At 35.7% G+C, this 68,788-nt stretch overlaps 11 protein-coding genes across 18 annotated transcripts in view; 6 read left to right on the top strand and 5 right to left on the bottom strand.

Annotated features, from left to right (window-relative positions):
• LOC111497681 (serine/threonine-protein kinase EDR1-like) overlaps positions 1-2,417 on the top strand; it is a 9,542-nt gene extending 7,125 nt beyond the window's left edge. The window contains exons 11-14 of the mRNA XM_023148566.1: positions 965-1,033; positions 1,147-1,196; positions 1,761-1,937; positions 2,049-2,417. Of these exons, the coding sequence (XP_023004334.1) occupies positions 965-1,033; positions 1,147-1,196; positions 1,761-1,937; positions 2,049-2,184 (432 nt within the window). The 3' untranslated portion in view covers positions 2,185-2,417. The remainder of the gene's footprint in view (positions 1-964; positions 1,034-1,146; positions 1,197-1,760; positions 1,938-2,048) is intronic.
• Positions 2,418-3,417: 1,000 nt separating this feature from the next.
• LOC111465613 lies at positions 3,418-10,343 on the bottom strand. Its single transcript, XM_023110086.1, has 6 exons — positions 9,433-10,343; positions 7,458-7,560; positions 7,052-7,107; positions 4,600-4,764; positions 4,032-4,145; positions 3,418-3,689 (listed from the first exon to the last, which is right to left on the bottom strand). The coding sequence occupies exons 1-6, from the start codon at positions 10,123-10,125 to the stop codon at positions 3,597-3,599; spliced, it is 1,224 nt and encodes a 407-aa protein (XP_022965854.1). The 5' UTR covers positions 10,126-10,343; the 3' UTR covers positions 3,418-3,596.
• A 359-nt stretch (positions 10,344-10,702) lies between these two features.
• LOC111465251 (trafficking protein particle complex subunit 5) lies at positions 10,703-17,247 on the top strand. Of its 5 annotated transcripts, none has more exons than XM_023109622.1 (9): positions 10,703-10,924; positions 11,481-11,584; positions 11,974-12,062; positions 12,660-12,723; positions 14,454-14,531; positions 15,922-15,998; positions 16,073-16,139; positions 16,219-16,326; positions 16,887-17,247. In XM_023109622.1, the coding sequence occupies exons 2-9, from the start codon at positions 11,513-11,515 to the stop codon at positions 16,914-16,916; spliced, it is 585 nt and encodes a 194-aa protein (XP_022965390.1). In that variant the 5' UTR covers positions 10,703-10,924; positions 11,481-11,512; the 3' UTR covers positions 16,917-17,247. The 5 variants fall into 5 exon arrangements, with proteins under 5 accessions (XP_022965390.1, XP_022965389.1, XP_022965382.1 ...); XM_023109621.1 differs by having other exon boundaries at positions 11,478-11,584; XM_023109614.1 differs by having other exon boundaries at positions 10,703-10,978.
• A 1,294-nt stretch (positions 17,248-18,541) lies between these two features.
• Positions 18,542-21,024, top strand: LOC111470770 (40S ribosomal protein S24-1-like). The gene is made up of 5 exons (XM_023116374.1): positions 18,542-18,697; positions 19,336-19,377; positions 19,710-19,880; positions 20,516-20,602; positions 20,685-21,024. The coding sequence occupies exons 1-5, from the start codon at positions 18,626-18,628 to the stop codon at positions 20,724-20,726; spliced, it is 414 nt and encodes a 137-aa protein (XP_022972142.1). The 5' UTR covers positions 18,542-18,625; the 3' UTR covers positions 20,727-21,024.
• A 4,960-nt stretch (positions 21,025-25,984) lies between these two features.
• LOC111495335 (probable transcription factor At3g04930) lies at positions 25,985-33,210 on the top strand. Of its 2 annotated transcripts, none has more exons than XM_023145319.1 (3): positions 25,985-25,994; positions 30,281-31,556; positions 33,004-33,210. In XM_023145319.1, exon 2 carries the CDS (start codon positions 30,305-30,307, stop codon positions 31,520-31,522), a length of 1,218 nt encoding a protein of 405 aa, XP_023001087.1. In that variant the 5' UTR covers positions 25,985-25,994; positions 30,281-30,304; the 3' UTR covers positions 31,523-31,556; positions 33,004-33,210. The 2 variants fall into 2 exon arrangements, with proteins under 2 accessions (XP_023001087.1, XP_023001095.1); XM_023145327.1 differs by having other exon boundaries at positions 25,985-25,998.
• Positions 26,748-29,426, top strand: LOC111495380 (guanine deaminase). Its single transcript, XM_023145394.1, has 5 exons — positions 26,748-26,944; positions 27,522-27,581; positions 28,142-28,332; positions 28,865-28,969; positions 29,045-29,426. The coding sequence occupies exons 1-5, from the start codon at positions 26,926-26,928 to the stop codon at positions 29,231-29,233; spliced, it is 564 nt and encodes a 187-aa protein (XP_023001162.1). The 5' UTR covers positions 26,748-26,925; the 3' UTR covers positions 29,234-29,426.
• Positions 33,211-34,061: 851 nt separating the features above from the next.
• LOC111495355 (cysteine synthase-like) lies at positions 34,062-37,964 on the bottom strand. 3 transcript variants are annotated; one of them, XM_023145352.1, is made up of 11 exons: positions 37,880-37,964; positions 37,613-37,684; positions 37,417-37,526; positions 36,645-36,702; positions 36,274-36,537; positions 35,939-36,076; positions 35,793-35,844; positions 34,852-34,931; positions 34,550-34,609; positions 34,382-34,462; positions 34,062-34,295 (listed from the first exon to the last, which is right to left on the bottom strand). In XM_023145352.1, exons 2-11 carry the CDS (start codon positions 37,649-37,651, stop codon positions 34,206-34,208), a joined length of 972 nt encoding a protein of 323 aa, XP_023001120.1. In that variant the 5' UTR covers positions 37,652-37,684; positions 37,880-37,964; the 3' UTR covers positions 34,062-34,205. The 3 variants fall into 3 exon arrangements, with proteins under 3 accessions (XP_023001120.1, XP_023001128.1, XP_023001137.1); XM_023145360.1 differs by lacking the exon at positions 37,880-37,964 and adding an exon at positions 37,775-37,864; XM_023145369.1 differs by lacking the exon at positions 37,880-37,964 and adding an exon at positions 37,818-37,838.
• Positions 37,965-41,574: 3,610 nt separating this feature from the next.
• On the bottom strand, positions 41,575-45,622 carry LOC111495347 (cysteine synthase-like). The gene is made up of 11 exons (XM_023145341.1): positions 45,415-45,622; positions 45,039-45,098; positions 44,826-44,935; positions 44,611-44,668; positions 43,683-43,946; positions 43,471-43,608; positions 43,238-43,289; positions 42,944-43,023; positions 42,077-42,136; positions 41,915-41,995; positions 41,575-41,820 (listed from the first exon to the last, which is right to left on the bottom strand). The coding sequence occupies exons 2-11, from the start codon at positions 45,075-45,077 to the stop codon at positions 41,731-41,733; spliced, it is 972 nt and encodes a 323-aa protein (XP_023001109.1). The 5' UTR covers positions 45,078-45,098; positions 45,415-45,622; the 3' UTR covers positions 41,575-41,730.
• LOC111495373 (protein EXORDIUM-like 1) lies at positions 45,507-55,999 on the top strand. Its single transcript, XM_023145382.1, has 2 exons — positions 45,507-45,570; positions 55,319-55,999. Exons 1-2 carry the CDS (start codon positions 45,514-45,516, stop codon positions 55,892-55,894), a joined length of 633 nt encoding a protein of 210 aa, XP_023001150.1. The 5' UTR covers positions 45,507-45,513; the 3' UTR covers positions 55,895-55,999.
• A 5,610-nt stretch (positions 56,000-61,609) lies between these two features.
• On the bottom strand, positions 61,610-62,560 carry LOC111496806 (protein EXORDIUM-like 2). The gene has a single exon (XM_023147328.1). It carries the CDS (start codon positions 62,558-62,560, stop codon positions 61,610-61,612), a length of 951 nt encoding a protein of 316 aa, XP_023003096.1.
• A 4,110-nt stretch (positions 62,561-66,670) lies between these two features.
• The window catches only part of LOC111495945 (probable serine/threonine-protein kinase WNK9), a 3,849-nt gene continuing 1,731 nt past the window's right edge, over positions 66,671-68,788 (bottom strand). Inside the window, exons 5-7 of the mRNA XM_023146138.1 lie at positions 68,761-68,788; positions 68,245-68,665; positions 66,671-68,141 (exon numbers count right to left, since the gene is read on the bottom strand). The exon at positions 68,761-68,788 is cut by the window's right edge and continues 130 nt beyond it. Coding sequence (XP_023001906.1) covers positions 67,465-68,141; positions 68,245-68,665; positions 68,761-68,788 — 1,126 coding nt within the window. The 3' untranslated portion in view covers positions 66,671-67,464. The remainder of the gene's footprint in view (positions 68,142-68,244; positions 68,666-68,760) is intronic.

The following is a 68,788-nucleotide window of genomic DNA, read 5'->3' as shown; positions in this document are numbered from 1 at the left end:
TCATTAGTCACCACTAATTAAGATCTAATTGTGTCCAACTAATTCGATTGTCTATCAATATCTTGGTAATGCAGAAGCTTTGGGGCTCTTCTTTTTTGGGTTGCCTTCAGATCGTTTTTAGTTTTGATTGTTTATTTATTTTGAAGTTCGAAGGTTGCTGGTTGTTTTTATGAATCCTTCTATTTTTCAATAAAGATTATATGGATGTTTTATTTTGGTGGTTTGAAGTTTTGTGTGGCTGGACGTGTTTGAGTTGGTTCTCAGACGTTAAATCTCCTCTCCCTTTCAGAATTTGATTTTAGATCTAATGGGCAGAAAAGATTGTTCTTAGTTGTCATATCTCTTCATTTTTCTATCAATCTCTTTTGCTTGGAATCCAGCGTCTCAGCCTTTATTTCGATATTTTAATTGGATAATTATTTATGGCTCTTTTTGGAGGGGATTTAATAGTATCTTTTTCTAAAGCTGCAATCCTGGTGGTTTGTTTGTTTCTTCTTATGTTTTCTTTGGCTTGGATTCTTGTTTGTTTATGATTGTTCTGCTCCCTCATTCTTTCGTACTTAATACAAGTTTTGTTTCTTAGTTTTTCTCCTAAAAAAGAAAGAGAATAGAAATCTTGTTTACTTCATCCACACTCAAAATAAATAAATAAAAGAAGGAAAAAACCATCATGAAGATGAAGGTACAGTGAGTATCAAACTTGAGTTATGCTATAAGGAATGAGAATATGTAAGGTACTTGTCTCTGTCTTCCTTTGACAGCTTTTATTTGCCCAGCAAGTTTGTGTTTGGCTAATTGAGGTCGAAGAAAAAGCTTTAAACAAGCCAGGTCCCACTTCACCAAGAATGTGGGTCGTTCAATATGTGATACCTATGGATGATATGTTTGTTAGATACTTAAACATAGTAAGGAGTATTAGAATTTGTAACGGCCTTGTCTGCGGTATGATTTCTTCATTGTGTAGGTATCAGATTTTGGGTTGTCGCGCCTGAAGCACCACACATTTTTGTCATCCAAATCAACTGGAGGAACGGTGAGAAGAAGAGAAAGTTGACTTTTACTTCAAATGTTTTCTTCAGATTTTCTTTAAAATGCAAGATATAACTTAGTTAAATCATTCTCTCTCATTTGATTTCCATCTGTTAGCCTGAGTGGATGGCACCAGAGGTTCTCCGGAATGAGCCTTCAAATGAAAAGTAAGTTGGAGTAATGGTGGTAGTTCTCAAGTTCATTTTCAATCACGTTTGAGCTTGGAATCTATGCTATCCTGTATATCAAATCCCCTCATATGGCATCAAATTGCATTCTAGGTCGATGGTTAGTTGTAAATGGTATGGGATCTATTTCTCTTAAAAATGCCGACAATAGTGGAAAGAACGTCACAACCTTTGTGTGCAAGTAATTTGGTAATTGTTGGGCTTTCTAAGAAGATTGCAATTGTTAATTATTAGTCTTCTGCAATGTGAATTTGACCAATAGTTCTTAAAAAACAATTTTTCTAATTAAGAACCATGTTGAAAATTCAATGGAAGAGGAAAAACATGTTCCCAAAGTAAAATCCCATGAAAGATGACTAAGGCGCATTGAAAGAAGAACAATATCAAAGTTTCTTTAGCCAAAGAACTCCTAGTAGATTCTGGGCTGGGAAGAAACATATGAGAATTTAAGCATGATTTAGTGGATATTTGTTTTTTTTACAATGTGGCTGAGATAACTTGAAATTATAACAGGATATGATAGCTTGTTCTTCAAATGCACAGGTGCGATGTTTATAGCTTTGGAATCATTCTATGGGAACTTGCTACATTGAGACTACCTTGGAGTGGTATGAATCCTATGCAAGTTGTTGGTGCAGTCGGATTCCAGAATCGACGACTCGAAATACCCAAGGAAGTAGATCCCGCAGTTGCAAGGATAATCTGGGAATGCTGGCAAACGTAAGTTGCATGTGTATTTTCTGTCACTTGCAAAACTCTTTTACACAAGTTAATATTGATATTCCTTTTGTCATGCTGTTGAATTCTTTTCCATGCTATTATTATTGCCAGCGATCCGAACTTGCGGCCATCATTTGCACAATTAGCCAATTTTCTTAAGCCTCTGCAGCAACTCGTCCTGCCACCGCATTCAGACCAGCCGAGTTCATCGATGCTGCAAGAGATTTCTGTAAATTCTACACCTTGATTGATACCGGCTCATTATTCTCAAGAATGAATAAGGAAACTCTTCTTGGTTTCCCTCGAGTAGTGCTGTTGTATTGTATATTTTTGAAATGTAAAAACAAGTATTTAAAGAAAAGAAAAGAAAAGGAAAGATAGAAAAGAAAATGTTGTAGAGGTATATATTATACGGGATCAAAATGTAATGCTGTTTTTCCATGTTTTGCTTGTACAGTCGCCTGCTATTTGGCTTGCACACAGGATCCCAAACTTTGTTCTGCTCCTTTCTCCCTTCATCCTCTCATATATAACCCACAAGAATTTGAATTTAATGGAAATTTTCATTTCACAATTTTACCCTTCCTAACCACGGACCAAACAAACTATTACTTCGTTAAAAAAGCAATTTTGGTATTTATACTTCAATAAGGTTTTGAGTTTTAATTTTAGTGTATAAAATTTTATATAATGTCACTACGTTTTGGGACTTTCTTGTACATGGAAATTACTCGAATTGCATTGAATCTGTGTATTCACATTGAAGCCTTGTGATATACTCATGTAACTTGTGGTAAATATGTGGCAATTACTTATTTATGTGCATAGAAATTGGTCTGATTTTCAAAATGGTTTTAGGTTTCTTGATTGTACTATACGTTTTTTGTTGTATATCGAACTTTAACATGAGATCACTTATTGAGTATTTTATACTACTTAAAACATTAGCCATAAGTACGATATCTTCAATGATGTTATTTTTTCTTTTAACTCAGTTTATGAGCTTATAAAAAAAAATAGAAAATTGTGAACTAATTTTGTCTTACTCTTTATTTTGTACTCCCAATAGTCTTATAGGGGTACCCTGACTTTATTTATTTTGTTTTAGAAAAATATATTTTTAAATATTTTCATTTAACTTTTGATAATATAATAACTGAAACTTTTCAATAATGGCCTTCGTAGGTCTAGACCTAAAAAGTAGGTCACTAAATCTCATAATCATTGCAACTAAAATTCCCAGGGATGAAGAAACCAGAAAAAGAAAAGCTGCAACTTACAAGATTGGACTCTTCTATGAGTGTTGAGCATTATTGGTCATGAACCTCAATGTTTATCTAAAGAGCATAAAGACTTCACAATCTCCTGATTGTTGGGTTGGGGTAAACATTCAATTTCAATTTCAATATGCTATAACCATTCTATCATCACTAAATAGTAGAATGCAGAAAGCCAGTGTTCACTCACCAAATGATAGATAGAACCTGAATGAAAAACATCCAAATCTAAACTAAATTTAGTAACTTGTGGACCAATTTTCTGATATGGTATTATATACACTTTTCCCATGTCAAGACAGCTCTCTATATTCTAGTGTCATTATACATCCTTGTGATAAGTACAGCGAAGTTAAGAATAAGAATATATTTTCGCACATACTTATAGAGGCCTTAGAAGTGGATAATCTTCCAGGAGTTCACGCTCAGACAACGTGTCGTTCTCGTTCTGCGGCGTCCATAAAACCTCAACTGCCTGCAGGCAAACAGAATAGACTTTGAGATCTAAGAATAAACAAAACTTCAGATTTTGGTTTTTAGTCATTTAAAATCAAACTTACAAAGATCACTCCCATGAGATGAGATTCTTCTATTTGTTATCTACTTTTGACCAATGTTTTCAAAACTCAATCAACGTTTGAAAACTAAAAAAAGTAGTTTTTGAAGTCTTATTTTTGTTTTTGAAATTTGTATTCCTAAAAGGAAAAAAAAAGATAGGTAGGAACAACTATGAAGAAATTGGGAAAAAACGAACTTAATTTTCAAAAACAAAAAAGCTAAAATAGAAATGATTATTGGGCCTAAAATACCAACTTACCAATATTTTGCTGGAAGGAATAGATGCTAGTTTTTGCAAGGCTTCCTTCAAGTCCCCACTACCATTGATAGCAGGTAGCTTATGCACTCCCTCGGCAGCCACCAATATTGTTATCTAATATTCAAAATAATGTGATCAAAGGGTAGAAAAAAGGAAACCATGATGATCTTTTCTCTCATGAATATCAGATTATCAGATTATCATTCCAGCAAAACGAATGCACCTCTTAGTAACCAATCATCAAACTAAAATCTGAATTACATTCCAGAAGGATTCTGCTTTAATCGAGAAAAAGACGTCTCCTTCCAATTTTGTGTCTAAAATAGAACTAAAAGAATAAACTAGACACTTCTGTTAAAATTTTAAAATATTAGAATAAGAAACAGAACATCACGCTTTTCCTCTAAAATGAGTGGTTTCCCAATATTACCACACACACCTCACAAAAATCATGAGAATGAATATACACCAAAAACTTACTCTAAATCAGCACAGCTAGAACAATCAAGACAAAAAATAATGTAGAATAGTATACATCGCATAAAACTCAAGGCCAAGTGAAACTAACCACAATGTACTCATTGCTAAATCCACTTGTTCTCTGGCTGCTTGTACTCTGTCTTTTGATGCTATTCACGTTGACAAGAGTTTCCTCATCAAATTTCCCTCGCTCTTCAATTGATAATTTATTGAAACGCTTCTCTCCATCTTCTATACTACGTTTCAGATCCATCTAGTTTTTTTTTCAAAAAGAGTGAAATTAAGCTTCCATTACCAACTAAGGCTAGCAAGCCTTGTGAGAAATAATTAAAAGAAGAATGTGATAATAAGCTTGCACATTGGAAACAAGAATACGAGAATAAACTTCACCACTAATTAAGAGCATAACATAACAAACCAGCTTATACAAAATCTACCCCACAAATCCATTGAAGACTTAGCAAGTTCATGCACTAAAATTCCATTTCTAGGAGATATCAACAGTTTTCTTTTAGCAAGCTTTTCAACCAGAATTCTGATCCTGAAGCAAAGGTTAAATTTCCCATCCAAAACCTCATGCCCCATAGGCAATGGTGCTGACCCTGGGTGACTAACCAATATATGATCAAATCATCAGTTTCAAGGGCTAATGTGAGCAAGGAGAAGGTCATGAGAATGGTTTCTTTCTTTTATTTTTATATATGAGAACAAGAAATTCATTCAAAAAGGATTGTCACAGCCAAAAAAAGAACAATCTAAAGGACAAAGGAACAAGCTGACCCTGACCCCTTTCCGAAAGAACTAAGAAGGAACCAGAGAAAAGCCCTCCAACCTAGGTTAATTATGAACGTGTGAAGATACAAAAAAGCTTGCGTTGTGACTCAAATTTGAAGCCATGAACTGTATGGGAGAATGGCACTCCAATTGGGGTGTCACTTGAGGGAAGATCTTAGTGTTTTGATTTCTGGAAACTAATTGAGGAAAAGATTTTGGAAAAACTTGCTGAAGGAAAAGGCTTCATCCTTTACAGAAGAGGTCAAGTCTTGCAACTTAGTTCTATCCAGAATCCCTACTTATTAATGCACTTCTTATTACCAATAAAGTTGACGAAAAAGATGAAGAGGAAAATGAAAATTTTCTTATAGAATTTTCTCTAGCAAGTTCCTTTTGTCCCAGCAGATTATTGCCACAATTTTTAGAGGAAAGAGCATTAAAAGAGATCATAGAGTGCCCTAGAAAATCAAGGTTGTTTTATGGACTAACGTTTGGTGGCACCCATATAGAGGATTTAGAAAAAGATGACCTGTAAACCCTTTCTAAATTGGTGTGTTCTATGCACAAAGAGACAAAACTCAGTTTCACTTAGTCTTCCTTTGACAGTAAATAAAAAAAAAAAAAGGTTGGGACATTGTTCCAGAGTTATTCATTCTTGATACAGGGATAAAAAAAAATCTCCTTGGTCACAGTCTAGATAAGAAGGAAAAGGTTTTAGTCCAACATATCTAATGCTAGTTTATAAGAAATATGGTTAGGGAGGAACCAAAGAATACAAAATGAGGAGTGTAGAGATTGCGATGGGATTTTGCAATCAGCTAATTTTATTGTTATTTCTCGTACTAATCACCATATTGACGAGTAAGTGTTCTGTTCAGAAAAATATATAGAGATATGATAATGGCAGAAAACAACCCGAGATTAGGCCTCTTGCTTAAAGGAAGATATTGGATTCTCCTATTAGCAAGTGAAAAGTGAACCCAATGCATAGCTCTCAACTTATTCCCTCATGTCTATGGAAAACATATTTTCTTTTTTTGAACCAGAGATGTTCTTTTCATTAATGAAAGAGACTGATAAAACTTTTCATTCAATAAATGAAAAGAGATTAATGCTCAAAAGTACAAACTCCACAAGGGAGTAAAAAATGAACAAGACATAACACAAAAAGAACAAGATATAGAAGAAAACGTCCACAACGAGAAACACCAAGTGAACTGAACAAAAAAAAACTAGTAAAAAGAGAGCTTGAAGGACTAAATTCAACACATATAATCACACTTCGAAAACCAAACCAAAGACAATGTCTAAGGACCCGAAGCCTTGAACAAAAAAACCAGGAAAGTTTCAAAGATTTGAGTCCAACCAAAAAGAACTGAACTCCAAAACATCAAGCAAGAACTATTGAACCCTAACCGCAAATGCAATAAATTAATTGAACTTCAACAACAAATGCTTTGGGAATTGAATAGAGGAATTTCCCGCATGCCCTTTGAGCAAGTTTAGTATAACTATTCAAAGATTCAACTCATCGGGCTGTTCTTGATTGTAAAGGTGTTCGTAGTCTATTGACTTTCTTGTGTACTATTGTTCGTTTATTAAAGTATCTCATTTTACATTCCCCTGCCTTATTCAATGTGTTTTATTCATAAACAGGCATGGACAATCACCACTAGTACCCAGCAACCCTCAACACATAATTAATATGCATGTGTTAACTCTGTGCAACTAGATCAGGCAATCTCCAAGGACATAGTGGGACTTACAGATGAATAACCTGAAATGCAATAATCAGGATGTCGAAGTAGGGCAAGAATCGTTTCTGCAACCCAAAGGGGAAAACAAAAATCACATAGAGAATAAGTTACTTTAACTGCACAACAGAAGGGCATGCTTGTGATTGCTGCTTAAAGAAATCTCTATAAACCATTTTGGAAGAATTTTAAACAGTTCCGAAACAAATAACAATATTGACTTAGAAAATTTGTTTTACAACACCTGCTGGAAACAGTTTCAGAAAACAGAAGATGGCATCATTGTTATTAGGGTCTTTTATTTTTCTGTAGTACCTTCTAACATGCAGGGACTAACAGTACCAGTTAACTGTTTTTTTTATGAAAGGAAACAATGAGAGAGGTAATTAATCTCGAGAGGAAGAAATCGATAGTTTACCAGTTAGTACATAGCTCAAACCCTCAGGGGTTGAGGTATCAGCACTTTCAGCAATTCTATTTAGATCTCTTTGGAGTCCCCGGCCCATGCCCAACAACCCAACCTAGAGAGAGAGAGAGAGAGAGTTACGCCATGAGTTAAGAATGATGAAATACTTGTAGAAATTTTTCATAAAGTAAATTGTAACTCTAGAATCTGCATTCATCTATCCTACAAGAAAATCAATAATTCATGACTACAGAAACTAAGTTTTCTACGCTGTGCCAGTACATCATTACATTTTTTTTCAAACCGTGATACTGAACTTTACAACCTTTTTTGTGTCGTAAGAAACCAAAGGAACTTTCCATTAAAATCATTTAAAAAACCTATAAAGGGAGAGGGGAGCATCAATCAAGGGAAATGGAATTTACAAAATCTCTTCCAATTAAGGTAAAGATAGGTCAAGCTATAATTAAAAAAAGAAATAGGGCTCTTGACATCTTTGAAGGTTCTATTTCTTTTCAACAATAAACACCCCCAACCCAGAAAAAAAATAATACTAGCAATGCTAGACATCAAGATCCTCATCTTCTTTTCAAAAGAATGACCTCCATGAGCATAGGTGATGAGGCCATTAAGGTTAACTGCAAGAGGTAGAGCTGGATGTTTTTTTTTCAATTCTTCCAGCGAATAGATCTGAAAAAAGGATGAGAATCAGTCTCGCTACCTTCAAGGCACATAGAAGCACCAGCTCGGACAGTGAACCATGTAAGGGGATGTTTATTCTGAATCCTTATTTTGCAATTTGATAACTTTAAAAACAATGGTTCAAGTTCTTGAACTTTTTTGGTGTCCAGAAGCTCAGATAACCAATAGATGTATCCTCTCTTTTTGTTAAATAAGATACGAAACATGAAACTTTCCATTAAAAAGAAAGGGAGCATATAACATCCAAGGAGATATGCATCCTCTGCCAAGGGAGGAAATTACAAAAAAACAAAAACTTCTCCAGGCTAAGTTAATCAAGAGGGTACTAGAATTAGAACTTTGTCTAAAGCACTCCAAATAGAGACAATGTTCTGTACAATCCCCAAAAAACTATAAAAAGTCGCTATAATATTGTTGAAATGCATATGGTTTCTCATCCAAATAACCCACAAGTGGGATATATCCGCATTTCTCCCAAGAATTCTACTTTCATCAGTAAACCACCATCGACAAGACCTCTGTAAGCATTAAAGCCGCTCCTCATGACAAGAACTTCTAGCATGGGAGAAAATTCCAACTTCTTTAAGCCAAGTCACAATGGATGAAGACATAGTCCACCGTTTCAGCTCTTTCTAGAATTCACAATCCTTTTGGCTCTGTCAAAATTTCCTTGGTTAGGGACGGTTAAGACCTGCTCAAATTTTCTTTTCTTTCTCAAATTTTTCCTTTTTTCAAACCTGGTTGGTCAGTGATTTCCTGTTTCTGTTATCCTCGGAAGATCACATTTCCAAATGCCGAGTGTAACATCCATAACGTGTTACCAGAAATTATTCGAGTTCTATTTGAGTGTATGTTCAAATTTTATTTACAAACTATACCGTAAACACTGGAATAATTTATATGTGAACTTTTAATTGGAAAAAGAAAACATCACAGAAACCATACTTCTATTTTTCATATTCTCCGTTCATATTGTTGTTTTAAAAAAAGATTCAGTCTGCATCAAAAGGCTCTTAATTTTAAACCTACAAACTTACAACTGTTTATGTGAGATCCCACGTCGGTTGGGAAAAAGAACCAAACATTATTTATAAGGGTGTAGAACCTCTCCCTAGTAGACACGTTTTGAAAACCCAAGGAAAGCCCAAGGAGTTCATAATGAATATGCACAACACACAGCCATGTTTTGAATTTCAACCGTTGATTCAAAAGGCGAATGAGAGTAAACAGTAACAGAAAATCCATATATCAGAAAAAAAGATACAGAGGGAAGGGTTTGTCATACTTGAAGTTTAAGCACACTAGTTTTCTCAGAAGCAGTGAGAACACTACTATCGGACCGATCGGAGAGAAATCCAGATACCAGAAGAAACGCCGCGAAACCCGCCAATATGAAGAAAAAACTCGATCCGGCACCGACTCCGACCCCAACCGCCGGCCCAACGTAAATCCCGCCGCCGCCAAACAACGACGGCGAACTATAAGGTGCAGAATATGAATAACCAGAAATCATCGAAGGAGTTGAGTAACTCCTCGAAGACGAAGACGAAGACGAAGACGAGCGCGACGAAAACGCACTTCCTCCAACGCGTCCACCAGAAGCGGCTAAGGCAGAATTAGGATTGTACATCAACAGCAATCCCAACAACACCGCAGCAATCGCAGGCTTCCGCAACGCCTTGAGAGCATCCATAATCGAATTGGCAATTACCGCCATTGGCCTTTTGGGTTTATCTCCATCGACCAATCGCTCCAACCTGGAATTCGAAGTTGTCAAACTCTTCCCCTCCTTGGAAAAGAAGCCTCTAACACCGAATTTGACAGAGCTAGAACCACCCGTTCTCAAATTCTTGGGTAGGATAAAGGGTCTGTAGAGATGACAGCGACCACTCGTTGATGGAGAAGGAGATTGGACGAAATGAACTGGGAATTGGTTCCATTTCAATGGATGGGGTTCAAGCAATGAAGGTGAAACCATGGATTTTAGAGATTTGGAACTGGAATTTGGAGGAATTTTGAAGCGAAGATGAAATGGAATTGAGATATTTTCTTCCTTTTTTTCTTTTTGTTGATTGGTTTTTGGTGGGAATGGTGAGGATCAAGATGAGGCTGAGGATGAATTCTCTCTCCCGGGAGGAAATATTGTGGTGGTCGTGAAGAGTACGGCGTGCTTGAGAAATGGCGACCTGGCACCTATTTGTGGATCCTTGCCTAATGCTTGGATTGCCTTCTCGCCGACCAATTCAAATAAAATATTTATTTTTATTTTTATTTTTATTTTTATTTTTTAATCTAATATATATATATATATATAATTAAATAGTAATTTTAATTAGAAATAGCAATTTTCATTGGACCATCACAAAGAAAAGGGAAGGAATCAGTCATTTAACAGGAGAAAGCCCTGGATCAGATTTTATTTAATTATATATATTTATATAATTAAATATTAATTTGAACGGTTAAACTATTTATTAAATAATTTTAATTAATCAGCTATAAATCACTCCTAAGCCATGGATAAGGAATATGAAAGTATAAACTAAAAATAAAAATAAAAATAAAAATAAAAACCTTTTACCGTCGGTTTCCTCTTTCTCCCCGCTCCCTAACCATTCGACCTCTCTTCTTCATTTCTCTTTGATCTTCCTTCCCCACTTCGGCGACAGACGCGGCGGCGCGACAGATCCGCGGCCGCAGCTCGAATATCTCCTCGTTTGCGAATCCACGCCAGATTTGCAACGGTGACACTCATATCTGCGACACTCACACCCTCGGCATTAGATCTGCAGTGGCAAACCTTTTCCAACTTAAACATAGTGTTTTACGCGGTAAATTGTCCTTTGATCAAGTTTCTTAAGGTATTTAGGTCAAATCAGTTTACAATTTGGTTTGATTAGCTTCTGAAACAGTCTGTCCGTTTCAAGATTTTCGGTTCAGTTAGAATTTTGGTGCCTTAAAAATTCAGATTATTTGTGTTCTCACTTGCGAGTGAGGATTGTGTATTGTTTGTTCGATTTCTTACGACTGACTTGTTATTTGATCACTAATATAAACGTGGAGTTGTAGTGATATTTGTACATCGTTTTTTGCTCGTCTCTCTAAGTGTATTTTTTTCTTGATCGAATTAGATTGTTTTCTGAAAGTTGTTATAATGATCTCTTTTTGTGCTTCCTTTGTCATCTCGTTGTACTAAATTTTTATTTCTTGTGATGCCATTTCTTTCAAAACAACATTCTAATAAAACATGTTCGAGATGATCTGGAGGACGGAAAGTGGATAGAACTTAAGGGTTTTAACATTTTTTTTTTGTTGACGATTTTTCACCAGTAGTTTCCACCAACGCTTCCGAGCATTAGGGAATCATGATCGGAGTTGGGAAGGTCAAGCAGTATTCTAATGTCCTCGACAGACCTCTCAGCAAGGGAAAACAGGAGGTTGTTCCCCTTATCTCTACAGATACGTTTGCTTCTTTTTTTCTTGTGAAAAATTTCAGCTCTGTTTTACCTCCGTGTGGACCAATTTGTTTAAATAGAACTCTTTAGTTCCTTGCTGGATTTTGCAGTTGCAATCTTGATATGTATGTTTAACTAAGTGAAAACGCAAGAGCTTGGCATATTATTTCTTTGCTGAGCTTGTATGTTTACATTGACTTGAACTTGAGTTTTTTTTCCTTCTAAATTATATGTCTTTTTGTATCTGGAACAGAATCCTTACAGCAGGGCATATTATTTCTAGAGACCCCTTATCAACGATCATTTGATAATTTCAAGTGAATTTGAGCTACAATATGCATGTGACTTCATTTTAATTTGTTCATGTGTAGGTGAGTTTGAGTGCATTTGCATTCTTGTTCTCTGAACTCGTGCAATACAATCAGACTCAGGTTGACAACATTGCTGAGTTGGAACGAAGGTGATTTTTCATTTGGAGCTATTATATCTTAACTAACAACGATTCATCATTATGGTCTTTGTTTCTTTTGGAAAGGGGGTACAAAAATTAACAGGAGATGTACGTCAATAATGGCAAATGTTGTAGATTTGAAAATTCTTATGTTCAATTGATTGCATATTCTTTTTTTATTCTTTTCCTTCTGATATATATATATATATATATATATATAAAAATATATATATCTCCAAAGGCCCGATTTAAGGAGAGGGGTAAAGTTTCAGGTTTGTTTTAGACTTCGTAGTATTTAGGCAGTTAAATGCTGCTGTCCAGAGAAGGATTTGGTCTTCTTGGGGCTATGCCCTTTTTGCGTCCATGAGGCACTTCAATGTGGGTGAAAGGATTGTAAATGTGATATGTTGATGATGTTGAATTCCGGAAATTTTTAGTTTTTTTTTTTATTCTTATTTTCAGATGGATATATCACTTATAATAATAATGGAAACTATTCTGTCTAGGAATAATAGCAGCAATGTCGTATGTCCTTGTTACTTTTTTCCCTTGCACATTAGAATTGTTTATCTCACAGTTCGATGGCTTTGAACTAAAATGAATCAGGTTGGAGGATGCAGGCTATGCAGTTGGTGCTCGAGTATTGGAACTGTTTTGTCATCGAGAAAAGGTATAGAATCTTATGTTAAAGCTAATTGAACATTTTGCTTTCTTTAACTGAACCACATTGTTTTGCTTTTTCTGCTGAAGTTTGTTTTATGTTCTCAGAATTTTATTTTAAGTTTAAATTGCAAATTTATTTTTAAAAAGCTTTGAAATTCTTCTGAAAATTAGGGTTTCGAAATATGGTTAAAAATGGTTGTCTAATTTTTAAAATAAAGATTTGTTTGGTGTAGATAACTTAATTGACAGTTATTTTTTAAAAACAATATTCAGAACAAAAACTACCAGACGATAGAGATATATTTATTTTCCGGTCAGAATACACTTTTCGTCTTGTGTCTATTTGGTTCTTAAGGTTTGAAAATAGATACTTTTAGGCCTAGGGTTTCTAAAATAGCTCTAAATGGTCCCCAAGCCCATTTGATCATTGGTGACTAACGGATTATGATGTGGTAATTGATGACTTGTATTATATTGACTTGGCAAAATTAAATAAAATTAATATTATTTTGCTGGTGAAGTGGCCTTTCTCTCTTTCTTTCCCTTTTCTTCTTTGTCTGTCCTATTCTCCCTGAACCTTACCACCACCATCTGCCTCTCTCCAGCCATCGACCACTGTCACTTCACTTTTGTTGTTCCCCTGCCACCTCTTCAGATCTGGAATGAAGAGTTTCCTTCCAGATCAGAAGGCTCATTAGAACGAAGCTTCAGATATGGAAGGAAGCTCTTCATTCCAGATCTAAAGTCTCTCTGGAGATTTATTCTGAAAAGTAGTCTGGAATGAGATAGAAATGAAGTGTTCCAGACATTTATTTTAAATTAATTAGTTTCATGGTTTTTGGAAGGATTACAGTGCTGTGGGTTTAGGAAAGGAGAAAAAGAACAGTGTTGTTAGAAATAAAGTCACTGTTCTGTAACATTTTTCTACTTCAAGTTTTGGAACAGGGTTCGAAGTCTGTATAAACAAGTGTGGTCTTGATTGGATGAAATATTAAGAAACTACAGTATAACAATAGCCTTTCAAGAGGGCTATCTCTTTTCCAAAGTCCCACAATGGACACTCCATTAAAATGATTCCCACCCTCTAAGTTCCCTAACGCACTTCTGTCGATGATTTCTTCATTGTTTACCCTATCTATTCCCGCCACCACTTCCACATGACACCATTTAGAACTATTTTTCAAACCTTACGTACTAAAAGTGTCCCTTTTCAGTCCTCGCGATCAAATAGCACTAACTCCATACCTTAGTGATCAAAAATGTATTTTTTGCCATGCTTTTTTATTTTGGATGTGTTCTGCAGTGTTTTCCAATCAATGGTTCATTAATTATAATAAGTAATTATTTAGGTATAATCTGCAATTCAAAAGTGTATTTTTTGAACTTACAACAAGAGAAAACTATTGAAAAAGAATTAGCGTGTGAAACTAAGTTCTAAAACAACTATAAAAATACTCCCAAACCACTTAGCTAACTTTAACGGCAGTTATCATTAATTCCCTTCTACTTGCAATGAAGATGGTAGACCTGTTTAACCATGAAAGTTTAGTTATTGATTAATTTTTGTTAGAGCATCAGTTATTGGGCTTGTACATGGGAGATAACTCTTGAGCATAAAGCGCAATATTTTTAGATTTGAATTGCAGATTTTCATTTACATAATTTTTTCGTTCTTTCGTATTTGCTCTACCTTTAAGGTAATGTTCAAATCTGCTTTATGCTTCTTTGTTCTCTCAGGGAAATAGACGGGAGACACGATTGTTAGGAATTCTGTCATTTGTACACAGCACAATTTGGAAGATTTTGTTTGGAAAGGTGAATGCTTGTATTTTCTTGCACAAATTGCCCTTAAAGTATGGTAGATACACCCTCTAACTTCAAATTGCGAAAACTAACCTTTTGTTGCAAGAATAATATGTATTACTCTGTTTTCTTATTATTCATTAGACAAGACCATACAACTAATAATCTTGTGAAAAGGGAACTATACAGAAAAAGGGAACAATGCAGAAAATGGAACAATAGAAAATAGGAAATAGGCTAATTCCCTTATTTAATAGGATTGCACCTATACTCCTCAAATTAAGGTTATTCCTTTTTGACTTCTTTGAATGTAGATCTTAGAGGGTAACCCAAAGATATGACAACATGAGTGGTATTCAGGATCTCACTGCATCGATACAGTTCAATGAGCCTCTGAAGAGTCCGACTTTACTTTGCACATCTGAATCTAAAACCACATTTCTACATTAGTTTTTTTTAGTTGATGTAGATTGAAAACTATTATAAAACTGTTTTTAAATTTAACTCCTAAACCGATGTTACATTATCAGTTGGTTTTGGTTGTCTCCTGTGTCCAACTTGCTTTCCCGTTCTTTAGGGTTCTCCTCTCTGTATTTGGATAGGAGGTGTTCGAGGCTATAGCCTTTTGAGGTTGATTAGGGATATTCAAATCAACCATGGTAGAAAGATTCTTCGTTTTGGCTTTTGAATCTTTTCCAGTTGTTGAGCACCCCCCCCCAAAAAAAAAGAAAAAAAAGAAAAAAAGACTCCTGTGTTTTCCTCCCGATGGAAGGTTAAAATTCGAAAGGAGGTTAAATTTTTTTTTCCCTGAAGATTTTGCATGGTCGAAATTTTTGTCTGGTAGGTTTTGCATGGAAAAGTCAACACTCTGAATCTCGTTCAAAGGTGTTTTTCTTTGTGTTTGGGGCATCTGTGGTGCATCTTGTTCACAGAAGCTTCATAGCATCTTGATCATTTGTTTTGGTCTTGCTAGTTTGTGCAGTTGACTTGAGGTTGTTTTTTGGACTTCTTTGGGTTCTCTTGTGCGTAACAGAAATTGTAGATCCATGATGGGGGACATTGTCCCCCCTTAGGAAGAGTTCTTTGGCAGACTTGTGTTTTTTTCCTTTTTTTTTTTTGTCGTGTTATGGTGTGTGTACTTAGCATGAGAGAAATAATAGTTTTTTTAGGGAACAGGCATTTGTTGTGGGTGGGCTCCTCTTGTATGGAATATTCTTTCACATTTCTCAAATAAAAGCTTGGTTTCTTTTTCTCAAAAAATAAAAATAAAAATAAAATCAGATGCTACATGTGTTTAGATTCCAAAATTGGGTCATGATTTTAAAAATTGTTTTTGAAAGTATTTAACTGTTAGGCAGAATAAGTAGAAAAGATCTACTAATTTCTGCTTGCATGTTGTCAGGTTGCTGACTCACTTGAGAAAGGCACTGAGCATGAAGATGAGTACATGATCAGTGAGAAAGAGCTGCTCGTGAATAGGTAACTATTGTCCCAGTCTTCGTACTTATGCTTTTTTTTTGGCATTCACTCAATAACCCAGACATTTACCGTAGATTTATTTCAATTCCAAAAGACATGGGAGCGTTTAACTGCGGGGCTTTTGTAGCTGGCATAGTAAAAGTAAGTTCTGCAAGCTCTCCATGATATGGGTGGTAATCTAGTTTATGAAAGTTCTGAATTTGTTCCTATTTGCTATAAGGGTGTTCTGGACAATGCTGGGTTTCCTGCTGTTGTAACGGCGCATTTCGTTCCAGTGGAGGGCCAACAAAGACCACGGACGACTATTTTGATTAAATTTGCAGAAGAGGTGAGTATCCTCCCCCCTCTTCCACCAAAAAACCGAACTTTACTCTTTTTTTCTGATTAATGCTTATTGGAGTTCCTTTTTTAAACACTCGTTTGCAAATTTGTCCATGTCAGATAGCTCAATAGATATATGTTAGATATTAGTTGTACAAGGCTAATATGGGATATCGAATACTTGTTAGGCACTTACTAAACCCTTGTTAAAACATAATAAATAGATGCATAATAATTTTTTTATAACATAGTACATGAAACTCGTTTTTTAGCCTATAAATGTGTAAACTCATTGATTGAATTTACTTATAAAAAATGTATATTTTAATGAACGTGTCTTTGTTGTGTTCATATCAAAGATTTCAAAATTGTGATGTGTCTCTGTGTTTGTGTGTGTTATCATATCTATGTCTTATGCCTGTATCCATGCATCTTAGGAGTTATATATGCATCTGTGCTGTATTATTTTGAAGGTTTAATGTCAAGTTCCCTTTCCATTTTCTCTCAAATAATTGTGTGCTCGCTTGTCTTTTCCCTTCTCTTTTTTCTTCTCGACCCCCTTTTCAGGTATTAGCAAGAGAAGCTAGATTAGGATAATATCATCTGAAGTAAGCTTTGACAGCTTTGTGATAATGGAGAATGGAGAATGGGGAATGGTGAATTTCTTTTTAGCCCTTCGAACAAATAAAGATTTCCACCTGCTATATCCCTGTAGTGAAGCTGTAAGGAACTTTCGCTCGTCAATTATTTTCTTTACTTGATGGCAAAATGATGGCACAATTGTGAAACTATAAGATTTAGTAGTATTATTGTAAAGGTGTTTATATGAACTTCAAATGGTTTATTCAGCCTCTTGGTGATATTTGTGAACTCTGAATGTTTGAACAGAACCACATTTTAATCTACCAATTCAAGCTTTTGTTGCTAATTTTGTCTGTCGCTGTGTTTATATTAAAGTTATAACGCTTTATGTTCGTTGTGTAGCTGTACATGTGAATTTTCTTAAGAACCAATAAGGGAAATTGTTTGATACCTAAAAGGAAAAGGAAATGAATTATGGCTTAAAGGAACCAATACTCGGGATTGTATTCTTGGAAATAATGTCTATTTTAAGAAGGGTTGTTGTTCAATTTAAACCTCTCCATTTGTCGATAAATGGTACCTTCGTGTTTTAGTATTCAACAATGGTGGGTTGTGAAGAAGTTTGTCTATGAGGAATGTTGTTTAAGAAAACCGTAAACAAACTACCCCAACGATAATTCTAAGAACAAATAGTAAGATCTATTGTATATCATATTAAGATGTGTTGTATATCATGTAGTATAATAGACTATGCTTGGAAAAACCATTAAAATGTGTTGTATATCACGTAGTATAATAGACTATGCTTGGAAAAACCGTTGAATTAGTATAATTATAATAAAGCTTGGAGGAGAAGATAGAAGACCGAAATATTGTGGTTGTTGATAAACGAACCTTAAAAAGTTAACCTATCTAAAGGAAATAGATGCCCAATCAGATGAGTCCATTCAACTTAGCGCATTATGATTTTAATATTAAATGGGTAACAAATACATGCATGAATATCACATTCATCACAAAATATAGCAAACAACGATCCAATTACATAATGTAGCCTTAAAACTATTCATTAGGAGAACTACTTACCTCAAAACGAAATTTCAATATTACTAAATTCACCTACAAGGATCCTTAGTCCAATCTAAGCAATTCCCATTCCCGCTCAATCTAATAAGAATTTTGAACTTAATACAAAACATTAAAACACTTGATAAACTACTGAAAAATTATTCAAAATTACGAACATGTAATTTAACAAAAATGACAAAAGTTCAAATCTCATAAACTCTAAATGTCGTTAAATTAAAAAAGAATTATAATTGTTATCGTTTTGACAATTTTTTCCATGTAGAAATGAAATTGAAAATTTTCTCGAACCAAATTATTTATATTTGCATTAGGAGTATTTTGATTTTTTTTACAAGGTCAATCTTAAAGTTTTCTTTCTCAAATTTATTAACGATGGTAATTTTGAAATATTTTTAAACTTAATAGTTTTTATTTATTTATTTTTTAATTCAATCAGTTAAAAATAAAATATAAAAATTTGAAAATTGAGAAAAAAAACTTAGCTGGGCCTTTAGTGATGGGCTTCAATGAAGAGCCCATAACAATAGCCCTATCTATGCCCCCAGGGTTTCATTCTATCAAAGTCTCTCCTCTTTGCAGAACCCTAGTGTTGTTGCGCTTCGCTTCAGTTCACTTCATCCTACTCCTCACCAACAATGGCGGACAAGGCAGTCACCATACGAACCAGAAAGTTCATGACCAACCGGCTTCTCTCCAGGAAGCAATTTGTGAGTTTGCCTCTTCTTTCTTATCTTTTCTTTTAGTTATCTCAATAGCAAGATATTGATACATTGAATCTTTCAAGTATTTCTCGGATTAGTTTCGTAAGGAATAACTTAGCATTCGAACTTCCGATCTCTGTTACTGTTTTCCTTTGTTTTAAAGTAGATTCAATGATCCTTACTCAAATTTTTGCAATTGCATATTGTTTCCGTTTATTTGATTCCCACTTTTCCCCTGTTTATTTATTTATTTATTATTATTTATTTTTTATGTTGCGCAAATTAATTATTTAGTTTTATGTTCGTTCTTTTTGTTAACCTTTACGCCATCTATATCTGCTAACATTCTGTTATAAATTATTCTGTGAGGCCGCCTCTGCTCTGGATTTAATACTCTACAGTTCCTTGATAATTAAACAGAGTAGTGTTAGGCGTCAAATAGAACAGGGTTAGACACGAACACACTGATATTGGAAAAATAATATGTTTCGTGAGCATGCCACATTTCTTTTTCCTTTTTGGTATTAGATGAGTTCTATGAGAATTTGAGTTTTACTCTTAAGGAAACAAACACTATGACAATGGAGCTCATTAGTTCTATTTTAGGCTTTAGTTCTGACTGTTCCTTTTTCTGTTTGATGCAGGTCATTGATGTTCTTCACCCAGGAAGACCAAACGTCTCTAAGGTAAATCTCTTTGTTGCGGCTGAAATTATTTTTCTGCTTTAGTTTAGTAGTTGCAACTTGTGGATTGCTTTCACAATGAATAAGTTTGGCCGTTGCATTTGTTTTCCTTTTTCTTTTTGTATGCTTGTAGAAGCTGCTTACATGCTTCACCCAATTTGTCACAGTTTATATTTTGTTTTTTTTTTCATTGTTTAGCGATATTATGCCAATAATACATTGTCAAGCTTAATCGTTTTTGTGTTTCAAGTCTAATTATTGGAGGATTTGTTTTGACTATTCACATATTAAATTGTCCCCCCATTTGATTTGACTTTTGTCTTTTTGATATGAAGGCAGAGCTGAAGGAAAAGTTAGCAAGAATATATGATGTGAAGGATGCAAATGCAATTTTTGTTTTCAAGTTCCGGACTCACTTTGGAGGTGGAAAATCTACTGGGTTTGGTTTGATCTATGATTCTGTTGAAAATGCTAAAAAATACGAACCCAAGTACAGGCTCATCAGGGTATTTTCTCTTCCTTATCAACATTTCCATCCTGGGATTTGGTTACTATCTTTTCCCTTTTGTTTCCTCGGCAGCTCTGCCCGCACATATATTGTGTTTGATGCAAACTTAGTATTTAAGATTCTTACCTGTGATGTTGCTAAAGTATTCAATACTAGTTTAAAAACTATGGAAACTGCTTTGTGCAATGTGTGTATCGAAGAGTAGTGGTATACATGTTGAGTTCCATTTTAGATATACAGGGGACAAATGTAGAGGTGTGGGCGTGGGGGTATGGGGCACATTAGGATGCAATTGGGTCATATGGAGATGCATAGCAAATGAAGTTAAAAGATGGTGAAAATATGATAGTTCTTATACGAGAAGACTAATATTGCATCGATTGATTAAAGAGAAGATGGGGGGTGGGGATGAGGGACAGTTCGATGGGCAGTTGTGAGAATAATGCTTGAGATGCTGGTTTCTTTGTTTAAAAGATTTGCTCTTTAATTTGCTGTTGCAAGATGCTTTCATGTTCTAAGTGAGTCATTTCGGTGACTTGTTTGATAGAAGGTTATTGAATGTCAGATCAGTATGTTTCAATATAGCTTTCCTGGGCTTATTTTCTGAAATCAAGTGTTGTTATCTTGTTACAGAATGGACTTGACACTAAAGTAGAGAAATCAAGGAAGCAAATGAAGGAGAGGAAGAACAGAGCCAAGAAGATTCGTGGAGTAAAGAAAGTGAGTAAACCCTTCGCTTTGTTCTAAATATGAAAGAAAATATCACAATATGTACTAATATGGCTGCAATTTCTTGGACCAGACAAAGGCCTCAGACGCTGCCAAGGCTGGAAAGAAGAAATGATGAGTCTACTGCTCTGTATTTTGTTCTTCTGCCCTTTTCTCTCTTATCATTTCTTTATTCCATCTCTCACTTAGTTCTAGTTCTAAAGTGGTGTGTTGCCATTTTTGAAATGAAATCAACGTCTGGAGAATTGTTGACACCCAATGTTTTAGCCTTTTTTGAAATGAAGTCAGTCAATGTCTGAAGAATTATTATTGACACCAATGTATTTTGTTGTTCATTGTTAAAGCTCAAATGCATCCCTTACTAAACTATTATGAGTAATTTGATCGGAAAACAATTTTAATGGTTTGAACCCAACTTTATAGTTACATTTTTTTTTTGTATTATTTATTAATTTATGAACTATGTTTCATGTTCTATATTTTGTATAATAATTATTTAATAGTGTTGTATAATTTATAATATATTATGTTGTTCATATTTAGTTTAAATAAAATAAATTGAGTTTATAAAATGAGATATTATATCTACTAAAGTTTTGTTTTTTTTTAATATAATTTTGTATTTTCATAATTTAAAATAAAAATTTGAATATACTGTTTTGAAGTTTAGTAGAATTTTTTAATTTGAATAATTTAAATTTAATATATTGTCTGCTCTTTATATTTAATATATTAGACTTTAATTTGATTACTTAAAAAAAATTAACTAAATTAATATTTTTAGTGAGCTCTTAGGGAGACTCTTTGGACAAAATTCATTATTCAACTTAATTTTAATGTAGGGCAATATTTGTTGATTGATTTAATTATTATAAGCATGCTGATCTTTTAAATGACTGCTTTTTCTTTATGTAATTTCATTGATATAATTATTAGAAACAAACATCATTTAAAATTGACTTTTAGAACAAGGTTTGTTCATTAACATATTAAACTTGTTCGTAATTAACGAATGCTGAGTTCATAACTTATTTTCAGTATCCAAAAAAAAATTAATTAATTTCTATTAATCATGTGAAATATTAATTATTTTAATTAGCAAACATTTTGTAATCTACTTTAAAAAAAAAATTAACACCTCATTCATATGTTTTCACATAAATTTTAATTATTTTCTTACAAACATTTTTAAAAAATTTATAATTGGTAATATTCTTTTTAAATTTGAGGAAATTATTCCTCTAAACTTGGTATGTTATATCAATTTTATCAAATTGTACCATAAACTGCAACTGATAAGTAAGATGAACAAAGATGCATTAATATTATATGGACTCCAACAAAGCCAAAGTTTCTCAAGAAAATATATAAAAATCCATGTTCTAATATATACATTATATAAAATATTATGATAATGGATGAGGTAAGACACACCCACGTTAGTGACATAATCCAATAATATTATAGTTTATAAAATAAAATAATTTTTAATTTTCACTTATGACTCGAGCAACTTACACTACTTCAATCCAAATTATACCCGTTGAGGTTTTCTTTTTTCTTTCTATTTTGGGTTGAATTGAATTTTTGAAAAATTAAAAAATGCACCGACTGCAACTTTTTTTATTAGGTTAATGGGACGAACTCGAAAATACTTTTCACAACCCAACTCAAATCTACCCTACTTATAAATTTGTTACTGAAATTTAGAATAATTGACATTTGTAACACATAACAATGATGCAAATGTTTGATATTTAAAATTTTTGTAATAACCCAAACACAATATTGTCTTCTTTGAGTTTTCTGTTTCAGGCTTGTCGGTTTTAAACGCTTATGGTAGGGAGGGTTTCCACACCTTTATAAAAAAAATGTTTCGTTACCCTCTCCAACCGACGAATAATCACACAATCCACCATCTTTCAGGACCCAACGTCCTCGCTGAAACTCGTTTTCCTCTCCAATCAATATGAAATCTCATAATCACCCCCTTCAAAACCGAGTATCTTTGCTAACACTCCTTTCCCTCTCCAACCGATGTGAGATCCCACAATATTATATAACTAAAACAAAAACAAAAACAAACAATTTGACGATCCAACTCGACCCAACTCGATCCAACTCAAAGATACAGAATTAGATTAAGTAAGTTGTGAACCCTATTCAATCCAATCGATATACATATGAATCATTCAAATGGGTACGAAAAATTTATACGAATAGATAAGTTATGATTGAAGATGACGAGGATCCATATCTTGTTGGAAGCTAAAAGGCATTGATAATTGAAATAGGGTTGGTTTTTTTTTTGGTTTGTTTAATGTGTTGTTGGAAGGAAGCTTACGTGAAGAACACATCGACATCAACAGGTCCTTTTCTATTTAATATTATGCAGCGAAACGTTGGGGTAATGTGGAAGAACGACAAAGTTGACACGATTGATGACTCATCAACAACTCACCCACTTTGAATCATATCGAATATCCTATGAATCTAAAACCTCATACCACAACTTATCCATATTGTTCATCCATTTCCCCCCAAAACCATATAATGGATGTGAAAGGGACATATCGAATCTATCTATTCATAAACACGATAGTACGTACGTGGGATGATAAAGTTTTTAGTGTCCATCTCTAAATTTTTTTGAATTCTATTTCGATCTCTAAAATATCGAGCAATTATTGAGTACTTAGCTTGATCTCGTGCCAGAATATAAATCCAGACATTGAAGAGGAGAAGGATTTTGAAACAATGATTGCTACGGGAATTGAATCTTCCAAAGCATGACCCAAATACCTAACCAAACTCAAGATTGGGTTGAGTTAATTTTGTTTTAAGATCGAAAAAATTTGGATTGGTTTGTGGTTGACATTAACTCAACAAACTTGAAAATAGGGTTACAACTCAAGCTGGCTTTTAAGATTATTACGAAAATTAAGAATATTTGACGTTTGTAATCGATGTTAGTGATGAAGTGTGACTTGTAAATGTCGGATATTTGAGATTTATGAGATTTTAGTTATTAATGTAATATGTATCGTGGATTTTGAAACAATAATTGCTATAAAGTAACGAGCAGTTACAAAACACTTAACTTAATCTCTTCAAATAAATGACGTCCAATTCAAACATTGAAGAGTAGGATTTTGAAACAATGATTACTATAAGAATCGAATCTTCCTCAGTATGACCCGAGTACCCAACCAAATCCAAGAAGAGTAACCCGAGTACCCAACCAAATCCAAGAAGAGTAGGATTTTGAAACAATGATTACTATAAGAATCGAATCTTCTTCAGTATGACCCGAGTACCCAACCAAATCCAAGAAGAGTAACCCGAGTACCCAACCAAATCCAAGAAGAGTAACCCGAGTACCCAACCAAATCCAAGAAGAGTAGGATTTTGAAACAATGATTACTATAAGAATCGAATCTTCCTCAGTATGACCCGAGTACCCAACCAAATCGAAGATTGGGGTTGAGTTAAATTTTTCGAACTCAAAATTTGAGTGAGTCGGTTCGCGAGTTGACATATTTGTGTCTCTCCACAATAGTATGTTACCATCGACTTTGAGCATAACCTTTCATAGCTTTGCTTTGGGCTTCCCTTAAAGGTTTAACACTAATGAGGATAGTATTCCTTGATTATAAACCCATGATTATTCCCTAAACTAGTCGATGTGGGACTTTTATCCAACACCTCCCTTCGAACAAAGCACGTCTCCCCTTAATCGAGGCTTGATTCCGTTTCCTTGTGGAGTCTTAGTCATTTTTTACTATGCGTTAGAGGCTCACAATACTTTTGTTCAATATCTAAGGATTCTATTGACATGACTAAATTTAAGGCATGACTTTATACCATGTTAAGAATGAGAAACATAAGTGGGATTGAAAGTCCAACAATTTGAACTATGGATCCACTCAAGTAAAAAAAAAAAAGAAAAAAAAAAGTGGTCTGTAATTTTGTAGATATGACAGTTTAGAAATACTTGAATTGATATTTAACTATCTATACCAACAAAGTGTACGTTATTTTTTCGATAACTCAATCATAGGAACTTCAATTTAAGCATGTTTGGTTTGAAGTAATCATATGTTGAGTGATGTCGTAAAAATTCTTCTAAGAAGCATTTGAATGAGAACAAAGTGGTGATGTGGTCGTGGCTGTAGAAAAAAATTATTGATGAATATTTAGCATTAATCATTTAGAAAGATTTGAACGCCCGTCATTCTACCATATGAGCATTTTAAGATACTCAAACATCTCGAGGTATCGATATATCCTATAATACGACAAATCGATATATCGCGTGGAAATCTTAGATCACTCGTAAAAGAAAATTCCTTTTTAAATATTGGTATAAATAGATGTAAAATAATAATAATAATAATAAAGAAGTTCCTTTCAAATATACTCATTTCTTTAAATAATTTCTCCGATTTAACCCATTAATTTTGTCTTATTTGTTATGTAGTGTTAAATAATATATATATATATATATATTTTAAAACATGTTGATAAAAAATATTGCTTAAAAAATAAAACATTAATATTATATTAAGGTCAATAATTACATTATAAATGTAGTTCCCTTTCAAATCTAGTCATTACTTCCAAGTTAATTTCTCGAATTTAACACATATTTTGTATTATTGGTGATGTAATGTTAAATAAAATTAATAAAAATAAAAAAAAAGTTTTAAAAAATTATAGTTTAAACAAATCATCGGAGGTGTTTAAAAATTATAGTTCTTTGGGTTTTTCCTTTCGGACTTCCTCTCAAAGCGGCCCCTCAACGCGGCTTTAAAAGCGTATGCTCGGGGAAATTTTCCACACCCTTATAAAAGGTGTTTTGTTCATCTCCCCAACAAATGTGGAACATCACAATCCACCCCCTTCGGAGCCTAGCGTCCTTACTGGCACACCGCCTCGTGTCTACCCCTCTTCAAGGAAGAGCAAGAAGGCTGGTATATTATTTGGTGTCTGGCTCTGATACCATTTGTAACGACCCAGATTCATCGTTTCTCTTTCAGGCTTCCCCTCAAATAGATATTATCCTCTTTGAGCTTTCACTTTTGGGCTTCTCCTTAAGCAGATATTGTCCTCTTTGAACTTTCACTTTCGGACTTCCCCTCAAGCAGATATTGTCCAGCTTTCCCTTTCGAGTTTCCCCTCAAGCACATATTGTTCTCTTTGAGTTTTCAAGGTTTCCACACCCATACAAAGAGTGTTTAGGACATGACAGTTGAAGTCTACAGTTTTGATTTTCAATGACTCAAATATCCAATCCTCCTAATTCAACCAGTACGATTTTGGTTGGGTTATAAACTTTTTAAAATCGGATATAGTTCAAAATAATAATCTCTTCTCACTCTCTCTCTCTCTATTAGTCACTAAAATCGGGATTTCTCATCTAGATCATACAGGCTAAATGATCTTATCCTAAAAGAATTTTTTTCCACAATAACAAAAAAATTAAAAAAAGAAAAAGAAAATAAAAAGCCATAAATGATTAAATTTGTTGTTTAGCGAAAAACATGTTTTGTGAAGAGTGTATAATTTATTTTCATAAATTTATTTAAAAAAAGAAACAAACAATTTGTTGTTTTTGAAAATGGGCTATTTTGTGAGTTACTTTTTTAAAATTCTTATATTTTGTTTTTTCTTATTTTTATTTTCCTTAAATATAAAATTTTATACCCATCACGAATAAAACATGAACTTTAAACAGATTAATTTTAATATTTATTATAGGGACTAAAATGGTATTTGGTAAATTAATAATAATAAAAATACTCGAACTTATTTTTTTAAAAACAAAAAATTACATAATACCGGTTTAAAAAATGCCCATAAATTTTTAAATTAAAAGAGATTATATGTCAACATGTAAACATAAACGGTTTGTCTACTACATCTAATTACTTATTAAAGATTATGTAAAGATATTTTTAATTAAAATTTGAAAATTAAAAGGTATTTTTGAAACATTTTTTTTTTAAAGTTCAAGGATGTTTTTGAGACGAAGAATATTTTTGTTTTTTTTTAAATTGAAGAAAGAAAAGAAAAAAAAGAATTATCTGAGTTGGATGAGGAAAAAAGTTAAATGGAAGATGGCCCCAAAGAGAGGCGCGTTGGACGACTTATTTTATTTTCTTTTCTTTTTCTCTCTCTTCTGCTGCTTTCTTCTTCCACTTCTCTCCATTCATTCTCTCCCAACATTATTTATACACCTTCATTTCTTGCTTCTCTTCTGCACTTCTTCCTCTCTCCATCCCCATCCCCATCCCTGAATCCCTTTCCTTATCATGGCTGATTCTTCTACTGGTAGTCGCTTCATTCTCCTTCTCCTTCTCCTTCTTTCCGATCATTCCCCGCATTCCCTTTTCGCCCAATTTGAATTCGGATCGGATGATTCTTTATTCTAATGACCTGTTCTGTTTTGTTTTTGTTTTCTTCTCCGATCTCTCTGGATTCTTTGTCCTGATTTTGCATGATGTCATTGATTCCGCATCGGGAGGGTATTTCTATGTTTGCATGATTTGGGTTTGTTTTCGGGGAGAGTTGTTTGATCCTCGAGGTTTGAAATCGGACTGTTTTTTTCGTCTTGATTTGTGAAATTAGGATGAATTTCGACTCGAGATTTGGAATTTTTAGCTCGTTATTAGGGACGTGGTTGATGATGCTTCCTAATTGTTCGTTATTCTGCTTTTGGAATTTCCAGACCCGGGTCAACTATGAACTCTTTTCTAATTTTGCGTATTTCTACGTTTTATTTTTGTTGTTCATCTCATTCTAAATCTGTATGTTTTCGTTTTATTTTTCCTTTTCTCTAGCCTGGAAGATCAATTAACATGGTTCATTCTGTCGTATTATTGATTTTGTATTTGTTCCTTATTTTCAGTGGTGGAAGCCATAGATGGAACTATCTCCGTAGCATCTGCATTTGCTTGTCATCAAGAAGGTACTAACATAACAACTCGCTTTCCATTTTTTATTAATTTGTTTTCATGTTTTTGATTTATACATTTCTTATTTAATATTTCCTTTTGCCTTTTTCCCATCAAAACTCAAGGGAGAACGGATCCTTTTGTCATATTTAAATTTTCTGTTACATTTAGGGCCCTTAATATCTACATGTAATTATCAATATTGTTCTTGTTCTTGTCTGTCTTGGATGATTGGTCCAAATTGATACAACTTCCCCTGGCCTTTAGATCAGTGAACTTCTAGAATTTTGATCCCTTTTCTTCATGGGTTTATGATTTCTTATGGATTTGGTATAATCTATTTTGTTGCCATTGTAATATGTTTCACTTGAGAGATCTTCAGTTCAAAATCATCCTGTCTGAAAGTAAAATTCTGTTTAGGGAGAGATTTTGTCTATAGGAATTCTCTTGCAGTTCAATCTATTCATTGCTTTGCTATGAGCATTTGTTTTGTTCATCATTTAATTCGAAGCCGAAATGAACAAATTGTCCGAGCTTTAACAATATTCCATTGATGTTTTCATGTTTAAATTAGCTGTACAAGATAGAGACTACAAGTTCTTGACTCAAGCAGTTGAAGAGGCTTACAAAGGAGTAGAGTGTGGAGATGGAGGCCCTTTCGGAGCAGTTGTTGTTCATAACGATGAAGTAGTTGTGAGCTGTCACAACATGGTCTTGAGAAACACTGATCCTACAGCACATGCTGAAGTCACTGCAGTTCGGGAGGTCGGTATAAATCATTCTTAGTTTTCTTGAAGTACTTTGCATAAAGAAAAGGTTGATCTTGACATTGAAAGTGAGAAAGTCATTTGATCATGAAATTATGTGTTTGGTTAAGGTTAGTCCTGATTATTGGAATAATATGAGTACCAAAATCGATAGAACTGTAACGGCTCAAGTCTACTACTAGCAGATATTATCCTCTTTAGGCTTCTCCTCAAGATCTTTAAAACGCTTCTGCTAGGGAGAGGTTTCCACACCCTTGGTAAGGAATGCTTTGTTCTCTTCTCCAACCAATGTGAGATCTCGCAATCCACCTCGCTATGGGGCCCAACGAGCTTCATCGGTGGGATCTCATAGAACTTATTGAGGCCACAATATCCTTTGTTTTCGTGTCCGTTTTCCTTTCCAAAAGCTTTGATCTACTTTTCTCATTGACATATGTTATTCGTTATATATTCGAACTGCAATCCGCAAATATATCTCCTTGTGAGCTGTTGACTTAAATGCAATTCATGACGACTCTCCTCTTCTATAGGCCTGCAAAAAACTCGGCCAAATCGAACTTTCAGACTGTGAGATCTATGCATCGTGCGAGCCATGTCCAATGTGCTTCGGTGCCATCCATCTTTCAAGAATTAAGGTTTGTGGTTGGAATTAGTCGTTAATCATCGCGCTCGTGTTCCTAGTTTCTTATCGTTTACCTGGAAAAAAACAGAGATTGGTGTATGGAGCGAAAGCAGAAGCTGCAATAGCAATCGGGTTCGATGATTTCATAGCTGATGCCATAAGGGGGACTGGGTTTTATCAGAAGGCTCACCTGGAGATCAAGAAAGCAGATGGGAATGGTGCTGTTATTGCTGAGCAAGTGTTTGAGAAAACAAAGGCAAAATTTCAATTGTACTGAATTTGCATCATCCATCCATCCTTTGTGTTAAAATAAATAAATTATCAACTGTTCATATATCCTTTATCATCCTAAATTCATGGAACTATCATGCAGTTGTAGCTTTCCGTTTAACTTTCAATTAACACAGTTTCTGTATCTTCGTCTTCAAGAAATGGTTCACTTTATTATATAAATTCTGTATTTTATTACATGTATCCGAACATTTTCTTTCGAATTTCGTAAAATATTCTAATAAATTTAATGTTTTACTGAGTTCAAATTTCAAAATTACTGATCGTGTGGAGGACGCTTCTTCCTTCTTCATGTGGTTGGACCAAGACTTGTTGGTAACGATTTCTACCCGAATAAGATTCTTATTTAATGTACATTTCGATGTTTTCAACGTGAGAACGAATAATTCATTCCCTTCAATAATCATCTTATCACGCTGAAAATGAGCTCTAATATGTACTCAATTTTCTTAGAATTAAAAAAAAAAAAAAGTTTAGCGATTTGATTTCAAATGTATTGTCATTATTTTCCGTTAATATAGTGTTTTTGGAAATGTAGTGGGTTATAAATTTGTAAATTAATCCAATCCAAAGATTTAGTAGAGATGGAGTTTTGTAGATTAACCCAACCCGAAAAAGCAAGGGTCATTTTTGCAAATTTAGTGGTACTAGAAATTTAGAAATTAACCCAATCCAAAAAAACAAGGGTCATTTTTGCAAATATGGTTGTTGGGTTAGAGATTTATAAAGTATAGAAGGGTCATTTTTAGAAATGAAATAAAGGGAGGGTCTTTTTTGCAAATATAGTGGGGGCTAAGTTATTGTTTATGGTAGTCAACCACCAAAAGGGAGAAGTTTGATGCGTTGGATAGTTGAAAAGGGTTAGGTAAATTTAAAGGCAATCACAAGAGAAGCGCGTGAGGGTTAGAGGGTTCGGCGGGGCTTCAAGTCCATCGAACCCACGCGACCAAACCAAACCAAACCAACGCTCTAAAACCCAACCACCCTCCTTTTCCTTTCCCTTTTCCGCCACCATAACTGTGACGCTCTTCTCCTCTCTCTCTCTCTCTCTCTCGCTATGGATCCTCGCAACGACGCCGTTTTCCCCGACGAAGACCTCGAGGACGACGAAGAATCTCTTGACGACGATGACGACGACGAAGAGGAGGAGGAATTGAACGACGGCCCTTCCCCTTCCACCTCCTCTGCCGGCGCCGTTGCTGTTCCTTCCGTTTCCCCTGTCGTTACCATCGCCACTCCCGGCACTGCCGTCCGTCCGGTCTCCATTGTTCCTCCACCTTCGATTGTCTCCATCTCCTCTGCCGTTCTGATCCGCCAGCGCATCGGGACCGCTGCGGCTGAGCCTTTGGTCTTGCCGGGTGAGAAGAAGCCCTTGGATGAGTGCCGGAAGTTGTTTCAACGCCTCTGGACCGATGAGGATGAGATCGAGCTGTTGCAGGGGTTTTTGGATTACACGATGCAGCGAGGTACCACTCACCATCATCAGAATGATACGGCGTTGTTCTATGACCAGATCAAGTCGAAATTACAGTTGGATTTTAACAAGAATCAGCTCGTTGAGAAGCTTCGGAGGTTGAAGAAGAAGTACCGTAATGTTATTGGTAAGATTAGCTCTGGTAAGGAGTTCAATTTCAAAAGCCCTCACGATCAGGCGACGTTTGAGATCTCTCGCAAGATCTGGAGTAATACAGGCCGAATTGGAGTCGAAGACAATGCTTTGGACGATGACGAGCCTGCTCCGCCTCCGTATGCGAACTACATGGACATTAAAAACGAAGAGATGACGTTGAATTGCTCCGAGAAGAAACCCACGCCTACTCCGAAATCCCGGAAGCGTTCACGGCCCGGATCGGGATTGAGAATGGACGGGCCGCGTTCGTCCAACGAAAATTTGAATAAAGAGAAAAACAATACCTACATCAACAACAACAACAACAACAACAACAACAACAGCGAAAATGTCAGTAACGTAGCGGTAGCAGGATTGATCGAGGAGACGGTGAGGAGCTGCCTGTCGCCTTTGTTTAAGGAATTATCGAGCACTTCCATGGGAGGAGGGCTCTGTGGAGGTAGAGGGTTCAGTGGATTGGCTTTGCATCCTATTCCATTGAGCTTCGGTGGAGCTTCAATCAATTTTGGAGGTGGAGGAGATATGGCGGATGAGAGGTGGAGGAAGCAGCAGATTTTGGAACTGGAGGTTTATTCCAAGAGGTTGGAGTTGGTTCAGGAACAAATTAAGACGGCATTAGAAGACTTGAGGTCCATGGGAGGCTGATTTATGGAGCTCTGAGCTTGAAGAAGGGGGATTCGTAAGTGCTTTTAGCTTTCTCTTTTCTCTTTATTTCTCCTTTTTGTTCTTGAAAATGTTTGATCTGCGGTTGATAGTATACTTAGTGGCTCCCTTTGGTCAATAATTGTAAAAAATAATTTATAATAAAACCACTCATTTACAATGTATTGATAACATAGTTTTGACTGTTTCATTTGCATTATTATCATCATTCTCCAGTATAGTTTTGTTGATCACTTCGTTTTCATTGATGAATGTAGCTGAAATTTCTGAGATTATATATATTCCATTCTGTGTTGATCTGAAATGAGTGGATCCCTGATAGTAGCATAAGATTCTGAAATCAAAATGAATTTTCATACCCATTCCCTTTTGGGTGATGTTTAAATTTCATCTCCTGTTAAGGGTTTTATGATTTCCACCATTTTCTTCCATCCTTAGTGGCAAACTAAAGAAATATGCAGCTTGAAGATTTCACGGGGCTCGTTTTTAGAACTGTTCTATGTTTCTCAAGAACAAAAATTCTCAACTGTTACTCTTAAAGCAGTTTCTCTGATTTTGTGTTCATATATGCTGTAGTCTTTTAATACAATAGAAATAGTTTTTTTTCCTCATATAATAATATTACAAATGTGGAGTGAAGATTTCTAATCTTTATAAGGTAACTTTCCTATGGCTTTTCCAGTTATGCTTTGCTTTGTTATTTACAGTCGGTGGCTTTAACTTTTAAAGTCACTCGATCACGATTCTGGAAAGCGTCTAGAGAAGTTTTTATACTATATCTAGATGAAACTTGTTGATAGAATTTTGATTTCTAGAATTGGGTATTGCTGATTTGAACTCCAATGACCTTCCATATTTGAAGGACTCCTGATTCATAATGCCAGACCCTCAATGGCCCTGATTTTGGTTGCATATTTGCATATGTTTATAGATTGAATCATCGACCTTTGAACTAGAAATGAAATAGGTGTTTTTGTCGGTTTTGCATATGATGGGTTGAATCATCGACTTTTAAACCAGAAATAAAATTGGTGATTTTGTGGGTGGAGTTATTTTTGGATTGGCAGGAAATATGTAAATGACATGTCCATGTTTGAGATGGTCCTAGTTATGATTAAAGTGATCCATCGGGAAGGCAGAGGAAAGTGGTGGTTTCTTTATGATGAATAAAAAACAAAGTTTGTGTATCTTTATGATGATGTTTTGGATAGAAGTGCTTTCTGCAATGCCTTTTTAAGTGCTATCCATTGTCTCCATTGACTTAGACTATAATATTTATGTGTTTCAAGCTTATATCATTGAATTGGGACTAAAACCCCAAATTTTGTAGTTATTTTTCTTCTGATTTCCCTTTTTAGTCCAATTCATTGATGTTATTGTTCTGTTTTCATGTATAATATGCGACTTTTTAGGGGCGAAAAATGTACCTTTCTTCACTCTTGAATTGTCCCGTTTCTGTGCAGGGATGGAGAGGTCTTCCCGGAATGGAATCGTTTGTCGACGAAATTTAGTCATAAAGAGTAGTTGTGTTATTTGATCGCTAAAATTTTATTTTATTTTTTATTTTTGGAGAAATTTGTATCTTAGTTGAAAAAATGCTTTTGATCTCTATACTTTTGTCATAGTTATGATTTAGTCTAAATTAGTATATAATATTTTAGTTATTGTAATTTTGTTTATAATAATTTAGTGTATGTAGTGAACTCAAAACAAACTAATTTTAAACATGGTTACCTTTTCTTTTTCGGGTATCCGATCAAGTTGTTCTAGAATTCAAGATAAGTTTCATTCTTTTCTTATACTCTACATTTTCCTCTTCTAGTCATCCTTCTTGAGGATGAGGCCGAGGATGCATGACTTGTGCTATTTGCCGGTGCTCATGTTTTATCATGGTGTGTGAGTTTTCACATAGACAGCAAAAATACTGTTGTTAAAATCTAGACAGAATAACATAGTTGCTCACTAACGTAGCTATAACTACTATATAGGCTTCAATGCTTGATTTTTTCTCATGGGACTTTTTCCAATTAGTTTCGCCCCTAATTTTCGGACTTGTAAGATACGCATAAAATACGTGCAAGATCATCATTAAAACTATCATACTTGTCGACCATTTATGAACTGATCGGATTAACCAACCAAAATTAGCTTCCATCATTATATATTGAACAGAAGCAAAAGCTTGAGTAACGTTCGGACAATAGTAAAAAGTCATAGCAAACCCCGTAGCTACTTGTACTAAAAAACAAATAAGCGTAATTCCTCCTAGACAATAAAATATGTTGACGTGAGGAGGAACGTATTTGCTAGTTATATCAATTGCAATCGTCTGAATTTCAAGACGTTCTTCAAACGAATCATACACTTCATTGAAATAGGAAAACCATGGGGACCCCTATTTGAGAATCGTATATGAGAATTTCGTTTCGTACGGCTCAAACAGAAACACCCAAATAACGCTTGTAACGAATATGTGTACTCTGACTAAATTTCATCCATAATATTAGTAATCGAGTAGGAATCGTGTTAAGAAGGGTCTTGCTTCATTTTATTTCAAACCAAACCAAGTTTTGTATAATTATTCAAACCATGAGTTTTGATCAACGAAAGTTGATTCAAACAGTCCATCCAAACCCAACATTTGATTACATAAAACAACGTCAACTCATGCATACGACATGTTTTCCGCTTGGCGCCTAACGGAATCAAACAGCATTGTCGAGAGATATCGCTCGCCCAAGCTCGGGAAGATGACCTAAAATGGATCAGAGTAAAAAAGATGTAACTTTTGTTGCAAACATTTGATGTTTGATTTGGAAATGAAACTAAAATATGGCTTACAACAATGAGTTTTCCTTTATTTTCTGGTCTCTTTGCAACCTTTATTGCAGCAGCAGCTATTGCACCTGATGAAATCCCCACCTACGTACAACACTAATCATAAAAGAAAGCTCTATTTTTTCACTAAAATACGTCAAAATTGTTGTTCTCATAGGTATAGTAACATACTAGGAGGCCTTCTTTTAGTGTAACGAGCTTTGCAGTTTCAATGGCTTCCTCACTTCTCACCTGAACACACCCAAATTTGCATTTAGGATGTTTTAGAGGTCCGAACTCGCCTATCTACTTACAACCGTACGTGTATAATAGGGAAGACGGGGAGCGTGTTGGTTTATTCTACATTGAACGTATTAGGGTTTCGATATTGATCTATAAACTTCGAGAGAAAGTATCGTCACTCGTCAATTTAAGCATAACTCAACTGATTAAGATATTATACTTTAATGTTGACCAAATGAATATTGATGCACCTGAATGACTTCATCAACGAGTTTGAGATCAAGAACGGCTGGGATGAAGCCAGCCCCCATTCCTTGAATCAAATGCTTGCCTGTATTCATCATGGTAGAATTTAGAATCAACCATTAACTTTAAGAAACAAACCATGGGTCAACTTGAACTTGAAAGTATTTTAACAGCGGAAGCCCAACGCTAATAGGTATTGTGTCCGTTTTAATCCGTTATGTATCGTCGTCAGTTTCACGGTTTTAAAATGGGTCTATTGAGGAGAGGTTTCCACACTCTTATAAAAAATGCTTCCTTCCCATCTCCAATCAATATAGGATCTTACAATCCACCCCTTTAGAGGCCCAACATACTCGCTGGCACAATGCTTGGTGCCTGACTCTTATAACATTTGTAAGAGTCTAACCCCACTGCTAGTAAATATTATCCGTTTTAGCCAGTTATGTATTGTTGTCAAGTTCATAGTTTTAAAACGTGTCTACTAAGGAAATGTTTCTCGACTTTATAAAAAATGTTTTGTTCCCTCTCTCCAACCAATATGGGATTTTACAATCCACCCCCTTGGAGGACCAACGTCCTTGCTCGTCGTACACTGCTAAGTGCCCGACTCTTATTATACCATTTGTAACAGCCCCAAGCCCACCATTAGTAAATATTATCCGCTTTAGTAGGTTACATATCACCGTTAATCTCACGATTTTAAAACGCGTCTACTAGAAAAAAGTTTCAACAACTTTATAAATAATATTCGTTCCCCTCTCCAACCAAGGAGAGATCACACATTTATGAACAAAAAATAGCATTTTTTTTTTTTAATATTTATAAGTGTTCGAGCCAGCTTGGATGCAACTCAACTAATCAAATAAAATAATCATTTTTCTTAATACAATGACAAAACAAAAAAAAATGTTCAAATTAGAAGGTATCCCAAACAGTGGGAACTCACCTGGTTGTCCTCCACTTAGCACAGCACTCTCAGCTGGTTCCACTCCATAAATCTACATCATATGAACAGCAAGAAATAAGAAACGAAAACGTTATCAAACAACTCGACAAGCGTCGGGTTTTAGAGCACCGAACAACGAAACCAACCTTAATGTCCGGATTCTGTTCCTTAAGAAACTTCCCAGCACCAGTTATGGTTCCCCCAGTTCCAATCCCCATGACTATGGCATCCACTTTTCCTCCGGAATCTTTCCATATCTCAGGCCCAGTGGTTTCATAATGAATCTAAATACCATAAACGGATTCACCTCATTCAAAATATTTGCTAGAACAACCGCACGTAAAAATTCTCTATTTATAATCAAATAAATTACAAGAATATGACAATAACAATAAATAGAAAGATGCTTGTATAAGTCGTAGTGGAAAGATAAATATCTAAATATTTACCTAAAATAAAAGATCATATATAAGAGGCATACCTTTGGGTTGGCTAGATTCTCAAATTGCCTCATAAAATAGCTATTGGGAGTGACTTTCATTATCTCCTCAACCTTTTTTAGAGCGCCTTCAACGCCAACGGCGGGATCAGTGATATGCAGCTCAACTCCGAAGGCTAGAAGTAGAATTCTTCTTTCGAGACTATATGAAGCTGGCATGACTATAATAAGTCTATAGCCTTTTACAGCTGCGATGCTCGCTAACGCAATGCCGAGGTTGCCGCTTGTCACCTCGACGAGGACGGTCTTTTGCACGAAAAAGAATATACGGCTTAGGAAGCGGATTAATTGGTTTTCACAAAGATTTTTGCTTATTCAAATGATTGAGAAAGAAATGAAGTGTTTTATAGTACCTTCCCTGGTGTAATCAGGCCTTTGTCTTCTGCGTCTTGAATCATACTGTGTGCGATCCTATATCGAAAATATGTATGAGTTAATAAGCTTGAGTTAACCAAAGAAGTTATTAACGGTGAGATTTCACATTGATAGGAGAGTGAAACAAAACATTATTTATAAGTGTGTAGAAATCTCTCACTATCAAACACGTTTTAAAAATTTGAGGGAAAATCCAAAAGGAAAAACTCAAAGAAGACAATATCTGCTAGCAGTAGGCGGACATTAGGCTGTGTGCCAGTGAAGATGCTGTGCATCGAAGTGGGGTGGATTGTAAGATCTCACATCGATTGGAGAGGGGAACGAAGCTAGCGAGGATGCTAAGCCCGAAGGAAGATGGACACTAGGCAGTGTGTCAGCGAGGATGCTGGGTCCCGAAAGAAAGGAGCGGGATTGTGAGATCTCACATCAGTATATTTCGATTCGATCTTGGGCCATATCCAACACACTTTATATCTTAACAATCCATGGCTTCAAAATCACATTCCATTTGAAATAACAACCCTAATATTTTGAAGTATCTACAATGTAGAGAGCTTAAAATAACAATTGGAACAACTTTTTAACTTTTGAATCACTAAAAAAAAAAAAAAAAAAAACCCTTTTTTCACCCTCTTTTAAGTTTTTCATAAAGATTCAACAATTTCCCTCCTAAAACCAACATTGGAATTTAATCATTATAAAATGAAAAAAAAAAAAAAACGATCGACTTTATTAAAAAGGACTCTAAACCTGTCTTTAATGCTAGCACAAGGCTCCATGGTCTCCAACTTAGCAGCAATACGAGCAAAACAAGCATCAGCCACTTTATTTAGATATACCATTGGAGTATTACCAATTAACTGCCAACGACGACAAAAGAACGCAATCAAAGTGAGCATAACTCAACGACATGTTCATCGTCAAACTCATCGTAAGAGAGAATTACTTGAGTGATATCTTTCTTGATTCCACCCTTCTCTTCCATGCTTAAGTTTGTGCTTCAAATCCTTCCCAACAACTACAAACCAAGAATTAAAAAGTGTAAGAAGAAGAAAGAAGAAAGACATGCATGGGCCATTAATATGACAATATCGTAAGCAATTGATACTCAAGATGTGAAGAGCTTGCTAAGATGGCTATCACATTGTCAACTTCTTGATATTAAACCAAACCCCCATGCAGTGATTGACAAACTAATAAAAGAACACCAAACCTCTAATTCAGAGAAACAAACAAAAACCGACAACACATGAGCTCTTCAAAACCTTCATAAAGCTGATTTATAGAGGTTTTATGATTCCAAATTTTCGTCCAATTCTCGTTTGGGTCATTTTTTTTTAATGTATTTTTACGGGCATCAGGTTCTCATCACCAATTTTCTTCGTTTTTAATATATTTTTAATGCATTATTTTATAGTTTTGAATTACTTTTAAAAGTATTTTATAATTAATTTTATGTATCTAAAAAAACTTTGGAAAATATTTTTCATTCGATAAGAATATATATATATATATATATATATATATTAAACATAGAGAAAATGAATAATCAATTAAAAAGGAAATTTTTGAAAAAGGGTGTGTGGAAGCTTTGTGAATGCTTATCCACTTTGAGCCTATTCGGAAATGCTTTGTAGGGTCTCATAACCATTTTTTATATTTACTCAAATTTATTCTTTAAGACTTATTTGGTATGGAATAAGAATTTTATTTTATGCTTTTTTTTGGACTTATTTAGCAATATTTTATGTATATGGATTTATCCAACTAAATTTCAAATATTATATTACAACACTAAATTTATTATTTAATCTTTTAATTTTAAAATAAAATCGCTACTCATTCAAAACATGCTTTTGTATTACCTTAACTTCAAATCTACCGTTTAAATGTGGAAAAACTAACTATCAGTATGGATTTTATGACCGTGCATGAGTCCCTACCTTTACGTAAAAAAATGTTACAGATAGGTTGAATTTATAAAAATAATCGGTAAGTGATCTCAGGTAAGTGATCTCACCGCTGAGGTCGAAAAATGTAATTGGGTACGGTGGAATATTGGATTATGGGATTTTTTAGGTAGGTTGAAAAAAAAGTATTAAATATTGACCCTTAACAACTATGGAAAAAAAAATTAAGAAACTTTAGGGAGAAAAAAAAAAAAAAAAGTAAAAGGCAAAAAATAGTGAGAGAATCAAAGTCACTAGATTATTCCGAGAATCAATACGGGTCATGTTTATATTGATGTGGTCTCAATTCATATATGTACCCTCCTTTATTAGTGTATCACCGTCATTGCTCTGGTTAACCTCGATCTCAATTTTAAGAGAAGGAATAGAAAACTGAGTTTATATATACTACTACTCATATTGTGACTCTAAGTTGTTCAAACGTTATCTATTGTAATAATTCGGTTGAAAATTTAAAACGTCAGATGAGTTAGTACAAACAGGAAGATGAGTCAACAAAACATATCATTAGTTGTATTTATGATTGTACTTAAGGCGGCTTAAGGTGACCGTAAGTAAATGCCTCTATTTGGATTACTCTTAGTCGAGCATGAACAAATTGGTTATAAATAATTTTTTCTAAAGAATGTTTCTAATAAATTCATTTAAATATTATAATATTATTTTACAAAAGAATGTTTCTAATAATTCAAATTTTAATATTACAATATATTCTTCCTCTCGATTTAAATTAAAAAAATTTCGGGAGTTAAATGAACCTCTCTATTTATGAGTGAGTAGTAACTATTCCATTCGATTGAGGAGACTTCCACTCATTATTTCATATGTGAAGGGAGGATCAATTTGTCCATCAAAGCTTCTAAATTCAGTCATTCAATTTCGACATTAAATCGAGGGCTTTTATTTTGGCTCTCTGCCTCGACCTATCGATTTTGCTTGATCTCGATTAGACTTTGTGGGTATAAACCTATCATATCGTCTTTTTGAAGCTTCATTACCAAACTGTGTCATACGGTTAGCATCGACTTACCTCTTTATCTGATACATCAAAATTTCTGGTCTTCACTTCTTGATCGAGGCCCTTGCTTTCCTTGCACTCATCATCCAACTGAACTGAGGGTTCTAACGAGTTCTTGTCATCCATCCCATTACCTTGTTCTCTTTCACCAACCAAACTGTCTTCCAATTTGTCATCTTCGTCAGCCACAACATCACGTTCATCCTTAGTACAATTCCCCAAATCAATCAATACATCCCGACTTTTTGATAAACCAGCATCATCCTTACAAGCTTCTCTCTCTTTAGCCACATCCATGCTCTTATCCAATAACTCAGTCTCTACCACAACACTGCCTTTATGAATTTGGTCTAGATTCTCACTTTCAGCAGCGCCCCCAGAAGCTTCTCGGTCGGCCTGCAAGTCCAATGAATTGGTAGTTTGATCCAAATCTTCGGAGATGAGGAAATCGTCAGCCTCATAGGAAAGGAAAGAACCGTCAAGATCGCCAAAGGTTAGCTCGAAATCATCATTTTCATCGAATCCCAAATCCAAGGCCGTAAAATAAACAGAAGGGTCACCAGGGGCAGCAGAATTGACATCAAAGTAAAAAAAAATAGTGCAGAGGCGAAATTTGGAGAGAATCAAATTCAGAAGCGTAAGTAGTGGAGTTAGAATTTTGATCACATGTAGAGATATCATCTTGATATACGGCTGAAGTCACGTTTGTTGGCTGATCAAAAACCTCAGTGGTTAAGCAGTATTCCCAAATTGAATCTGAAGAACTCTTACTTTCATGTACAACATTTTCTTCTGATTCCTGGATTTTGACTCGACAATTCGACTTAATATGGCCTAGCTTTCCACAACCATGACACACCACTTTCACCTGACAATCTCGTTTAAAATGTCCAGGTCTTCCACACTTGTAGCAAGCTTTAAATGGCTTCTTTGACGACTGCTCACTTCTGAATTGATTCGCATTACTTGATGAAGGCTTTGAATGAAAATTTTGTCTTCTTTGATCTTTGCCATACAACACATCTACTGACTTTCGGGAAAACTCGTTACTATTAGTCATTTGCTTAATCAAGGATTCTTGATTTGAAAGAAGATTTTCCAGTTCAATTACTATAGGCTAATTTGCCCACCCTTGTGTTGAGGAAACAAAGGGCATAAACTCTTTCTGTAATCCATGAATAAGATAACGCCGTAATCGAGCCTCACTGGTTCCTCAGCATCTAATTCTGAAATTTCAGAACACACATTTTTCACTTTAAAAAAATATTCTTCAACAGAAAAATTACTTTAAGTTACCATACCTAGTTCATTCTCTAGAAATTGCAGTCGAGCGGTATTTTTATTAGTGAACAATTTTTGAAGTGTATCCCATACTTGCTTTGGTGACTTTAAATCACGAACATGATCAATATACTCCTTTCTAATCAAAGTTCGCAAGGTAAATAAGGCTTTTCCACATTTGATCTTCCATTATTGACGTAATTTTGCATTCTGTGGAGTATCGGTTGAAATTTCTGTGTCATCACCTTCAATTAAATCCCACAAATCTTGCCCGTGTAGATAAGCTTCCAGTCATCACCTTCAATTAAATCCCACAAATCTTGCCCTTGTAGATAAGCTTCCATGCATAACTTCCAATAACTATAGTTATTGCCAACCAGCTTTTCCATAGCTAACTCAAAGAAGCACTTCCACCATTCATCTCGTTAAGTAATAATTTCAACCATATCAACTTGGTTCTGATACCAACTATCACAATATCTCACGCTCAAAGGTGTGAATAAATACAAAATTATTATTACTCAACGAAGGTAATTCAGCGACAACTGAAATAATGAACTATTGTGGCTTGTGTTTTACTAAGCCAAGGACTCCTATTTAAACAAAAATAAATCATATAAATAGTTCCAACAAAAACACTACTGCAATAAACTATTCCTCCTAAAAGGGTGAATGGGTTAACCAGTTGATTAATTCCATCTAAAATAAGTTGCACTAATTTTGACACTTGCGGCAACCCATATTGGTAGTATTTGATTACATAAAAGTACATGAAAAAATTCCAAATCATTCCATTCATAGATAAGTCATGTTTTCTGCTTGATGCCTGATGGAATCAAAAAGCGTCGTCGAGAGATATCGCTCACCGAAGCTCGGGAAGATGACCTACAAATGGATCACAGAATAAAAGATGTAAATTTTGTTGCAAAGACTTGATGTTTGATGTTTGATTTGGAAATGAAAGTAAAATATGGCTTACAACAACGAGTTTTCCTTCATTTTCTGGTCTCTTTGCAACCTTTATTGCAGCAGCTGCTGCTGCACCAGATGAAATCCCCACCTACAACAGAAAAGAGAAAAGAAATATCTATATTTTCACAAAAATACATCAAATAAGTGTCTCATAGATAAAGTAACATACTAGGAGGCCTTCTTTTAGTGCAAGAAGCCTTGCAGTTTCAATGGCTTCCTCACTTGTCACCTGAACACACCCAAATTTGCATTACTACCTCAAAAAATAAGGACATTCCTGCCAACTTGTAAATGCTATATTAGAAGAGAAAGTAGGAAAACAAAGCCATTTAGGAAATTTGAGAGGTCGGAACTCGTCTACATGACTAATTGCAAGCATAAATGTATAATGGGGAAGACGAGAAGAGCGTTGGTTTATTCTACATTCAAAGTTTAACAACTCAAGCCCACTGTTAACAGATATTGTCTTTTTTGGGCTTTCCCTCAAGGTTTTTAAAACGAGTCTATTAGGGAGATGTTTCGACACCCTTATAAGTAATGTTTTGTTTCCCTCTTCAACCGATATGAGATCTCACAATCCATCCCCTTTGGGGCCAGCATCCTCACTGGTACATCGCCTTTCAGGACTTAGTGTCCTCACTGGCACACCTTCCAATGTCTGGCTTAAAAGGTATAAAGACTTCGTTGTTTATTTAAAAATTAAAGGGAAAGTTTCAATCACTTGCCCAACTCTTGAGCATAGCTCAACTAGTTAAGGCATTGTTGGTAAAAGGTTCAAATTTTCACCCATATTGTTGAACTCAAAAAGGGTTAAAGGCCTTGTCTCTTAAGCTAACTTTTGAGTCATAATTGTACATGGAAACGTTGCAAGAAATCTTAAAAGGGGCAAAAAGACCTCGTCTCTTAAGCAAACTTTTGAGTCATATTGTGTGCTAACATGATCATATAATTTTTGTTTAGATCATATCTAAAACAATATTGCAAAACAGAGAACCGATCAAAAGAATTTCTTTGGACAAATAAGTTCAAGGTGCACCTTAAAGACTTCATCAAAGACTTTGAGATCAAGAATAGCTGGGATGAAGCCAGCCCCAATGCCTTGAATTAGATGCTTGCCTGTAATCACCATGAGAAAATGTTAGCATACAAACTTTGGCTAAAATCATTTAATCATCATGAGAAAGTGTTTTCGTATGATCTTTAGGCGCTACTTGATTTAAATGGTATATATTTTTAAGCTGCTCGATTTCCATACGAGCGCTGTGATATTTATGTTCAATTTTGTAAATTATTCTAAAATAATAAAATTTGCTTCAGAATGGGAGCTCACCAGGTTGTTCCCCACTTAGCACTGCACTCTCTGCTGGTTCCACTGCATAAACCTACATTGTATATAAAGGTTGATCGATCTCCTGAATAATAACAGCCCATTTGGTCGTTTGGTGACGTTCTTATTTCTTATTTTATGCTTAGTTTTTACTAAGAAGCAAGAAATAAGAAACGAAAACGTTACCAAACAACTTGACAGTGTTGGGTTTTAGAGCAGCAAACTAAGAAACGAACCTTAATGTCTGGATTCTGTTCCTTAAGAAAATTCCCTGTGCCAGTTATTGTTCCTCCGGTTCCAATCCCCACGACCAACACATCGACTTTTCCTCCTGAATCTTTCCATATCTCTGGCCCAGTGGTTTCATAATGAATCTAAATAACAGAAATGGATGCAAATTGACTCAGTTATATATCTTTTTGGGATCACAAATCAAAACAAATCATACCTTTGGGTTTGCTGGATTATCAAATTGCTTCAGAAAATAGCTGTTGGGAGTGGCTTCCATTATCTCCCCAACCTTCTTTAGAAGGCCTTCAAGCCCCAGTGCAGGGTCTGTGATGTGCAACTCAGCTCCAAAAGCTAGAAGCAGAATTCGTCTTTCAAGACTATACGAAGCTGGCATAACTATAATAAGCCTATAGCCCTTCACAGCTGCGATGCCTGCCAATGCAATGCCTGTGTTACCGCTCGTTATCTCGACGAGGACAGTCTTTTTTCCACCAAAAAGAATATATAAGACAGATTACGTAACGAATCAAATGCATGACTTTAAGTTTAGCAATTGTTTTACAAGGCATTATAGTCACCGAGCACAAACAATGTAACTGCTCAAGCCCACCGCTAGTAGATATTGTCAACTTTGATCCGTTACATATCGCTGTTAGCTTCACGGTCTTAAAACGCATCTATTATGGAGAGGGTCTAGCCCTACTCCGACTAGTGTCTCGCACTGTCCAGTGACTAGCTCTGATACTATTTGTAATAGCCCAAGCCCACCACTAGCCGATATTGTCCACTTTGACCCGTTACGTATCGTTGTCAGACTCACGATTTTGGGCTTGGGCTATTACAAATGGTGAGGCTGATGACGATACATAACGGGTCAAAGCGGACAATATCTGCTAGTGTTACAAATGATATTAGAGCCAGACATCGAGCAGTGTGCCATCAAGGATGTTGAGCCTACAACGGGAGTGGATTGTGAGATCCCACATCGGTTGGAGAGAGGGAAATGAAACATTCCTTATAAAGGTATGGAAACCTCTCTCTAGTAGATGCGTTTTAAAACCTTGAGTTTAACCGTGATACGTAACGATACAAAGTGGTGGCCTAAATTTTAATGGTACAGAAAGAAATGAAGCATTTTATAGTACCTTCCCTGGTGTAATCAGGCCTTTATCCTCAGCATCTTGAATCATACTATGCGCAATCCTACATCGAAAAACTTGTACATTTAAACATCGCAAAAATCCCTCGTAACAAACATCGGAAAATTACATTAGTACTAGGTCCTAGAAACGTTAGAACACGGCTCCACAAACGTTATCATACAGGCCATCGACTTATATAACAAAGAAAGATTCTCAACCTGTCTTTAACGCTAGAACACGGCTCCATCGTCTCTAACTTAGCAGCGATACGAGCAAAACAACCATCAGCCATTTTATTTAGATATACCATAGGAGTATTACCAATTAACTGCAAATGAAAGAATGCTATCAAAGTGAGCAAAGTTCAAGAACATCAAGAACATGCAAACAAGTTCAAAAATATTCAAAGATTCATAGTAAGAGAGAATTACTTCAGTGATATCTTTCTTGATTCCACTCTTCTCTTCCATGCTTTAGTTTGTGCTTCAAATCTTTCACAACAATTACAAACGAAGAATTAAAAAGTGTAGACAGGGCAGAAGCAATGGCTATTTAATTTTAGATAAAACCCTAAAGATTTAAGGAACAAATTCATGATCGGATCAAGAAAGCATTGCAAATTAGTATGAATACAACAAAATAATCACTAGAATTAGAGAGTGAAAAAAACTATTCAATGGTACAATACTGGAAGCAAAAGGAAACAGCTCAGTACCGAAAATTGGCTGATTCAACAAAAAGAAAAGCGAATCTGAGGCAGATAAAAGCGGAAGAAAAGTGTTTCAAGAACAGCTAAAAGAAACAAACCTGTGATTCAGAATTGGCTTCAAGAGTATCGGAAAAAACAACAAAAGGCCACAAGAACTCAGCTCTCGGAACCTTCAAAAAGCTTATTAATGGAGGCTCATGATTCCAAATTCCTGGGCTCCATGGAGAAAGAGTGGACACAGTCGAAAGGGCAACGATAGAATCCTTTGCTACTGATTCTCTATCTTAATAAAGTCTCCATACATTCAGCCGCTGGCTGTTCTATACGTTGAAAAATTTAAATACTAAATTAATAAAAATATTCCTAAATTTCTAGAAATTATTAAATATATATCTGAAGTTTTATATTTTTATTAATATTCTCTAATTATTTAAAAAAAATTTAAAAATATCTATTTAATTTTTTTAAAATACTTTTTGAAAGTAAAAATATTTTTAGTTTTAATCTAATTTTTAAAAGTTTGAGGCTATTATTGAAAGTTTTTAGAGTCATCGGGAGAATTTTAAATTTAGCCAAATTTAAAGGAAAAAGAAAAATGATAAAAAACGTTTATAAATATTTTTTATTTTAAAGAATAAAAAAAATGTGGTTAGCTAATTAATGGACAATCCACGTGGATTTGATTGTAGATCGAGAAATTGGAACCATTTTTTTGGATCTCAATCTGACCTTTCAAACATAGATTTGGTAATAGATTGATAAATATTTCTTCTCTTCATGTCTCTAAGATTATTCGTGTGTGAAAATAAAAGGATTATAATAAGGCACCGTTAATCTTCAGCCAACCATTCAAGTTTTCTTGAAGTAAGAAACCTTGAATTGAATTAGATTACCTCCCACGATCAAAGAAGATGTAGAAGCAAAATTTGTAAACCTTGTTCTAAGTTGAGTCACTTCACAATTGAACTTAGATCAAAGCTTGATTGAATGGCTCGGATCTCGGATGCAATTCTACCACAAGAATAGCTTGAAAGTGCAAAATTGATGCTCCGATTTCTGAGGGAAACGTCTTAATTCGAGATCTCAATTACATTTATCTCGAAAGACGTTTGTGACCGAGATTTATTTATGATCTCCTCTAATTGATCCTTTGCCTCTTATATATTTTATTAAATTAAAAATAATATTTTTCAAATATGGATGGTTGAGTGGGTAAGGCAACATGTGACCCTTCTATATTTTATTAAATTAAAAATAATATTTTCCAAATATTAATGTGGTTGAGTGGGTAAGGCAACTCGTTTGATATTCGGTTGTTGACATCTTTGTGTAACCATTTCTAAAAATTTTAGATCTCAACCTTGACCCACTCATTAACACCTTGTTCTAAACGAATAAGATCAAAGTTTGATTGAAAGACTTGTACCACAAGAATGGCTTGATACTGCAAAATTCACCATTTGACTGTTACATATGAGTGGGTAAGGGGACAATTTATTAAGATTCTTCGTGTGTGAAAATAAAAGAATAATAATAAGACACCCATAATCCTCAGCCAATGTAAATAAGGATCCAATACTTCATCCTTATTTACATTGGATGAAGGTCTATCGGATCTTTGGAATACCATATAACTCCAAATTAATTTAAGAGCATTGGTGATAAAAATTTATATAGATAAGAATTCAACCAAATGATCCGAAGAGGGGAAAGAGATATTCATTTACCTCATTGGGCTCGTGGAGATCGATGACTCAGAGATGTTTTCATTAGGGCCAAAGACTGTATTCTCCATCCTCGATCCACCCTACTTCCCTACCGACCCACCCTAATTCCCTACCTTATCTTGTCTCATCCCTACTTTTTTTACAAAATTATAATAATAAATTAGGACCCAGTTGATATTTTTTCATAAAGTAGATTTTGTGGTATAGTTCAATTACAATATTTGAATTCTTAATAAATTGAAGCTGATCTCTACAGTGGCTCATGCTACAAACACTTAATTCAAATAGAAATGGGTAACCATTATCTGGAGATATCGATAGTAAGACGCAAGATGCACAAAGATTTAAACATCAAAATTTAAAAATATTTCAATTATTCACAAGATCAAAATTTGCCACTAAATTCATTTATTTGATGAGGCAACATTTTCCCCCACAACTTAGTCTCACCCTAACTAGATAATTATAACTATTTGTGGGCAATCATAAATGCATAACTTTCAAAGAAACGAAAAGGGAATGGGAATTTAATGTGGAAATGAATAGGAATTTAATGTGGAGTGAATGAGGGGGTTCAAATGACAGTCCAGCACGACGCCGTCTTGGGGTTCCAGAGAGCAGGAAGAAGGAACCTCTTCCCCTTTAACCCAACCACATTGTAAGCGCCTCCGTTCTGGGGGTCAACTAACACCTTCCCAGTGTACCCAGGGGCGGCTCCACTGCCGAACATCCCAGGGCACGCGGTGGAGGCTTCAATCACGCTCGCCTTCTGCCCCAGCTGGAAGAACCCACTGCTGAACGGGTTGGTTACCACCGACGCCAACCCCGTGGCCAGTGATATCACCATAGCGTCGGTCCCGATGTCCCCGCTTGGTGGCTTCAGAACAGCGCCAGCTGGGCCGTAGTCAGCCTTGTGGAAAGGCCATGCACATGCTCCTGGGCACTCGGTCATAGGGTTCCCAATGATCACGTAGGGCGCCCCGTCAATAACTCCATGCTCTGCACACTTCCCCATGCACAGCCCGTCCACGGTCACGTCCCTAGCCGCAACAATAACGGTGACCGCACCAGGGAACTCACCCACAACTTTCTGCACGTGAATCTTGATGAAATCCTTGGTCATAATTTTTCCAAGAGAGCAATGGGGATCTACGTATTGTTTGACCACCTTCACATTAATATGCTCATCCGTGGGGAGATAAGAACTGAGCATGCGCCACCAGGAGGATACCTGTGGGGCACCCCCGACCTCGACTGGGCCATTGATGTTCAAGGACCCCAAGAAAGACCTGAGGGTGCTCTTCTGTATGCGCCCAAACTGACCGTAGAACAGGAGCGCAAGGTCAATATTTCCTTTCAGCATTTGGCCGCCATGGTTAACCAATGGGTTGGCTTTTGTTATGGCGTTGGGATCAGCCGCATGAGCCTGAGCCTGAGGGACGGGCAGTAGAAGGAGAAGGGAGATGGATACCACGCCAAAGAATCCACTTACAATATGGCTACGCCCACCACAACACAACGCCATAATGTCTTCTTATTTCTGTGTTGTGGAACTATGGCATTCGGTTGTGTTAATCTTCCTTCCCGTCTTTCCCCTTCCCCTTTCCCCTGCTGGCCTTTATATACCCATACCCATACCCATGTTGGATTGGGGCTGTTGGATGCCCCATCATAATCGGATTTGTTTGTTATTTGCTTCCTCTTCGGCATCAATTTCTTTGTTTCTTTCCCACCCTATCTTCACCTTTTCTATTATTAGCCTCATCATGGCCTCCTCTCCACACTTTTTTTTTTTTTTTAACTTTTTTGGTATCATTTTTATGGTTTGTAATATTACCCTACTGTAATAACAAGATACATGGACATAATACAAACTCTAATTGTATCACCCGTACCATCACATAAATTTCATCATAGAATAACATAACATTGTACGCGTCAAATAGTTACGAAGGACGATACAGAGAGGGGCCATAGAGAACGCGTCGTTAATGTTTCATATAATTCATTCAACCAAATCAATAGTGAAACCACCCGCCTAATTCTGTCTAAGAAAAAGTTACAAAATTTCTTGAATTGATGTTCGTTTGATCTTATTCAAGTGTCACAATCACAGTTAATTCTTTGTATATCTTGTCATTCTCCTACATGTGTTCGAAACTCATTCAATTCCTTTAGTTGCATCAACCATTGTTCTCCAGTTCTCTTGCTTTTTTAAGGCCATTTTTCAATTTGAAATAAGATTAGTTTCTTGACATCCTGTAAAATTATGGAGACAAGAATCGAATGAAGATTAAAAAAATGAAAAAAAAAAAATAAAGAAGAAAAAAATCATCTATAAAGATAACCGGTATATTCTATTTCAATATTTATACTTTCAAATGTCTATTTTTAATTTATTGAATTTTAATAAGTTTAAAAATAATTCATTCAATGTTAATTTTAATCCAAATTGATTAAATAATAATTATAATAATAGTAACTTTTATGCAATAAAGATACTTTAACTACTCGAAATTTTCTATTATGTTAAGGTCGCTGCTATATATGTACCATAAATATTGAATGCGAAAGATTTCATTTAAATTTCATAAAACATAACATTTATCTTAAAACACAGCTATGGACTTTCGTGCTTCGAAAACATCTTTAAAACGACACAACAAAAGACTAAATAAAATAAATAAGCATTTAAGTTAAAAACATCATATTCTAGCCTAAGTCTAAGAAAATAAATACCACTATCCTATGCATGTGCCATGGTCCCGAGTTCGATGTCGTCATCAGCAGTACAAGAATGTCTGGCCTTAACCTAAAAAATGTAGTACCATATGACTTGAATATTTAAAGAAATACTCAATGAGTGACCCCACTATAGGGGGTTAAATGCAATAACATGCAAATGCAATGATGAGACCTATTCTTTCAATCTATTTTCCTACGGTATTGTCCTAATGGGTAATTTGGAAGTGTACCATATACTCTACACATAGCCCATGCTTGAGGGTATGGGCTCACCAGTCAATTCGCACACTACTGGGCCACCTTACTTGTCGGGCAAGCACACACTGGGACGCTCCCTAGGCCAGACACCCATTATAACTAGTAACCATCACGACAGTGCTATGCAAAACATAACGATCGTTGTCCTGCCATTGGATGTACGCGTCCATACCCTCGTGATGGAATAGGGGAATCCCCCTAAATGAATGAGCACACATAATGCATGAGGTCCCCAACATTTCTACTTTTATCATTAATGAATATAATCCCGCTATCATCTTTCATGCTTAACATGTCATTTCTCATTTTCAGTCTATGTATCATACATAATCCTAACGAGGTTACATTTCATTTCATTTATCGTGATATCATGTCATTCATAACATGCCGTATACATTCAATTTAGAAAACATAACATAACGCTCCATGCTTTTAACATGTCGTTTCATAACGTGCAATTCATATAACAATTACATCAATGATCACACAAAACAAATCTAAAAACAACAATATCACATCACAATATATCGTATCATAAACATGTCATATCGTAACACTTTGTGGTCATATTGTTCTCTTAACTTATCATAGCCTTAACGTTCTTATACTTATCACAGTTACATCGTTACGTGAATGTACTTTAGTCATATAATCACAGGAACGTATCCTAACGTTGTCATTCTATCAACCTATCACAAACCTATCGCTTTCTACCCCTATCATAACCATATTCTTTCATCAACCTCCCCTATCCATAGCACTCCGGTATATAACCTAACCTTAACGTTTCATGAACGTATCTTACTCCTATCGTTACATTCCGTTTTGTGCATCCTTCTCGTATCCTATCTCAAACATATCCTTGAACACATTGTACCATATTATTATCATACAATCCACATATTATAACATAACATAAACATAATATAAGCATACCGATTCACAGATAATTCATACATATCAGTATATATGACACGTGCAGAACCACAAGCACGTGTCAACATCAAATATAACCATGCTGATAGTAAGGTCACTTACCTGACTAGCTTAAGTCGTTGTCACGAATGTATCTTTAATGAATGTTTGATTCCATCCTTTGAAATTCGAGTCAGTCTATGTGAGCCAATGACATCAGTTTCAAGTTTGAACTCTATAACATTATCTCTAATCTAAATATGTAATGCTATTTTCACTAAATATCTTATTTTCTATTATTACTGTTTTTGGGAATATATTGTTATGAGATAAAATTTAATGAGTTTCTTGTCCTCAGATCTTTCTGATTATATATTTAAATTCTTTTCACCAAATCTTTCCTCAATTTTCCCTTCTTCCCACCTTGTAATTATTTTGATTCTGTAAACGAATGACTATTTTAATAGATTATTTGTCTATGATCTTACATATTTATGGATCTACCAACTAGAATTTTATTGATTCTAACCTTATTTCCTATAACTTATAACGCTAACAAAAATCTAATTAATTGGATATGAGATCTAATTAACTAGAATTTTTGTTTATTTTTGGTGATATTATGTAGCTGAGGAAAGAGGTTGCAGTTGAGATGAGAGGTTAGTGGGGAGAGGTGGGTAAATTTTACCTTTTTTTATTTTTTTATTTTTAAGTAATCTTTTTTTAGTTATTTATTTTATTATTATTATTATTATTATTTTGACTATATATATTTTTATAATTAATTTTATTTGTTTATTTATTTCCATTATTATTGTTATTATTTGGGTTATTACAGATACCACGTGGATATGTTCTCAAAATTCATAAAGAGAAATTTCATAGAGAGCTAGTCGTAGAGTGTGATACCCCAATGAGAGCAATCCGGAGGATGGGATGGATATGCTAGGATTGATATAGTCGTCAAGAACATTACCACATAACTACTCAGTTGACAGTACAGTCCACACTTCATAAAGGCATCATTATTAATGCACAGTCTACAGATACGTAGCTCTTCAAAGATTGTGAAAGAGACCGAGAGAGTTGAGGGATTCTTAATTCTGGCAGAGGGCATGCTATTGTGGCAAGGATGTCTTTGTGTACGTAGGGATGAGAAAATTTCTTAAGGAGATTATGTTCGAAGAACACGACATGTCCTACACGTTCTACCTTGGTTGTACAAAAATGTATCAGGACCTGAAGTGCAGTTACTCGTTTATACAAGGTAGCTATGTATCCTGTTTACTAGAGTTAACTACTTAACATGTGTTTATGTTATGTATGAATCAAATAGGTGAGGTAAATAAGACTATTATATCTCCAAAAGTAATAAAATAAGGACAAAGTATACAATTTAACTACTTTAGTACCCTTGTAGACATTTGATAAAGATAATAGCTATATCAATTTGTTTTCTACTCTTTTAAGATAATAGCGTTGTTAGTTTTTAACTTTCTATTTATCCAGGTGAAAACATGTACCTTACCAACACTTCCATGACACAGAAAACCAGCCTCTACTTATTCAAGTGAAAACATGTATTCTAGCCGACTTAGTTATTTATTTTCTTCTATTACCATGCCTTCTGCTTCTACTATACTCTTGGGTGTAACTTTGATTTACTGAATACGCTGCCTAGTTTTTGAATGTCATGAGACAATATATAGATTTTCTTTTCGGTTCTTCAGATTAGATCATGTTTTTCCAAAAGGACTTTATCTCTATTGTGCTCCTATCTACTTTCCCATATTAAATTATTGTTAATATGTTGTCTTAGTTGAAAAAATAAATGATATTAAAAAGTTATTACAATAATTATAATGATTATAAATGAATAAACAACTGAGACTAAAGCTATAAATACTATATTATAACATTAAAAAAATGTTATTATAAACTATAGATAACACAATATTTTAGCTATATTAAATATATTATAGCTTTAATAAAACGCTATAAAATATTTTCATAGCAACATATATAAGCTATAATTTCAATTCTATTATAGCATCAATTATAGCTAATAAAAAAACGCTATAAAAAGTCTACGATAGCATTTTTCGTAAGCTATTGTATCCATTATTTCTTGTAGTGACTGGTGGCCAGAATTGAAAAGAGACGTCGCGGATATTGTGGTACGTTGTCTAACCGTCAGCAGATGAAAGCCCCGGGACAACGCCTTGTTGGATTGTTGCAACCCTTAAACATACCTAGTGGGAGGAAGTGAGTTTGGATTTCATCTTAGGTTTACCTAAGACAAGGTGAGGTTTTGATGTGATTTGAATGGTTGATGATAGACTCACCAAAAAAGCTCACTTCATTTTAGGTAAGAGCACATTTCAATTAGATCGATGGGCTCCGTTGTATGTCCATGAAATAGTTTGCAGATTACGAGCTAGATTTACCTCTCATTTTTTGGAAGAAGGTACACAACTTTGTTTCAATAAACCTTCCACCCTCAGACAGATGGACAAATATAGAGGTTCAATCAAGTATTGAACAACATGCTCCAGACTTGCGTATGGACTCCGCCGTTGGGATAAGAACCTGCCCCTCGTGAAGTTTGCTTATAACAACCGTTACTAGGGTACGATTCAGATGGTGAAATCAAGTTGAACAAGAGGTGGGGAATCATTTAAAGTTAATGAACAACGAGTTAAATATTATTGTAGCACTAAACAAAAATATGTGGAAAGGAACACCGTGACGAACTCACAAAATAAACACTCATTTCATCAAGTTAGAGAAATAACTATTTTTGTTTTTGAGTTTTCATAAGTTTTTGGCATATCATTTTACTTACATGCTTGTGTTAATTTTGTAGGATTTCGAACCAACTAGACGGTGACCCATAGAATTAAAAAAATATCAACTCAAAAAATTTAGTGACTTTGGTTAGGCCAACTATAAGTGGCTTTACTATTGATTTGGTTGAATAAATTATACAAAGCATGAACAACATGTGCTCTATGACCTCTCCTCATGTCGTATTTTATGGTTGTTTGATGTGTATGATGTTAAGTTATTCTATGGTGAAAACTATGTTATGTTATGTGTGATACCACGGGATGTTTATATTATGTCATGTTATCCTGCAGTGACTCTCCTGTTGTATGATGCATGATACCTCAATCTCATATGTCAGGCACACTATGTTATGCTCCCTTTAGGCTTATGAAATACTGTCAAGCTACATATGTTGTTCATGAAAGTTAGGTTTATGAAAGAACGGAGGTATGACCCTATCATACACTATGCCATGATTTAAAGCTATGAGAATCTCATGTATTTTGTGTGTCACATGCATTAGAATAATTACTCCGTACCATGAGTACAAATGCGTACACTACAATACAATATTATGTTTACTATGACATTATGCCTAATTCTTTCTCTCTGCGGTTTTTCCGATAGTGTGAGTATACACTAGTCGAATGTCAGGTCTATGAGGTACATATACGAATCCACTTGGAGTCTATGTGGGCGTTCGTGGGTCGTGGGTCATGGGTCATAGATTCGAACATGATTAGATTGTTGAAATTCTTTCCATTCTTGAAGCTATCAATAGCGTACATGGTTTAGATCAATAACTCAACGGATTTATAAAACGTGTGGTTCGTCTTCTCACAAAAATCTTCCAACAACATTATACAAAAAATATAACCCAAAATAGGTGGAGAGGAGGCCATGAGGCTAATAATAGAAAAGGTGAAGATAGGGTGAGAAAGATACAAAGAAATTGATGCCGAAGAGGAAGCAAATAAGAAACGAATCCGATTATGATGGGGCATCCAACAGCCCCAATCCAACATGGGTATGGGTATGGGTATGAGCATGGGTATATAAAGGCCAGCAGGGGGAAGGGGAAAGACTGGCAAGGAAGATCAACACAACCGAATGCTATAGCTCCACAACACAAAAAATAAGAATTCAAGACATTATGGCGTTGTGTTGTGGTGGGCATAGCCATATTGTAAGTGCATTCTTTGGGGTAGTGGCCATCTCCCTTCTCCTTCTACTGCCCGTCCCTCAGGCTCAGGCTCATGCGGCTGATCCCAACGCCATAACAAAAGCCAACCCATTGGTTAACCATGGCGGCCAAATGATGAAGGGAAATATTAACCTTGCGCTCGTGTTCTACGGTCAGTTCGGGCGCATACAGAAGAACACACTCAGGTCTTTCCTGGGGTCCTTGAACACCAATGGCCGAGTCGGGGTCGGGGGTGCCCCACAGGTATCCTCCTGGTGGCGCATGCTCAGCTCTTATAACCCCACCGCTGGGAATATTAATGTGAAGGTGGTCAAACAATACGCGGATCCCCAGTACTCTCTTGGAAAAATTATGACCAAGGATTTCATCAAGATTCACGTGCAGAAAGCTGTGGGTGAGTTCCCTGGTGCGGTCACCGTTATTGTTGCGGCTAGGGACGTGACCGTGGACGGGCTGTGCATGGGGAAGTGTGCAGAGCATGGAGTTATTGACGGGTCGCCGTACGTGATCATTGGGAACCCTATGACCGAGTGCCCAGGAGCATGTGCATGGCCTTTCTACAAGGCTGACTACGGCCCAGGCGGCGCTGTTCTGAAGCCACCCAGCGGGGACATCGCGACCGACGCCATGGTGATATCACTGGCCTCGGGGATGGCCTCGGTGGTAACCAACCCCTTCAGCACTGGGTTCTTCCAGCTGGGGCAGAAGGCGAGCGTGATTGAAGCCTCCACCGCGTGCCCTGGGATGTTCGGCAGTGGAGCCGCCCCTGGGTACACTGGGAAGGTGTTAGTTGACCCCCTGAACGGAGGCGCTTACAATGTGGTTGGGTTAAGGGGCAAGAAGTTCCTTCTTCCTGCTCTTTGGAACCCCAAGACGGCGTCGTGCTGGACAGTCATGTGAACCCCCTCATTCACTCCCTCCATCCATCCCCCACACATTAAATTCCCATTCTTTTTTCCGTCCTCTTAACAAATCCTCAAATAAAAACTATTCATTTCTTTGTTTTATTTCTCTTTCACGTTTATGCATTTCTCTCAACTTCATTCAACTCAGTACAAAACGTGTGGAATGCTGATCTGTAGGAATCAAAATTTTTATAACAATCAAAAATAAATACCTACATTCCTAAATCAAATCAGATATCATCCTCACAACAGCTTTGAATGAAGACTATGGGACGCCTTTTAAAGCTAGGGGAAGCCCAAAAAGAAAAGCCCAAAGAACAATATCTGCTAGCGGTGAATCTGGGCAGAAGTGATACCGAAAGTTCTAATGATCTAGATGGAACTAGTGAGGATCTGGGCAGAAGTGATATTCAGTGCGTAAATTGTAATATTTTAAATCCAAAATGAATATTTGTGAACAATGTGGATTCAAAATTAGTCCATAACGAAATTTTGGTCTATAAAGGCACCAAAATATCTTATTGGGAGGAAGATTAGAATTAGAGATTGATCGAAAAACAAGGATATGGGCTTGTGTGGGTAGGAAACAGAAAATAATATGAGACTAAGAAATGTGTAAATGAATTAAAAGTTACTATCCATACCAACAAGCTAGTACAATTTCCTTTTTTGTGACTCAATCAAAGAAATTCCAAAATTAAGTGTGCTTCGTTTGAAGCAATTTTATGTTGGGTGACTTACTGAAAATGTTTTTGGGATGTATGTGAATAAGAACAAAATATGTTGAAAAACTCGGGTATGTAGAGATAGTTTCACTTTTAGATGTGAAAAATAAGTAATATGGCCTTATCGCATAGGGGAGAGATAAACAAGTGTCGAAGCTTGGACATAGGTCTTTACAAAATGATCAAATCCATTCACAATCAAAGTAATAATTTCATAGGGGGAAATCGAGTTGAACAAGAGATGCGGAATCATTCGAAGTTAATGAACAACGAGTCATACATTATTGTGGCACTAAGCAAAAATGTGTGGAAAACATCACCCTGACGAACTCACACAATAAACATTCTTCTCATCAAGTTAGAGACATAACTATTTTTGTTTTTCCAGTTTTATGAACATCAACTAGGTATTAACTTTGGTTGAATGAATTATATGAAATATGAACCATGCGTGCTCTATGGACCCTCTACTTGTTGTACTTTGTGACTCTTTGATTCGTATAATGTTATGTTATTCTATCATGAAAGCTATGTTATGTTATGTGTTATACCATGCGACGTTTGTATTATGTTATTTATCTTGTGGTGACTCACGTTGTATGATGCAGGATACTTCAATATGATATGTCATGCGCACTATGTTAGCATGTTTACTTTAGGTTTATGAAATATTGTCAAGCCACATACGTTGTTCATGAAAGTTATGTTTATTAAAGAATGATGATAGACCTGCATCATACGTATATGTCATGATTTAAAACTACGGGGATCTCATGTAATTTGTGTGTCACGTGCATCAGGATACTTCCTCTTTGCGATGAATACGGATGCGTATTCTATAATATTATGTACACCATGATATCATGAGCCATCCTTTTCCTCTATAGCTTTTCCGACCACGTGAGTGGACGTCAGTCCAATGTATTAGGTTTTGACAGAAGAATAACTAAGCCAGAAACATAAACAATTGAAGTATGAAGTGATGATATTATTGAATACTAAACTTACTTTTATAGTTTTACAAATAACCATAAATAAAAACTAACCACAGATCTTGAAAACAAATCGAGTAAATTATATTGGTTTTCTTTAATAGCATTTTCTCCAAAAAGTAATAAAATAAGGACAAACTATGCTTGGCTTATTCTATGCAAGTTAGCAATTTAACTACCTTAATAGATCTTTGATAAGATATATGTAATTGCTTTAGATTTTGATTTAGTTGATAAAATTAGAAATAAGCTATAATTGTCACAACAATTGAATAAATAATATTGCTGGCAAAATTAGAACCTAATGTGTGCTCGATATGGTTGTTTTGAGTTTGTAACTTGTCTATTTTATTCTCCACTCTCGGACAAGGGTGAACCTCTCAGTTTGTCTTAGATTAAGAAAATTATATCGATGATTTGACCTACTTGGGAGGATCTTGGACTAAAACCGTTAGCTCTACAGTGAGTACTTGCAATTATTGCTCAAGTGTAAGCTACTGTATTTGCATAGATAACATTGTCCATATCTTTATATGAAACAAGTATCTTTTCAAAAGTGTGGATATAAATTTGCTCTAATTGTCTCAAACAAAGCATATGATGTCTTTGGTGCATTACGAAGATGAAAATATCTAAGAGGTGAATATCCTAGTCCTTCCGACATGTTTTGTCTCACTCATATGCATCTTTAGGAAAATATCTAAGAGGTCACCTAATAATGTATTGCTCCAAACCAAAGCATACTTTATTGTGAAAAAAGGGTAAGCTAAGCGCCAGATTCATAGGTCCCTTCGAGATCCTTGAGGATTGGGGCTCTGGCATATAGGCCACCCACTCTCGCCGCTTGCACAATATTTTCCCATATATCCATGTTGCAAAAATACACGCTGGTATCCATGTTGAAAAAATACACGGTATCCATCAATGTTATATGTGTTATTGAGCATGAAACTCTCCCATTTTGAGAGGATCTATCGTACGAGGCCCTTAGATGTCAAGCGATTGCCACCCATGTTATTGAGCATGAAGCTCTCTCGTTTTGAGAGGATCTTTGAAACACTGTCCGTGCTTGAAACAATTTAGTCTTCTCCATATTACTATATCTTTATCTCTAGAGTCAGAGGCCCAAATTTAGTCTTCTCCATATTACTATATCTCTATCTCTAGAGTCAGAGGCCCCAATGCGAAATAAGGAGATCCCAACCATCAGGATAGCGATGCAACAAGGGATCGTGAGGATGCTACAAGGGAAGCGTGGAAAATCCTATCACTAAGTCTATTCGTAGAAAATTTCGAACCAGACCATTTGTACTTAAACAAAGGAAGCGCGGGCTTCTTTGATAGAAGCTTTTTTTTGTTTTGGTCCCAATTCAACAATAAACAAGTCCGAACTATTTGAATGCTTGTGCCAAAAATTCTCCGAATTGGTTTTTCATTTCCATAAAGGATATAATTGATAACTAGCTCCCGATTATCCCTTTCTTACAATAGATCCGATGGGAAAAATGTTACTAAATTTATAAAACAAAATACTTTTTCTTGGTAGGGGTGATTCACTTAATGCTTGTGCACAACTTTTTCTTGGTAGGTGTGATCCACTTGAATGCTTGTGCCTGAAATTCCCCGAATTGGTTTTCCATTTCCATAAAGGATATAATTGATAACTCTAAGCTCCAGATTATCCCTTTGCAATAGATCCTCTGGGAAAAGTGTTACTAAATTTATACCCGGCTAGTTCATATATGATTACAGGTCGAACAAAAACAAAATACTTTTTCTTGGTAGGTGTGATCCACGGGACATAAATCCAATTTTTCAATTTTTTTGATTTCTTAGAATTTTTTTTTTTTACTTTTTTAGGTGGTATCAAGATGCCATTGTGGGAAGTCCTATCCCGTATGCTACAAGGGAACAAGGGAGCAAATGCTACAAGGGAGTGCGAGTATGACGTCAGCAAGTCCTATCCCGGATGCTACAGAAATTGTATCAGAAATAGAAACCGAGAAACACTCAAATCTTGTAAGAAACTTAAATTCTTTCAAACTTCCAAGTTAGGTCTATGAATGTGAAGGAAAAAATGAAGGAAAATATTTCTAAATAGGTGGACTTTAAGGTCTTGAAATTCCGGGAAGGGATTGAGTTTATGGATTGGAGGATATAGGAGTCAAAATAAATGGTTTGAAATGCTATTTTGACCAGAATCTGAAATTAATATTGGTTTTAGGCAATCAGCAACGAACACTCGACGATCCAGGAGAGGAGAGACATGTTATGACCAGGGGTGGACACGTGTCGGGAAAATAGTGGATAAGCGTCTTGATGTCGTACCACTGACATTGTCGCTCACTTGCTACCCAAATAGTGGATAAGCCTTTTCTTAGGTCAAAGGCTCGAGCATTCAAAAATCTCTCTCCCCTCGTTTTCTAAAACCTTCTTAGGCCAGAGGCTTGAGTATAAGTCACTTAGTCATACTCTCCTCGTTTTTCAGAACCTTCTTCTTAGGCTAGAGGCTTGAGCATAAGTCACTTGGCCATATGTATGGAATTTAACTCTCCCCTCGTTTTCTAAAACTTCTCTTAGGTTAGAGGCTCGAGCATACGTTTTCTAAAACTTCTTCTTAAGCTAGAGGCTCAAGCATACGTCGCTTGGCCGTAGGCGACGTAAGAACAAGCATACGTCGCGGAATTTAAACGAAGTCTTTCAAAAATCTCTCTCCCCTCTTTCTAAAACTTCTTCTTAGGCCAAAGGCTCGCTCTCTTTCCCCTCTTTCTAAAACTTCTTCTTAGGCCAAAGGCTCTGGCTTCTTCTTACGTCAAAGGCTCGTTCTCTCTCCCCTAGTTTTCTAAAACTTCTTCTTAGGCCAAAGGCTACGTCGCTTGGCTGTAGGCGAAAAAATAGATTGGCTTAGCTCACTTGTCGGAAAGGGAGTGCCACACAATTGCAAGTCCGCTGCCATCAAAAGTGCGATTGTTGAAGTATTCTTCTGCATTCAATGTTTATGGTATGGAATTTAAATGAAGTCTTCCGCATTCAATATTTATGGTAGTGAATGTTTGATTAATCCACCACACCATGTGAAGTTATCTTATTTATAATCAAATAAATTACAAGGATATGGAAATTATAATAAATGGAAATAACAATAAATGGAAAGATATCTATGGTAATAAGACAAATATTAGATATTTGCCTTATATACCTTATAATAAAAAATTAAATATAATATATGGTAAACTATAATTTATTACTAAATATTCTTAACAGTACGTATATAGCGACCTTAAATTAAGTAAAAAATTTCGAGTCGTTACACCAACTCTTGTTTGTAGAGAGGTGGGGGATGCCCCAACTTTTGTTTGTAGAAAGAATTCATAATTTTTTGACTCCTCTATGCCTATAAATCAAGCTTGAGAAGGCAGTAAATCGCAAATCGGTAAGTAGCCACACAGAATTAGGAAGAAAAATGGTAAGATTTGCTTGGTATTGCATACATACTAGAGAAATTTAAACTCTTTTATGCTTATTTAGAATGTTATGCTTAATTAGAATGTTCTATATTTGATCATGCTATCGCTCTGGATGTTGATGGATTGTATTGGTGCTTATGATGTTAATGAATGTTATTGCCCTGATGAACTTGTGTGACTGCATGCGTAGTTAAATGTATATAAACTCGCATTGAATGATTATTTTATGATTGATAAGTAGCGTTGAGTTAGGTCTAGAGTGTACCCTTGTAGAGACCGTCAAGCTAGGCGTGATGCTAGTTAGGGTTATGGCTTATTTTTGATTGTTATAAAAAATTTGATTCCTACAGATCAGCATTCCACACGTTTTGTACTGAGTTGAATGAAGTTGAGAGAAATGCATAAACGTGAAAGAGAAATAAAACAAAGAAATGAATAGTTTTTATTTGAGGATTTGTTAAGAGGACGGAAAAAAGAATGGGAATTTAATGTGTGGGGGATGGATGGAGGGAGTGAATGAGGGGGTTCACATGACTGTCCAGCACGACGCCGTCTTGGGGTTCCAAAGAGCAGGAAGAAGGAACTTCTTGCCCCTTAACCCAACCACATTGTAAGCGCCTCCGTTCAGGGGGTCAACTAACACCTTCCCAGTGTACCCAGGGGCGGCTCCACTGCCGAACATCCCAGGGCACGCGGTGGAGGCTTCAATCACGCTCGCCTTCTGCCCCAGCTGGAAGAACCCAGTGCTGAAGGGGTTGGTTACCACCGAGGCCATCCCCGAGGCCAGTGATATCACCATGGCGTCGGTCGCGATGTCCCCGCTGGGTGGCTTCAGAACAGCGCCGCCTGGGCCGTAGTCAGCCTTGTAGAAAGGCCATGCACATGCTCCTGGGCACTCGGTCATAGGGTTCCCAATGATCACGTACGGCGCCCCGTCAATAACTCCATGCTCTGCACACTTCCCCATGCACAGCCCGTCCACGGTCACGTCCCTAGCCGCAACGATAACGGTGACCGCACCAGGGAACTCACCCACAGCTTTCTGCACGTGAATCTTGATGAAATCCTTGGTCATAATTTTTCCAAGAGAGTACTGGGGATCCGCGTATTGTTTGACCACCTTCACATTAATATTCCCAGCGGTGGGGTTATAAGAGCTGAGCATGCGCCACCAGGAGGACACCTGTGGGGCACCCCCGACCCCGACTCGGCCATTGGTGTTCAAGGACCCCAGGAAAGACCTGAGTGTGTTCTTCTGTATGCGCCCGAACTGACCGTAGAACACGAGCGCAAGGTTAATATTTCCCTTCATCATTTGGCCGCCATGGTTAACCAATGGGTTGGCTTTTGTTATGGCGTTGGGATCAGCCGCATGAGCCTGAGCCTGAGGGACGGGCAGTAGAAGGAGAAGGGAGATGGCCACTACCCCAAAGAATGCACTTACAATATGGCTATGCCCACCACAACACAACGCCATAATGTCTTGAATTCTTATTTTTTGTGTTGTGGAGCTATAGCATTCGGTTGTGTTGATCTTCCTTGCCAGTCTTTCCCCTTCCCCCTGCTGGCCTTTATATACCCATGCTCATACCCATACCCATACCCATGTTGGATTGGGGCTGTTGGATGCCCCATCATAATCGGATTCGTTTCTTATTTGCTTCCTCTTCGGCATCAATTTCTTTGTATCTTTCTCACCCTATCTTCACCTTTTCTATTATTAGCCTCATGGCCTCCTCTCCACTCTTTTTTTTCCTTTTTAATCTTTTTTTAGTATCACTTTTATGGTTTGTTATATTACCATTTTTATGGACGAGATGGTCATACCTCCTGTCATGCATCATACAACATGAGAGTCACCGCAAAATATATAACATAATACAAACATCTCATATTATCACACATAACATAACTTTCATCATAGAATAACATAACATTATACGCGTCAAATGGCCTCCTCTCCACTCTCTTTTTCCTTTTTAATTTTTTTTTTTTTTTTTAGAATCAGGTGGGTGAAGACCAATCATACTGAAAGAAATTATGTTAGTTAGTGGAGATACTCGAGAGGTAAGTAATATGACCATATCACATAGTACGGAGGAAAATGTGAGGGCCATCAAATGTCAAATCCAAACATGGGTCATCCGTTCTTAAAATAAAAAGAAAAAAAATGACATTCTAAATAAATTCTTTATTATCATATTTGATTTAGGAATATAGCAATTAAAGATGGAACTTTTAATTTTTTCATTTTTATAAAATTTTGATGACCAAGTACTCTCAACCTTATCAAGAAAAGTTCTATCAATCAATTTTTGAAAAGGAAGACTTGCTTACATTGTTATCATGATGAGATTTGACTTATGAGAAAGTTTAAAAAGAATGAGTGAACCCTTTCCGACCATTAATCAAAAGCCAACTCTTTCAATTATGCAAAAGAAAAAAAAAAAAAAAAAAAAAAAGTACTATACACTTTTTCAATTACACGTCAATAAGTTTTTTTAATCTCTCATTTCCCTGTTTTTTTCGTAAAGTATTTGTCATTGTTGGAGTTCTATATTGGCTGACGTGCATGTTCACTCATTATGACTCTAGTCGACTTGTCTCTACTTTAGGTCAAGTCATTTGACTCAACCTTGTCTCTACTTTAGGACAAGGTCCTTTCAATACAATGTTGCATCTCATCTCACCATCCTGATTTTTACCAACACAATCTACCTTTGCAAAGTCATCCCAAATCTCAAGATGTTCTTGATCCTTGTTATTCTCTCGATCACACTTATTGGCCCATGAATTATCTTTATCTACAAATCAAGTATTAGAGAATGGTCTCATATACCAAACTTCGACTCATGGGCTAGGGTGCAATGTCAACACATCCATTGCAATCTGAAACTGTCCTTGAAAAGTCCATTTTCAAAGGAAAACATCCATAATGCTCGTCTTACAATGCTCACCCACACTGTGACACATGTATATGCCATAGGTAAGCTCACTTAAGTCACAAGGCCAGAGGATAGTGGAGCGTTGATTCTATTCCTCCCTCTATTGTACATTTTGAGCATATTTGATTTGATTGATGTAAACATGATCTTGGTGGGCGATCATAGGCCCCATGGATCATCTTTCGAGTATCCAATTGAAATCAAATTTGATGAGTCTTCATCTCTCAAATAGATAAACTTAACTCTAGAACTTGATTTCGAAACTCATAAAAAACTAAACTTTTGAGGCTATGGCCTAGAGACCTACCTAGCGATCTTTAAGCTGTTCTTCGATACTCTTATCATCATTGTTCCTTCCAATCTTTCTTATTCCTTTGCTTTGCTTTAATTCTCACTCTTTTTGGTATGTTGGATGATGCACCTTCCTCTATGGTTGCCTCATGACACTTATTTATCTTGGTTCTTACATTGCTAGATAGACGCCACTTGAGTGTTGCTACCTATCTATCTGTGTGTGGGGTCACAACCTATTATGTCCATACTGTGGTTGTGACACTCCCCCACTTAAACTAGTCATCGTCCTTTATGACTTTTTTAGGGGTTACAATTCACATCATGGATTGTGACTTTCTCTCATACTTAATCTCTACATCGTTCTGATGACGATCTGAACGTGGACTAGTTGCTAACTGACCTGCTGAAAATAAATGTGCTTCATAATGAACATGGAAACTAGGCTTTACTTATGGGCTATCTCACTCACGGATCTTCTCTTGTGGTCTCTAAGACTCAACTAAGCATGTCAAACAAAGAATACCTCATGGTTGTGGGCTATCCCACTCGGGGCTTTTTGTTCTTCTCTCAGACTTGGCTTGGAACTCATAGGACAAACTATAGCAAAAACTAACATTAGCATATCCTTGCTTGAGTTGGCGGGAGTGCGCCCCAAATGTAGTCGTCATGACTCAAACAAATATGAATTAAGACATCTCAATCATGTAATATAAATTTCAGAAAGATAAATTTATCTTTATATGTAATATTAATTTCATTCATATACATACACTTATATCTAACAAATTTCTCTCTCTTTCTCTAGACCTATTTTCTTTTTTTCTGATATCAATTTTGTTGGTGTCTAGAGCGCATCCACTGCTATCAACCACACGAAAAACCCATGTCAAAGCGTTTCCCAATGGTACGTGCAAAGGAGATAGATCCAACGTTATTCTAAGGTGAGATTCGTTTTTCTATAGGGGTGTCATTGTTGGTAGAATAACTCACGAAAAACTTTCAGAATTTTTGTAGACATACAGTTTAGTTAACGAAAATAAAATCTCTTCCTTTTCATAGGTTAAATGGACATCTCTCTTACCCACTTTTTTTTTTTTTTTTTTTCCGAATCAATGTGAACACATAGTGTGAATGGATAGAGTGTAAGTCAGCAAAATGGGGCATTAAAGTGGAAAATCAAAGGAAAAAAAAAAGATTTTAAATCAATTTGTGGATAAAACAAGTGATTATTATTATTAGTGTATATATATATCTATATATATATATGGGTGTTAGTTAAGCTTTATTGTGCATTCAAGTTGGGTCTTGAAGAAGATGTTCTTGGAAACGTGTCGTTGACTGCCACCCTCTGTTGTTGTTGTTGTTTTTTTTTCTTCTTTTCTTGTTAAATTCTGTTTGGACCATTACCGAGGATTTCTTACTTCTGATGTTTGGTCAATTCCAAAACAACTCATTTAACCACTTCCCATAATTATCATATTTTAATACCAATTTAATTAATAATTAAATATATTTTGTCGTTTTCATTTTTTTCATTTTGATTAAATTGCAAAATTTAATTTTCTTAATTTAGAAAAATGTAAAATTTAATCTCTATAGTATATCTAAATTAATTAAGTTAAAAGAATGCGGAATATTAGAGAATTATTAAATACAATTAAAAATGGATGGAATTTCTTAAAACGTGTTTAATAACAAAAATAAGTAATTTAGCAGAAATTGTGTTGCTAATTGAACGTGCGTGCTTTGAGAGGGACAACCCACCCACCACGCCTTTCAAATTAGTGCTTTCCATGATTTAAATTTTTAAAATTTTTAGAACGTAAAATTAAGAAAAAGTAAATCCAAATTATAAAAAGCTGGATAGAATGGGATAGGTGAGAAAAAGTTATTTAAAATGTGCGACGTCAGAAAATAAAATAAAATAATTAGAATAAAAGATTCAAATTTTTGATATTTGATCCATAATATAAGTTAGTGCTTAGATTCACCATTAAAACTAATCTATTTCTTACATTTCAAGTTGAATACTCTCAATGACATACTAGTTTAGGAAAATATCTAATGTGTTCTCATTCAACCTGAACCTATGCATAAATGCCAACTAGCTTAGATAAACACTTTAATATGTCCTCTAATCAAATGGACAATAACAAAGTAGGTAATATTTTTTAAAACCAATAATGAAAAAGTGGGCCATTACAAATTTATTGAGCCATAAACTCATCCCATCTAAAGGTAGCAAATAAATGCAAGAAGAGTGGACTTTTTAAGTTTTTTCCTCTAAAAGATGTAACGTATGACAAATACTCCAATCATCTCTACCACTCAATACAGCTTTCGTCCATCCATACAATTTCCATAGCAAAATTATACAAATTTGGACTTAAAGTTCGCAACTTGTATTCAGATCAGCAGCTTTGGACCCCATAGTTTGAAAAATAATGCACATTAACAGTTGAATTGAAGTCAATCCTGTTTGCAAGAGTGCTTTTTATCCAAATACTTGATTGGAAACCACTCCAGCAAGAAAGTAAAAAATAAAAGAAAAGGGCAGAACTAATCATCAAAACATTTGGTTTTAGTCAACTAAAAACACTCTCACTTTCCACTGAAAAATCATGTCAAACTCGGCCAACCTTAAATCTCATGGATAATGAACAAAGTTTCATTGAAACCAAGCTAGTTATAGCTAAAGTGAAAACTTGCACCTTTCTTCATTGTATATAAGAGAATAACCATTATAATTTGTAATATCATGTGAAGCAGAGCAATGATCAAGAAGAAAGAAAGGTATGACTGTAAGAGTAAGAAGTTCAGAAGGGAAGAGAGTAACTTACATGTTTCTGTGCAACATAAAAACAGCATCTATGAGTAGAGAGTTGGTCTATGGAGGCAATGTGCCTGTAATATGAACTCTTGAAAATATACTCTGCAGTTGAAGATTCTAACAAACGCCTCGCAATTTCGGGTCCTTTGGACATCTGAACGGGGCAGCTATAATGACATTATTCACACCAACTATGATTTCAATCTTCACAGTCTTATCTGATAAAAACCATGTTTTCAGCTGCATCCTCAATTGTTTGTTGCAATCTAGAGGGGCAGCAAGAAAAGTTCCAACTGATTTCTCTAAATTTTCTCAATTCCATAGCCATCTAATTTCTCGATGAATTTGGGATGCAAATTTATCTTCACGATAGGACGGAACTGTTGACAGCGATCGGGAACCCAGCAAGCTTCTGAGTGAAGTTCTTGCAATGGCATTTTTATCTAGTATTTTTTCTTTGTCATCCCCAACAATGATCGACTGGCCTATTTTCTTGAAATTTTGATTAGAATGGCTATGCCTAAAACTATGAGAACCAAGAGCTGGATTTTCAAGGAGGACTGAGTTTGGCTGATAATGCTGGCTTGACACTTTTGGTGGACTCTCTACCACAGGTTCTGGAGGCGGATCAGCTTTGAGGGAGTCCTGCTTGAAAAGTTCGTGCACCGAAGCACGTTCAACTGTGCTCAAGTTTAAAATCTGATAGAGTTTTTCTCCATTTTGGTTATTCCCTATCAAACTATGATCACATGAATGGTTAGCAGCGTCGTGGCTTTGACAGCCACCATCGTAAGAGATACGAGGTGTTTCATCTATTCCAGGCCCCGACTTCCACTCAGGTACCAAGGAAGCAATTTCCCCATCAATTTTTTCAGCTATCTTGATCACATCTTGGTCGGTAATATCAAGTTCTGCTATCATTTCAGTAGCAACCGTTAATGCTGTATCATTCTTGGTGTCAAACGGGAAGTAAATGTTTCGAATCCGTCCTGCACATATTCCACATTTTTCAAGTGAACATTTCTGTAACTCTTAATAGAAATCAAGCATTCCATGACCAAAGACAAAAGGAGGAAATAAATATGCCACTACCTTCTTTATCTGCAATCCTAAGTCTAAGAACAATGCTGCCATCTTCTCTTATCTTCCCCTTAATACTGTTATCAAGGTTTTCCAATTGGTCATCATCATCATTCTCAAAAAGTTCAAACCCATCAGGTTCAGTCTGAACCGAACGACACCTCCATTCATCTGAGGCCTCCAAACAGTAATTAATCGAGCTGAAACTTCCTTGTCGTTCAAGGAAAGGGTGTGCTGTAGTAAAAGCAATACCGTTGAGTTCTCTCGGACATCCTGAAAGTTGTAACTTACTTTCACAATCATCAATTTGGAGAAAAGGGTCACTCAAAAGTTCCCTTGCTGAAGGTCTACAAGAGACTGGTGCCAAGCATTTCTCAACAAATTGCCGCATGCTCGGATCCTTCACTTTATATAAGGCATCTGGTTTTTTTCCCTACAATTAGAAAGCATGATAAGGAATCAACTTTTTCGTCCAGCACATAATGGATTAAAGAAAAATATATGCTCATTGGGAGAAGGAGATCTTACAGAAATTACTTTCTTATAGATTTGAACA

This window comes from Cucurbita maxima, unplaced genomic scaffold (genome assembly GCF_002738345.1).
Source record: "Cucurbita maxima cultivar Rimu unplaced genomic scaffold, Cmax_1.0 Cma_Scf00002, whole genome shotgun sequence".
Taxonomy (NCBI): Eukaryota; Viridiplantae; Streptophyta; class Magnoliopsida; order Cucurbitales; family Cucurbitaceae; genus Cucurbita; species Cucurbita maxima.
Note: the sequence above shows the minus strand (reverse complement) of the source record. Positions and strands in the feature narration are given on the sequence as shown.

Bases quoted from the DNA above. Each gene is read 5' to 3' on its own strand.
- LOC111470770 (XM_023116374.1), top strand. From the start codon at position 18,626: ATGGCGGACAAGGCAGTCACCATACGAACCAGAAAGTTCATGACCAAC. The intron at 19,378-19,709 runs GTAAATCTCTTT...TTTGATATGAAG, and splicing joins GAAGACCAAACGTCTCTAAG to GCAGAGCTGAAGGAAAAGTT. The intron at 20,603-20,684 runs GTGAGTAAACCC...TTCTTGGACCAG, and splicing joins AGATTCGTGGAGTAAAGAAA to ACAAAGGCCTCAGACGCTGC.
- LOC111495355 (XM_023145352.1), bottom strand. From the start codon at position 37,651: ATGGAAGAGAAGGGTGGAATCAAGAAAGATATCACTCAA. The intron at 36,077-36,273 runs GTATGCCTCTTA...TATGGTATTTAG, and splicing joins AGAATCTAGCCAACCCAAAG to ATTCATTATGAAACCACTGG. The intron at 35,845-35,938 runs GTTGGTTTCGTT...CATATGATGTAG, and splicing joins AACAGAATCCGGACATTAAG to ATTTATGGAGTGGAACCAGC.
- LOC111496806 (XM_023147328.1), bottom strand. From the start codon at position 62,560: ATGGCGTTGTGTTGTGGTGGGCATAGCCATATTGTAAGTGCATTCTTT.
- LOC111495347 (XM_023145341.1), bottom strand. From the start codon at position 45,077: ATGGAAGAGAAGAGTGGAATCAAGAAAGATATCACTGAA. The intron at 43,024-43,237 runs GTGAGCTCCCAT...TGGTGATTACAG, and splicing joins GCTAAGTGGGGAACAACCTG to GCAAGCATCTAATTCAAGGC. The intron at 41,821-41,914 runs GTAAGCCATATT...ATCCATTTGTAG, and splicing joins ATGAAGGAAAACTCGTTGTT to GTCATCTTCCCGAGCTTCGG.
- LOC111495373 (XM_023145382.1), top strand. From the start codon at position 45,514: ATGATTCCAAATTCCTGGGCTCCATGGAGAAAGAGTGGACACAGTCGA. The intron at 45,571-55,318 runs GATAGAATCCTT...AAACAATACGCG, and splicing joins GACACAGTCGAAAGGGCAAC to GATCCCCAGTACTCTCTTGG.
- LOC111495335 (XM_023145319.1), top strand. From the start codon at position 30,305: ATGGATCCTCGCAACGACGCCGTTTTCCCCGACGAAGACCTCGAGGAC.
- LOC111465251 (XM_023109622.1), top strand. From the start codon at position 11,513: ATGATCGGAGTTGGGAAGGTCAAGCAGTATTCTAATGTCCTCGACAGA. The intron at 12,063-12,659 runs GTGATTTTTCAT...AAAATGAATCAG, and splicing joins ATTGCTGAGTTGGAACGAAG to GTTGGAGGATGCAGGCTATG. The intron at 15,999-16,072 runs GTAACTATTGTC...CATTTACCGTAG, and splicing joins AAAGAGCTGCTCGTGAATAG to ATTTATTTCAATTCCAAAAG.
- LOC111495380 (XM_023145394.1), top strand. The intron at 28,333-28,864 runs GTCGGTATAAAT...CCTCTTCTATAG, and splicing joins AAGTCACTGCAGTTCGGGAG to GCCTGCAAAAAACTCGGCCA. The intron at 28,970-29,044 runs GTTTGTGGTTGG...GGAAAAAAACAG, and splicing joins TCCATCTTTCAAGAATTAAG to AGATTGGTGTATGGAGCGAA.
- LOC111465613 (XM_023110086.1), bottom strand. From the start codon at position 10,125: ATGGTTTCACCTTCATTGCTTGAACCCCATCCATTGAAATGGAACCAA. The intron at 7,561-9,432 runs GTATGACAAACC...CTCTCTCTCTAG, and splicing joins CTAGTGTGCTTAAACTTCAA to GTTGGGTTGTTGGGCATGGG. The intron at 3,690-4,031 runs GTAAGTTGGTAT...GTTTGCCTGCAG, and splicing joins TTCCTTCCAGCAAAATATTG to GCAGTTGAGGTTTTATGGAC.